Genomic DNA, 72,089 nt, shown 5'->3' on the forward strand with positions numbered 1-72,089 from the left:
AAAAGAGAAATCCTGGGGCCAAGTTTCAGGCAGAACTTTAGCCCCAGACGGCGGTAGTTCTCCTGTCCCTGCAGGCCCTCCAGGAAATACATGACGGGCACAGGCCCTTGGAGGGGAGCTTATCCCTTCCTACTAGGTGGAGTTTCCCTCCCACCCCAGGCTTGAGTTCTCCCCTCCCTACTCAGAACCTCCTCGTTACCACTATTTATAACAAGGCTTCCCAAACCAGGCTTCTCTTTACAGTTGTCATAAAAATTTGAGCAGCTTTTAAAAGTATAGACTCAGTCACTCCTCAGATGCAAATCAGAATATCTCAGGGTGGGATCTAGGAATCTGTATTTGTAACAGACTGGCTTCCCCAAGGCACATCAGTTGGGAACCACTGGTCTCAACCATCACTTTGGCACAGAGTCCCTCTCACTCTGTAGGACTGCTGTCTTATTTATGCATCCCATCTTGAAGGGAAGGACCATGTGTCACTTGGATTTGTTCCTCCACTTCCTACCACCAGATCCACATTGCAGCAGCTGACAATGGGTGAAGCATGAGCAGCGCCTGGAGTCCCTCTAGCTGCTCTACTTCTCCCGAGATTTTCAGTTGCAAAAGTCTCTTCTTTGCTATCACTGGTTCTCAAACTTCCCAATGAATCACTCACCTGGAGGGCTTGTTAAAACAGATTGATGGGCCCCACCCTTAGAGTTTCTGACTTAGTAGGTCTGCAGAGGGGTCTAAGAATTTGCATTTCTAACAAATTCCCCAGACTGCATTTTGAGGAATACTGCACTAGACTCTTGCTTTCCTTCTTTCTTGTCGTGGGTATACATGCTTCTAATCTACACTTCCCTTTCGTACATATTAACTCCAGTATATCCCATAGTGTCTCTCTGCTTATAGGCCTCTCCTCTTATAACTACATTATTTCTATGAGATTCAGGTATACGATGGGCTTCTATCTCAAACCTCCCCACAATCCCTGGTTCTGTGGCCCAGGGGTTCACCCTTACAAGGTGTTCTGCACTTAGAAGGCATTCTTGCTGAAGAAATTCAGAAAAGGGAAGTACAATTATAGGCCGGAGCAATTGGGAAAGCTTCAAAAAAAAGGGGTCAGATTTCAGTTCATCCTCAAAGGGAGAGGAAAGAGCATTTATGACAGGGAACCATATCGCCAGTGACCCCTGAAAACAGGAGCGTATATTGGAATGACACTGAGGGAACAGACTCACCCTGGAACACACCTCTCTTCCATGAGGTGGTATATGTCTTGGGAAGGCGTCCTGTCTGTTTCCACATCTATTACAACTTACCAACCGCACTGGAGGCAAAGTGACGTTGATTTTGTTGTTTCAGGTTATTAGCTGTTCAGGAGCCCCAGGGGCAGCAGTGCTGCGTGGGCATCACCGTCAAGAGAATGGGCATGTTTGCTCCTAAGGCCCAGGATAGTTCATTCCACTTCTTCTTTCTGTGGAAAAAGCCCCCCACCCTTAGGGGTGTGGCAAGAGCTGACCTGAGGAAGAAGCTTTGCTCAATAGGAAATGAGCTATGATTGTGAAATGAGGAAGCCCTGCTAAGGTTCAGCTTGATGGTTTTGAATTACAAAAAGAAAAGAATGAGTGAAAAGGGAACATACTAGTGGACAATTGGAAAAACCCCAAATATCCATCAATAAGACATGGGTTAAGTGAATCGTGCTGTGGGCATATTGGGAAGCCCATAGGAACAAAGAGGTAGACCAGGGACCTGGAAATACCTCCTAGCTGCACTGTTGAGAGAAACCAGTTGCCAAAAAACAAGTAAATTATATTCCCATGATTTTTAAAAAATCAGTTAAAAACTCTTGCAGGATCATCACAAGTTAACTTAAATCATGGCCTGTGGAGAGGGGAGTGAAGTTTAAGTGAGAGGGGAGGAACTTAAGTGAGATTTTTTTAGGTTTTAAAAATAAATTTCTAAATGGTTTGAATTTTTACATGTAATTTTTTATTTTTATTTTTTGGCCACGCCACCCATAGGATCTTAGTTCCCCGACCCGGGCCCTGGGCAGTGAAAGCGCCAAGTCCCAACCCCTGGACCACTAGGGAACTCTCGTGTTCTACATGTTTTAGACCTATTATTAACTTATTTAATCCACCCAATAAGCCTATTTTATAGATAAGGAAACTGAGGCACAGAGCAGTTAAATAGTCCACCCAAGGACATGCAGGTAATACCTGGGAGAGCCAGGATTTGAACTGAAGTCACCTGGCTCCAGAATTTGTGCACTAAACCACCTCACTATTATGTCTCTCAGTGGACCATGTTGGGCCATTGGATGTTAACCATAAAAGTAATACAATCCCAGTTAAAAAACAAACCATATGTATAGAAAAAAATGGAATTCAGGTCTCTAAAGCTATCCTTCTAAAACACTGATCCAAATATTCACTGTGAATTCCAGCTCCGATGGGATAATTCAAGTGATTTCAGAGCTCAAGGAAAGCCTCGCTTCTCTCCCCTACTCCAAACTGTTGGTTAACATTTCTTAAACAAGGATTAAATGTTTTTACTACCCTATTTGGTTTAACATGCAAATATCTCTGGGCGAGGTCTAACTATCTTGGATTTAATTGTCCAAATCTCTGATTTAATACTATTAAGGTGTAAATAGCAACTATACACAAAGATTACGTTGTGATAGGGAAAGGGAAAAAACAGGCAGGAAGGAGACAGCTTGAGAGCACCACAGAGTTCTTATGTGGAAGGCTGGAGGAGGCAGGTTATCATAAACTAGCTATTGATGACACTGCTTTACATGATACAAGCCTTACCTTTTATAAGCACTTGCCCATGTATTTTACACATTCAATCCTTCCTAGGGCTAGGGAAGATAGATGTACCCATTTTACAGAAAAGGAAATCAAGTCTTCGGGACATTGTGGCTTGGTTAATTACCAAGTTGGAGCTGGAACCCAAAACTCATAATTCTCCATTCAGGACTCTTGAATCACACCTAAATACCTCAGCTACATCACTACCTTGCTCAGGGATAGGCTGGAGCCAGCAGATGAAAGTGAAAAATTGTAGCAGACAAAAGATCCACGTGTTAAGGGTAGCAATGGGGTCCTGGCCAAGACCCACTGAAGGATGTCCAGGTGGGAAGACAGACCAGGAGCCCTGGTCAACTAAGAAGCAACATGAGGGTGCCAGATCACAAGGTGGGAGAAAGGCCTGGGGACTGGCACCACGTCAGCTGTGGAGCAGGGCAAGAGTTGACTTCGGCATCCATCTGCCAGGACTTTGCTCCCACTCCATCCCCATTTCTAGATCTTCCTCCAACTCCTTTCACTTCTTCCTGTTGCTTCCCTCTCCCACTCCAACTCCAAACTCATATTTGACAGTATTGAAAAATGGGGAAATGCATGATATTTTTAAGAAAGAAAATTGTTCTATCGATGGAGTTGGATTAGTATTCCTATTCATTTGGGTTCCAATTACAAGTCCTACTAATTATTTGAGCTTCTTTCCATTTTATCAGCTAATTAGGATGGGTGAAACTCTATAAATCAGTTGCTTCACTTCTTAATTAAATCCAATTAATCTATTTACTGCTGCATTCAATCTTGAATTCTTTTCATATTCTCTCTACCTACTAGTACTACAAGTTTTAATGTTTAAATGATCTCCAGCAGGATTTTGTGTAACTCCCACAGCTTTGACTCTGTGGTCACAACTCCTAAAAAGGCCATTCTAAGGACATAAAGACATGGATATGCTCCCTAAATCCTTGTGATCTGGAGGAGAAGGAAAAATACAAATGAAAAGAAATATACTACAATTCCTCCAGGGTAATTGGATGACTCCTGAAACTTCCTGCAGTGTGTGTACTACTGATGGTAGGAGGAGGGGAAAGGCACTGAGAAGGTAAGAAAATTAGCAATTAAAAAGCTATTGTGCATTACAAGGAAGGCATCTCATGATTTTTGTTTTACAGTTTCCACCTTTAATTTTTGCCCTTACTACGGCCCACAGAGTTCTAAAAATCGCCACCAGGGAGCAGGAGTGTGCCAATGTCAGGCGTTTGAAACGGCTGGGTTTGGGTTTCCTTGCAGAGAATTTCCCTAGGAAGGAATTACTGTTCCTACTACACAGGTTAAGGAGCTAAGGGAGAGAGAAGTAAAAAGTAGGCAACTCAGCATCATGTGCGTGGCAGAGGTAGGATTTGAACACTGGTTTTGGTAATCCATCCAGCTTTTTTTTTTTTTAAATAAAATTTATTTATTTATTTTTGGCTGCGTTGGGTCTTCGTTGCTGCGCGCAGGCTTTCTCTAGTTGCGGCGAGCGGGGGCTACTCTTTGTTGTGGTGTGCGGGCTTCTCATTGCAGTGGCTTCTCTTGTTGCGGAGCACGGGCTCTAGGCATGCAGGCTTCAGTAGTTCTGGCACTCGGGCTCAGTAGTTGTGGCTCACGGGCTCTAGAGCGCAGGCTCAGTAGTTGTGGGTGCACAGGCTTAGCTGCTCTGTGGCGTGTGGGATCTTCCCGGACCAGGGCTCGAATCTCTGTCCCCTGCATTGGCAGGCGGATTCCTAACCGCTGTGCTACCAGGGAAGCCCCCAGCAGGCTCTTTTAGTGCTCACCTGAGTTTGTGGCTTTGATTTCCACATTGTTTTTCCAAAGGTTTACAACCCCCTTTTATTAAAGGCAATAAATTAAGAAAAACTTAAACAATGTTACTGTAACTGCTTCTTTTTTCCTATTTTCTCTCACTTATTCCTAATTTTTGTCATTCACAATTCTTCTTTCATCCCTGGACCTAATGTCAAAGAGAGAGCCTCGTTCCCTTCCACCAACCTTGACTTTTATGTCCCTCAGTTAAGAAAACAGTTCTGTGACAGCTTCTGTTCTGTTGTCTATAATTTACTTTGACGGCTTCAGCAGAACCACAGCGATATAAACATGTGTGAAGTACACTGGATTTACAAGCCTGAGACAGCCAGATGTCCTAAGCAGGAGTGTTTTCTCCAGAGGTGGTGAGCAAAGCTTGTCATGAAATACCTCCCACATTCCTGGTCCAGTTCACACCAGAGGCTTTGTTAACTAGCAAAATGGATGTTAGACATGTTTCCCTTGGTGACATTAGTAGTGACCCAAGAGGTGTGGATTCCCTGGAAATATTGAAGAGCACCCCTGCCATTGCATGGTCAGAGTCACAAGCTGGTGGCCCAAACCCTGTAGAACGGTGTTCTGGGCTTGTCTCCTAAATGGGCCTGTAATCCAGCCACTGACTCAGAAGAGTCTTGGCCCTTTGAGTTTAACAAGATGGCAGTTGAATCCTCACAGGAGACTCATGTTTTATTTGTTTCAAGTGAGATGGAGTTCTTAAAACAACACCCACCTGGGGCTTCATCAAGTCCACAGAACAAGTTTTAAGACGGGTTTCTAAGCCTGCCTGATAATAACCATTATGTGTGTGTGGCCAAATTTGGGCTGAGACTTGCTTTCATTGTAGCGGCAACACTGTGGGTTGGGAGACCTATGGACCTCATGTGTTATCTACTAGATAGACCCTCATAATTATAAACAGCCCAGTTGCCTTGGGTTGGTTCACTATGTTTTGCTTACACCTTGCTTTGGAGAAAATCCCCTCAGGAAATATATCTGCATCTCTTTCCTTCTTGCATGAGGGAAAAGTACAGGGAGGAAGGATTGTCACCTACGTCCCTTCTCCACACATTCACCACTCACTGGAGGAAATAGCTTTCCTTCCTTTCTGTTATTCAGAGGCCTGTTTCCCACAGCTCCATTTTTTTTTTTTTAAACTTTCTCACAGGCAACAGCATGTGTGTTAATAAGCCCCTCGGCAAGTTTTCCTAAGCAGGGTTGTAACACTGGCAATTCACTTTTTGAAAAAACGTTTATCTCAAATGTTTAAAGCAACAATCTCTATTGAAATACAAGATAATATTGAAAAGAAAATAAATGTATTTAATCATTATGGGGTGGCTATTTTTACACTTTTTTTTCTTGGTAAGGAGATGTCTGTGGATTCTAACGGAGTCCTGAAGAGTCAACTCAGGAATTACGACACTGCCCCCTCAACATCTGTCTCCAAATTCACTTCTTTGCTCCAGACTTTCATTATCTATTGTCTACACTGTTATTATTGTCTAGATTGGTTACTATTTTTGTTCCATTGTTCTTTTATTTTATAGAAGTGTAGCAAAGTGCATCAATTTAAAATGTACAGTTCAATGAATATTTACATATGTATACATCTCTGGTGCCCCAGAAGGCTCCCTATGCCCCTTCCTTGTCAATACCCAGCCCCCCAAAGGTTACAACTACTCTGACTTCTATTGATACTACCATAGAGTGTTTCCATCTTATCTCGAACATAATTGAGTGAAAGAGTATGTACTCTTTGGCATCCAGCTTCTTTGCTCGACACAGGGCAGTGAGATTAATCCACTGTGGCATGTAACAGTAATTCACTCTTTTATATTGCTGTGTGGTATTCCATTATATGAATATATCACAATTTGGTTATCCATCCCTCTGAAGTTGTTGCTAGTGTTTGGCTATTATGAATAAAACTGCTAGAAATGTTCTTGCACTTGTCTTTTGGTGGACTCATTTTCCTTGGAGGTATACTATGAATGGGATTGCTTGGTTGTAGGATAGGCATGCAATTAGCTTTAGCACACACTATCCTACAATTTCCCAAAGCTGCATAAATATACATTCCCACCAGCAATGGAGAGAGTTCAATTGTTCCATATATTCATCAATGACTGTTGTCAGTCTTTTAAATTTGAACCACTGTAGTGAATGGGTATTAGTAAATGATTGCAGATTTAACTGCATTTTGCTTATTTGAACATCTTTTTATGTGCTTATTTGTCCATTTGGATAACCTCTTTTGTGGAATCTTGCTTGTGTCTTTTGCCCATTTAAAAAAAATTAGGTTGTCTTTTTCTTACATATTTTTAGAAATTCTTTATATATTCTTATAATGGGGCTTTTGTTGACTATACACATTGTGAAAATCTTCTCCAGTACAAGGCTTGGTTTTCATTCTCAATAACATCTTTGATAAGCACTCTTAATTTTAATCAATTTGAAGCATCATTTTTTTCTTTTGTGTATTGCTTTGTGTGTCCTGCCTAAAAAATTCTTGCTTACTCCAAAGTCATGAAGATATGCTCTTATTTTCTTACATAAATTCTATCGTTTCAGTTCTAATGCTCAGGTCTATAATCCATTTCAAATGAAATGTTGCTTATGGTGTCAAATAGAGGATCAAGGTTCTCCTTTTTCTTTTTCTGTAAGAATATCCAGTTGCCGTAGTCCCATTTGTTGACAAGACCATCCTTTCCCCATTGAATTTCAGTGGTGACTTTGTTGTATATCAAGTGACTCTATATGTGTTGAGTTTATTTCTTAACTTTCTATTCTCTTCTGTGAATGTATTTCTTTGTCTTTATCCCCATACAATGCTGTCTTGTTAATTGTAGCTTTATATTAAGTCTTGAAATCTGGTAGTGTAACTCCAACTTTGATCTTCTTGAATACACCTTGACTCTTCTAGGTCCTTTGCAGTTCCATATACATTTTAGAATCTTCCCATCAATTTCTACAAAAAAATCTTCCTGGGATTTTGATTGGGATTGAACTGAATCTATAGATCAATTTAGTGAGATTTGACTTCTTAGTAATATGAGCCTTCTAATCCATGAACATTGTATATTTTTCCATTGATACATTTTCTTTAATTTCTCTTAATATTTTGTAGTTTTCAGTGTAGGGCTTTTGCGTATCTTTCAGTATATTTATTCCTAAATATCTAGTGTTTTTAAGTTATTATAAATTATATTTTTAAGATTTTCATTTTCTAATTGATCATAAAACATGATCAGTTGTTTTTTGTATATTGATTTTCTATCCAATAACCTTACTTAATTCATTCTTGAATTCTAATCATATATTTGCAGATTCTTTCAGATTTTCTCTATATATTATCTTGTCATCGGCAAATAATGCCATTTTTATTTATGATTTTTATGCCTTTTTCCCTTTGCTTTATAGTAATTGCTAGAGCCTCTGGTACAATATTGAATTCTGGTGGTAACAGAACCACCAATCAGTCATGTTTCTGATGTTAGGGGGAAGTGCTCAGTATTTAAGCATTAAGTGTGATGATACCTATAGGCTTTTTGGAGATAGATACCATTTATTAGATTAATAAGGGTTTCTCTCAATTATTGGTTTGCTTAGTGTTTTATCGTTAGCTGTTTATAATTTTGTCAAATGCTTTTTCTACATACTGAGGTGATTCTCCTTTAATCTTTTTTTTGGGGGGGAGGGGAGGCCATGCCATGTAGCATGTGGGATCTTAGTTCTCAGACCAGGGATCAAATCTGTGCCCCCTGCATTAGAAGCTTGGAGTCTTAACCACTGGAACTCCAGGGAAGTCCCTCCTTTAATCTTTAATGCAAAATGTATACTGATTGATTTTAAAATGTTATACTATTCTTGCATTACTGAAACAAATCTGGCATTACCGATCAAGATGTGATATACTTTTTGGATATTGCTGGATTTGGTTTGCTAATATTTTGGTTAGGATATTTATATTTAGGTTCATAAAAGATATTGTCTAATAATTTTCTTTTTTGTAATGTAATTTTTCTTTTGTGACATCAGGATTATCTTAGCATTGTAAAACAGGTTGAAAGTATTCCCTTTTCCCCAACTCTTTGAAAGTATTTGAACAATATTGATATTGTTTCTTTCTTAAACATTTTGAGTAACTCACTGGGGAAGCCATCTGGACATGAAATTTTCTTTGTGAGAAGTTTTTATTTTTTAATTTAATTAATTAATTTTTAATAAATTTATTTATTTATTTTTGGCTGCGTTGGGTGTTCGTTGCTGCACACTGGCTTTCCCTAGTCGCGGTGAGCGGGGGCTACTCTTCATTGCTGTGCGGGGCTTCTCACTGCAGTGGCTTCTCTTGTTGCAGAGCACAGGCTCTAGAGCGCAGGCTCAGTAGTTGTGGCGCAGGGGCTTTGTTGCTCCGTGGCATGTGGGATCTTCTCAGACCAGGGCTCAAACCCATGTGCCCTGCATTGGCAGGTGGATTCTTAACCACTACACCACCAGGGAAGTCCCTGTGATAAGTTTTTAATTACAGATTCAATTTATAGAACTATTCAGATTTTTTCTTTCTTCTTATATCAGTTTTACCTGTATTTTTCAAGGAATTTGCTAATTTCATCTAAATTGTTCGATTTATTGCACAAAGATAGTTATACCATCTTATTATCTTTTTAATGTTGTAGCGTCTGCAGCAATATTCTTATTTTCATTCCTGATATTGATAATTTGTGTTTTTTCCTCTTTATCAGTCTTGCTAGGAATTTTTTAAAATAAACTTTTTACTTTGGAATAATGTTAGATTTACAGAAAAGTTACAATAATAGTACAGAAAGCGCCCATACCCCTCTCACCCAATTTGTTTCCCCTTGTCAAAACTACGAAACCAACATTGGTATGTTACTACTAGCCAAACTCCAGATTCATATTTTACTAGATTTTTTTTCATTAATTTATGACCTTTGTTCCAGTATCTGTCCTAGGTTACTACATTGTGTTTAGTTATTAGTTTCTTAGTCTTTCCTTGTTTTTCATGACCTTCACCGTTTTGAGGAGTACTGGTCAAGTATTTTGTAGAAAGTTCCTCAAATTGGGTTTGTCTTACGTTTTTCTTATGATTAGACTGAGATTATGGGTTTGTGGAAAGAATTCCATGAGGCGATGTACCTATCTCATCACATCATATCAGGGGTGCATAATAGCCACATGACATCCCTGGTGATGTCAACTTTGATTGCCTGGTTAAAGTAATATCTGCCAAGTCTCTCCACTGTAAAGCTGCTATTTTCCCCTCTTCACACTCTATCCCTTGGAAGCCAGTCACTAAGTCCAGCCCACACCCAAAAGCAAGGGGGATGGGAGGAGCCTAAGCTTCACCTCCTAGAGTGAGGAGCGTCTACATGCATTATTTGGACCATTGTGTTGACACAGGAACAGAAACTGCTCTCTCAGAAGCACATTAAATTAAGAAAATTGAAAACACAGAAAAGAGCTTCTATTACACATGTGCCACACCCTTTTGGTAAGTGCCCAAATATAGCAAGGAGTACCTCAGGCCTATTTTTTTTTTTTTTTTGCGGTACGCGGGCCTCTCACTGTTGTGGCCTCTCCCGTTGCGGAGCAACAGGCTCCGGACATGCAGGCTCAGCGGCCATGGGTCACGGGCGCAGCCACTCCGCGGCATGTGGGATCTTCCCGGCCCAGGGTACGACGAACCCGTGTCCCCTGCATCGGCAGGCGGACTCTCAACCACTGCACCACCAGGGAAGGGAAACCCCTTGAGGCCTATTTTAATTAGAGTGGTTCAGTACTCAGCTCTCAAGTATACTGAGGAGAGTCAGGAACAGTGGAGGGTCTGGGAAATGGAAGTGAAGAAAAGTAACTACAAGTGAAACCAATGAGAAGAAAAATAGCTTTATCTGTATTTCCAGGGCTAAGTAGTGCTTGGCACATGGCAGGGGCTCAAAAAATATTTGCTGGATGAATGAATGTCTTAGGGTTGTGTGCCTGTTCCCTCATTATAGAATACTGGAGGGCATGGGGGGGAAAAGTAAGGTATTTCTGTGCATTTGGGCTTGAAATAAACCCCAAGCAAATGAATGAATATTCTTAAAAGTTAACAAACCTGAAAGGTCTGCAATGTTGAAATCACAAGGAAGACACTGAGCTGTAATTCCGCGATTAGGATGTCAGATTTGAGGATGTAGGGGTAGGATGATGAAGATGGGGTTTTTTTAAGCTCCAGTTGACTGATACCAAGAAACCCGTGGGCAGTTCACCAGCAGAGCACCCCTTGTCATGCTCAGTAACTTCTAACCTTCCTCTTGCCCTGTCCTCCTCAGTTACTGTCAGTTGGTTTGTGGCAGAGGGGAATTCCAGCCCATTTTAGGGGCACTAAGCGGGAGGTTCCTGCCCTCTATCCCTTAGATGCATCCTGGAACCCTGATGAGAAGGGTAGATCTGAAACACACCAGTCTCAGAGGGATACTGGATCAAGAATGGATATATGTTGGCTAAGACCTTTGCAGACAACAAAAAAAGATCCGTGTATGTGTTCTCACAAATCTGGAAGCTCACAGTTATACACAATAAGATAAAAGGGGGTAACAGAGGGTAAGGCTGTTCCATCATCATCTTTTGCCGTCAGCAAACCAGGCACCTCCGGATTGCGCTGTTTCTTAACGAGGCTGACCGCTCATTCTTCAGAATTTTATTTTCAATTAATATTTTATTTATAAATATTTATAATACTTGCCTACTTCACACAGAGAGATGAACAGAAAGCTCCTGAGAATCATGGAACGTTAGATTTGTAAGTCACTGAAGAAATGATCTAGTTCGGCCTCCTTATTTTGTAAGTGGGGAAGGTGAAGTCCAGGAGGAAAACGCGTGCCTTAAGGGTCACGTCGAGTTAGAAGTCAAGTATAAGCTCACAGTTTAAGGCTCTTTGTTACTCCAGTGCTGCTCTTCTACCTTGGGTAACCTCAGAGTAGATTCTATACCCAGACCTAAGACTGTCCTACCTTCCTACCTAACAGAGTAGTTGGTTGGTATTTCTGTGCATTTGGGCTTGAAATAAACCCCAAGCAAATGAATGTTCTTAAAAGTTAACAAACCTGAAAGGTCTGCAGTGTTGAAATCACAAGGAAGACACTGAGGAATCACAAGGAAGACACAAGGAAGACATCAAATAGTTGGTTAAAAAAATTTATCTATGTAGACAAGAGCAGCTTGGAATTGGGAAAATGCAGATGTCCCATGAAAGATAGAAACTGTTAGCCATTGAGAACTCAAAGGAGGAGGGCCATTCAACTAGCAACCCTCCCTCATTTGATACAAGCCTCCAAAGGAAGCTCTACTCAGTTATCACAAAGGAGGTGCTGAGCACTGTCATCCAGCACCAGAAATTAAGGAGAATCTAGAATGTAATATTGAAACCCAGTAATATGAGAACCTAGTAGTTTCGGCTAGCAACTCAAACTTAAATTGTCCTCTGAAAATGAACAAACCTCACGGACATGAAAGTTCAGGTACCAGCTAAGTCTTAACAAACAAGCCATGCACCATCTTGGTTACCATGCAACAGGATCACAACTCCCTAAATGATTCAGTGATTAGAACTATGAACAAAATACAAAAGTAAACAGTTCAACATTTTGCAACGGCACAGAGATTTACATTCATGAGGCAAAGAAATCAACATTGGAAAGCTAAGCCCCCCAAAAGAAGTAAAATTTGGTCATGAACTCACAAAAATACATTCAAGAAAACACCTGAAAATGAGAGAAAAGGGGAAGGGGGATGAGTGGGTGCCAACTGGGGAGAAAAAGATGAAATAAATCAGGAAGGGAAAAGATGATAAATTCAGTGATGACCCAACTAGAATACAATGCCAGCCACCAGAGGCTGAGCTTCTCACATAATTAAAGAAGTATCAGCAATATTCTTCCTTTGAAGCCTGAGAAACAAATTGTACCTGTTTACAAGATCTTAAATGCCAAAAGGGGGAGAGTACTCAAGTTAACAGCTATCAAAAAGAAAAAACAAAATCCAGTTGTTAAAAGATTTCACCAATGGTCTGAATAAACTAAAAAAGTACAAGGAAAGATGTTCTGCCTCCTGCAGGAAGTGGGAGAGTTAAAACACCAAGAGAAAACTCAGTAGTCGTAGAAACCCTCCCCACCTCGAAAACCTCAGTAAAATTACCTGCAGCCAAAAGTAAATAAAGCACATTTTAAAAATATTTTGGGGCTTCCTTGGTGGCGCAGTGGTTAAGAATCCGCTGCCAATTCAGGGGACACGGGTTGGAGCCCTGGTCTGGGAAGATCCCTCATGCCGCGGAGCAACTAAGCCCGTGCGCCACAACTACTGAGCCTGTGCCCTAGAGCCCGCAAGCCACAACTACTGAGCCCATGTGCCGCAACTACTGAAGCCCATGCGCCTAGAGCCCATGCTCCGCAACAAGAGAAGCCACCGCAATGAGAAACCCGTGCACCGCAACAAAGAGTAGCCCCCACTCGCCACAACTAGAGAAAGCCCACGCGCAGCAACGAAGACCCAACGCAGCCAAAAATAAAATAAATTTTAAAAAAATTTGTACTTTCATTCTCTTCAAAACATAGGACCATATTTCAGGGACTGACTTCATAAGTACCAATTTCTTGTTTGTAAACACATTCTTTATGCCAACAGTTCTTTCACCTGGAAATGCAACTGTTTTTACAAATTCAAATATTTTATTCTTCCTCCTTTTAATCTTTTTTTTCTGTAATTAATTTGCCCTATTGAAAATATTTCCACTGAACTATTTCATACTTTTGTACATTTTGAATTTTTACTGTTGTACTAAGCTTTTTTAATTCCTTTAATATTTATGAAATTGTGATATCTCATCCTTTTTCCATTTTTGGACCCTCTTTTTTTTCATGTGTAATTTCTTCATTCATTTATCCCCATACACATGCCAAATGGTATTAAAGTTCACGTGAAACTGGAACTTAGATAAAGACCTATGTCTCTTTGTCTTATCTTCGGCGATTCGTTTCTCTAGATCCATTGAACGGATCCATTCTCTAGATCCTTTAAATAGATTGATTTTCAAAACTACAATGAGGTATCATCTCACACCAGTCAGAATGGCCACCATCAAAAAGTCTACAAATAATAAATGCTGGAGAGGGTGTGGACAAAATGGAACCCTCCTGCACTGTAGGTGGGAATGTAAATTGGTACAGCCAGTAGGGAGAACAGTACGGAGGTTCCTTAAAAAACTGAAAATAGAGCTATCATACGATCCAGCAATCCCAATACTGGGCATATGTCCAGAGAAAACATAATTCAAAAAGATACATGCACCCCAATATTCATTGCAGCACTATTTACAATAGCCAGGTCATGGAAGCAACCTAAATGTCCATCAACAGATGAATGGATAAAGAAGATGTGGTACATATATACAATGAAATATCACTCAGACGTAAAAAAGAATGAAATAATGAGATCTGCAGCAACATGCCTGGATTTAGAGATTATCATATTCAGTGAAGTAAGTCAGACAGAGAAAGACAAATATCATAGGATATCACTTATACGTGGAATCTAAAAAAATGATACAAATGAACTTATTTACAAAACAGAAACAGACTCACAGACTTAGAAAACAAACTTATGGTTACCAAAGGAGAAAAGTTGCAGGGGAGGGATAAATTAGAAGGTTGGGATTAACATATGCACACTACCATATATAAAATAGATAATCAGCAAGGACCTACTGTATAGCACAGGGAGCTCTACTCAGTATTCTGTAATAACCTGTATGGAAAAAGAACCTGAAAAAGAATAGATATATGTATATGTATAACTGAATCACTTTGCTGTACACCTGAAACTAACACAACATTGTAAATCAACTATACTCCAATATAAAATAAAATTTTTTAAAAATAAAGAGATTGATTTTGCTCAGCAATTTGTCGTGCCTCACTGTATTTTCATTTTCACCCAATCCACATGATATTAAATCTCTTTTCATCGTGATCATTTAAACTATCAATTCCCAGGTTATATTTGTTCCGTTTTCCCATTCATAATGTATTTATTTATTTATCGTATTTATTCGGATGAAACATAGGATATCACTTATACGTGGAATCTAAAAAAATGATACAAATGAACTTATTTACAAAACAGAAACAGACTCACAGACTTAGAAAACAAACTTATGGTTACCAAAGGAGAAAAGTTGCAGGGGAGGGATAAATTAGAAGGTTGGGATTAACATATGCACACTACCATATATAAAATAGATAATCAGCAAGGACCTACTGTATAGCACAGGGAGCTCTACTCAGTATTCTGTAATAACCTGTATGGAAAAAGAACCTGAAAAAGAATAGATATATGTATATGTATAACTGAATCACTTTGCTGTACACCTGAAACTAACACAACATTGTAAATCAACTATACTCCAATATAAAATAAAATTTTTTAAAAATAAAGAGATTGATTTTGCTCAGCAATTTGTCGTGCCTCACTGTATTTTCATTTTCACCCAATCCACATGATATTAAATCTCTTTTCATCGTGATCATTTAAACTATCAATTCCCAGGTTATATTTGTTCCGTTTTCCCATTCATAATGTATTTATTTATTTATCGTATTTATTCGGATGAATGCTTCAGTAAACTTTGTAGCCATTTTTGCAATTAATGACAGTTTTTATTTCAAAACTGAAAAAAGAAAAAAAAGCTTAATTCAATCTATGTCACAATGCTCCCCACTCCCCAGCAGATCCAGCTGACGGAGCCGAGCCGAGCACCTCCTTCTGCAAACCTACTGCACTGTAGGTTGGTACTTAACACATGCGTAAGGTCTTTTCTCTGGGATATGATACATATTGCAGAATATCTGATAGTCTTCCATAAATATTGGTCCAGAAGATAATTTAAATACTGTTGGAACTTCTGGTAAAGAAGAGTGAAGTAACAAAACATCACCTTTAGAAACACAGCTGGATGTAACAAAAAAAAGAACTGAGGGTGATGCTAGTAACAAAGATGTCTGCGCCTCTTTCCCTTTGTCTCCACCTACCAGGCAGTCCTTTAGGAAAACTGTAGGAAATGGAGTTGGGGATGCAAAACTCACGTTTCTTTCAAGGGGAAAGCATAGCATGTTTGAAAATTTAGAAAACTGGAGGGAGTTTCCCTTTCTAATCGACTGTTACGATCAAAGTGGAATTTTTGTTGTTGTTATCTCTCTTTCAAAGGAAGGATGTACTGTGATGTGAAACACAGGCAACAGAGGAAGATAATATTGTTAAAGAAATCTAGTTCAAGAGAGTCAGGGATGGCTTGAAAAGTTTAAGAGAAATTTCTTGCAGATTCTCAGAATCTTAGGAGAGGTGACAGATTGCAGCTTGACCACAGTCTTTCCCACAGATCTCCAAAAAATGTTATCTATGAGGAGGGTGTGGGGAAGGTACACGGCCAAACCAAATTTCAAAGGGGATAAAATTGGCCTTTTGAAGAATAGAAGAAAAAAATTGGCCACTGAAAAGCAAGGCGAGGGCAGGCTATTTTATTAAGTGGTAAGTTATGTGGTGATATAAATAAGTATTTATATTGATTATGGTGCTATAAATAGGTAAATATGTAAATATGTGGCAACCTGTTGGCACCGCCTGTGTGCTTCACCCCAGGGGCCAGGATGTTATTTCAGCTAAATCTCATCAAGCATCTCATAGATAGCTAAGAGCGCATAGCAGCAAAGTAAAACAGAATCTGATATTTAAATGATTCTTTCTAACACTGCAAAACTTTGGGGTAGAGCCCCACAAATAGAAGAATTTTAAGGGCGTTAAGCAGGGGATAAGTGTATTTCTTTGGCAGTATCCCTCTATATGTATTAGCTTATCCTTCCTTTTAAGGTCTCCAACCTTATCTATTCTGTTGTTGCTCAAAAATGTCCTTTCTCTGGAGATATATTATTTTCTGGATCCTGACTGATTTGAGAAGCAGCTGAGGATGTGCCCTTGCTGCAACATCTCAAGGAAAAGGTGAGCTGGGTTCCCTCGTGGAGGCTGGCGTCCCTGACCTACCCAGAGGAGCTTCCCACTCCCCCCTGCCCTTTTCCCTTTTTTCTTTATTTCTAACTTGCATTTTGCAGCACTGGTAAGACAACAGGAAGCCCTGGGCTTCCTCTCCAGGGCATTCAACTGAAGGGATGTACTCACCACATTGGTAACAGTAGCCGGAAAAGAAAGAAAACACACCCACCCTCCAGAAGGCATGACCCTCCCCCTCACTCTCCGTGCCCTCCCCGTGTGGCCCCCCTTCTCCTCGGAGCCTCACAGGCTCTATCAGGGTTGCACTATGGAGGCCACTCCAGTGTTCAAGCCAATTTTATCCGCATTAAAATTTGGATTGGCCCTGTACCTTCCCCATGCCCACCTCTCTGACAACGTTTTTTGGAGCTCTGTGGGAAAGATTGTTGTCAAACTGCGTTCTGCTAATGCCACTTCTCCAAAGATTTTGAGACTTTGAAACTTCTTCTCTCAGTTTCAGGAACACGTGTGATACGGTTGTCTAAAGTTATTAAGCATGAATCATTGTGACACGGACTCCACTGGTATCAGTATTGCTACGCATGTTCTTAAATGAAGAATGGTTTGTTGGGTTGCCCTTTATAAGCCAAACACCCTTGAAATCAGCAGGGGAGGGGCAGATTATTTGTTACAGACTCAGTGTGTCCAGTGATAAGAGTTAAATATAACCGAAGTTTGGAATCTAGTTTCCATATTTTTCATATGAAGGGTTCTGGAGGTGGGGCGAGCACAAGACTGAGTGCCTGAGGAATGACCACAGGACCAAGAACAGCCAAAATGCTGCCGAGAATGGTCATTGCACTGGCATGACCATGGGACAAATTAAAACGAGAGCCGTGGCTAGACTGTGTGTGAAAGACGCAAGCAGCTCTTGGGAGCAGTCACTGAAGACAGTTTTTAAGGAGCACTGAGAAGTGTAATTTGAGAGAGACTCCATCTGGAATGTCGAGGCCCGTGCATTGCAGCCTTTCCTGGGGCTTAGCTGGCCCGGGTCTACTACTCCTGGTAACTAATGCTAAGACCAAGAACTGCCTGAGCTCTCAGATGTCCTAGACTGAATGGGTCAGTGTCTTAAGAACTCCTAAGTCTCTGAGGGAGTACCATGTCCACTGATGTTTCACCTAATCTTTCTTCCCAGAGAAAATGCATCTATAAAAGTTGGGTTCTGCATTTGAAAAACTTGGTTATCCCAGAAATGCTCTCCTCCCTGGGCAAGATAGTTTCCTGGTCAATCCCTTCCCCTACAATGAACCTTTAAAATCATGGTGAAAACTAGAGTCCTTTTGCCTCAGCCTTTTGTCTTGATGGTTGAGTGGGAAGATGCTGCATGACTGACTGAAGGAGGAAGGAACTGAGTGAGATTCCTCTGTTGTAAATTACCTGCAAGCTCTCACCAAACCCTGCTGCTGCCTTCAGAACAGCCTCAGAAGGATGGGTGACCTTCAGCTACTCTGGACTTCCTCACCTCTGCACCATATGAACCTTTGCACTTTTGCCATTTTACCAGCAAATGTGTGCTATTCAGTAACAACTAGCTGCTTACAGATTGCTCTAGATTGACAGTTTGTTAGACTTGATAGAGATGATCAAGTTGTTGAAGCTGCTTTCTCTTCTTCAGCCTAATACTAAATGTCTTTATCACAGTTCTCTGTGACCGTGGGAAAATCTGAACTGCTCTCAGCCTAGGGTTTTCCCAATTTAAGTGAAATATTCCACATAAAGCACTTAGCACAAAATAAAGGCTTGGTAATTGTTGATGAGGATGGAGTAGAAGACGCTGGTTAGTGGGGAGCATTTTTCTTTTTTTTTTTTTAATGTCTGAAACATTTATATTAACATATTTCCATACAAATAACCCAAAGAAAGTTTAGTATTAGTTGGTTTTGGGTTTGTTTGTTTGTTTTTTTATACTGCAGGTCATTAGTCATCAACCTTATACACACCAGTGTATACATGTCAATCCCAATCTCCCAATTCATCACACCACCACCACCACCCGCCACTGCGGTTTTGCCCCCTTGGTGTCCATATGTTTGTTCTCTACATCTGTGTCTCAAATTCTGCTCTGCAAACCAGTTTCACCTGCACCATTTTTCTAGGTTCCACATACATGCGTTAATATATATTTGTTTTTCTCTTTCTGACTTACTTCACTCTGTATGACAGTCTCTAGATCCATCCACGCCTCAACAAATGACCCAATTTCGTTCCTTTTTATGGCTGAGTAATATTCCATTGTATATATGTGCCACATCTTCTTAATTAACATATTTCCATACAAATAACCCAAAGAAAGTTTAGTATTAGTTGGTTTTGGGTTTGTTTGTTTGTTTTTTTATACTGCAGGTCATTAGTCATCAACCTTATACACACCAGTGTATACATGTCAATCCCAATCTCCCAATTCATCACACCACCACCACCACCCGCCACTGCGGTTTTGCCCCCTTGGTGTCCATATGTTTGTTCTCTACATCTGTGTCTCAAATTCTGCTCTGCAAACCAGTTTCACCTGCACCATTTTTCTAGGTTCCACATACATGCGTTAATATATATTTGTTTTTCTCTTTCTGACTTACTTCACTCTGTATGACAGTCTCTAGATCCATCCACATAAAGCACTTAGCACAAAATAAAGGCTTGGTAATTGTTGATGAGGATGGAGTAGAAGACGCTGGTTAGTGGGGAGCATTTTTCTTTTTTTTTTTTTAATGTCTGAAACATTTATATTAACATATTTCCATACAAATAACCCAAAGAAAGTTTAGTATTAGTTGGTTTTGGGTTTGTTTGTTTGTTTTTTTATACTGCAGGTCATTAGTCATCAACCTTATACACACCAGTGTATACATGTCAATCCCAATCTCCCAATTCATCACACCACCACCACCACCCGCCACTGCGGTTTTGCCCCCTTGGTGTCCATATGTTTGTTCTCTACATCTGTGTCTCAAATTCTGCTCTGCAAACCAGTTTCACCTGCACCATTTTTCTAGGTTCCACATACATGCGTTAATATATATTTGTTTTTCTCTTTCTGACTTACTTCACTCTGTATGACAGTCTCTAGATCCATCCACGCCTCAACAAATGACCCAATTTCGTTCCTTTTTATGGCTGAGTAATATTCCATTGTATATATGTGCCACATCTTCTTTATCCATTCGTCTGTTGATGGGCATTTAGGTTGCTTCCATGACCTGGCTATTGTAAATAGTGCTGCAATGAACATTGGGGTGCATGTGTCTTTTTGAATTATGGTTTTCTCTGGGTATATGCCCAGTAGTGGGATTGCTGGATCATATGGTAATTCTATTTTTAGTTTTTTAAGGAACCTCCATACTGTTCTCCATAGTGGCTGTATCAATTTACATTCCCACCAATCTTTTTCTTTTCTTTATAACACTTTTTCTCTACCTGTTGTGTTTCCTTTGGTCCCATGCCATCGCAACCACAACATTATTTTAGAGACGGTCCAAGGCTGGAATCTCCTCCCTCTCCAATTTGGGTTACATTTAAATATACTACTTGTAATATGATGAGGTGCCCATCCATAGGAATCAGAGGGACAACCATCTCTGGGCGATTTGCCTTTATACCTCCAGTTGCATTCGTAGCTGTCTGTGGCACCCGGATACAAGTACCAGCATTTCTCTGGCTCAGTATTACTGAATAAACAACCAACTCACCCAGGGCCCCAGAAGGAACCAGATAGGTGAATGTAAGAATTGCATTTAAACAAGGATAACTCTAGGAGGATTTATAAAGGGACTGTTTACAAAGGGGTGGGCAGAGAAAGGCAAACCACAAGGGATAATGCAATCACACAGGGCTGGTGATGCCAGAGTTGTTCCCTGTCCCTAGGCCCAGAAAGAAAGAACCCGTGAAGTAAGTGGGAATTCCTAGAAGCCCAAGGCAGAGGTGTGTGTGGAAAGGGCCACCTTGAGAGGCATGTGAGCTTTGGTTGTGAGTGCAGCTGGTTTGAGACAAATCCAGATGGAGGGGTCAGGTGAATGAAGACTCTGACCTCACTTTCTTCCTTCTCTCCAATCTACCAAGGCTCCTTCTCAGCTAAATACAATAGGAAGCCAGAGGGAGCCCACTGAGGTCAGCCTCCTGGAGCAGGATAGAGAAGGGTAGAGAATGGATCTAGAGAAGCAAATGGAAGAAATCTGGCACATCACATAGATAAAAGTGGGCCATGCATGGACCAGCAGTGCCCAAAGACGACCAGTGATATGAACCAAGGATTATAGTTGATCCAATTTCTTGCAACTAGGGTCCTTGAAAAAATCAGTGGACCCCTAATAACTTATTTTGGGCTTCTAGAAAAGCCTTAAGATTTTGTTTTGTGATGGGATTTTCAAAATCGACACTATTGTTACTTATGCTAACAGTCCAAACTCTGACATTATTTATCTTTGATTCTGAATATTCTCCTGTCTGAATACTCTGGCTTGTGGCATCCGGGGGTGGCCCCCACTTCCCACCCACTGAGGAAGAATCGCTTGGTGCTCCATCTGGCTGTATGGGAGAACTTAGGCAGACACCATGCTGGTCTCCCCAGGGAACTCTGGGGACAGGCTCTGTGGGTCCTCCCCCTCTGGCACCCGCAGAGTGGACATCAGAGTGTACTCTTCTCCTGCAGGTGGAGGTAGAGGTGGGAAAAGCAGAACAAAGGTACAGAATTTGCTGGAGAAACCACAGCTCAGCACTGGAGGCAGAAATCCTCCTGCTCTTACCTTTCTTCTTACTACACGGAAATAAACTTGGAAAACAGCCTTTGGACCCTAGTGATGAACTAGCAGACTAAGAAAAGCTTACAGCCTTCTGAAGTTCCTGCCACAGGCAGGGGTAGGGTTCTGTCCTAACGTCTTCTCAGTTTGCTCCATCCTGCAAGGCTGTCGCCTGAAAACAGGTACAATGGGTGGCGAGCTACATGGTATGACTGGAAGGGCTTCAAAAGGCCTGCCTGACCCCAAACTATCTCCCTTGCTGGCCTGAGGATCTGTCTGAAGTTTTCATCACTTGAGTCACTTTTTTATGCAAAGAATCTGCTTCAAGAAGTCCTCTGCTAAAATGTACACGCTACTTAAAAGGGTGTGGTGCACATTTGTCTTTCTCTTTTGTCTTCTCAACATCTAACTTCCCTTCCTGTTTTGAGAACTTCACCCCTTATGAGTATTTATAGGAAGCAGAGCCCATTTTCTATTGCCAGGGCAGGGGCACAGGAGCTGAGGTCAACAAGCCGGGTCCATTTGCTCCAGACTGTGCATGTGGAGCTGATGACACAGGAGAGCAGAATCTGGGAGAGCACTTACTCGGCAGTGGGTGACAGCAGTGGCGGTAAGCCTTGTGCCAGGGGCCCTGTCCCAAGCTGTCAGTGGCAGCAGTGCAGACCGTGGTGTCCAGCAGTAGGGAGAGGCTGCAGTCCTGTTCCCACAATTATTGTTTTTGGTGTGGTTTGGGCTGAGGTCCCCACTGCTGTGTAGCATCTCCTGTTCCTGCCCATTTTTAAAGTCTTTTCCTCCGCCTTCCCAGAGAGTCTAGAGCTTCCCAGTATCCTTTTACTAAATCCCCATGCTGCTTAAATCACACAGAGTCATCCTTAGTTGCAAGAAGCTAAGAACACTGGCTGACACAGGGGGTGAAACATTAACTCAAGAGAAGCTTTCCATGTACCAGCCACAGATAGATTCATTTGTCTAATCAGCTAATTGTCACCTTGGGAAACAGCAGGACCCCGGGAAAGAGTTTTTGTTGATGGCGGAGGAGAGTCTGTTCTTACGGGCATTAGCTGATGGGCTTGCCCAGAAGGACACTGGGCAGACGCTTCGAGGGACAGATATCCAAGGGACTAGGCTGGGGCAGTGCAAAATGGAGAGAGATACGATGACAGAAAAGATGATGCCACAATAAGAGCAATAGCTAACACGGGCTGACATTAATGCTATTGACTGTGGAAGCTGGCTGAAGGGGCCTTGTTTACACTTGTAGAGCATTCCAGGGAAGTTACTGCTTTGCCAAAGTGAGACCACTGATTTTATCACTTTGGTTTGCCTAAACGTTTCTGTTGACACTTAGCCTTCAGGGTAACAGTAATCAGCCTGTGGGATTTCTATCCCCTCCCCATCCCCACACCACCCCTGCATTAGGCCCTTTATGATTTAGTAAGCAGGGATAAAAAGGCAAGGACAGAGTAAATTCTCAACTACCAAAAGGGCTGTGTCTTTATGATCTTTTCCCCAGAGAGGAGCACAGAAATCGTTCACTGAGGGGAGGGAAGGAGAAAGGAAACTAGGAATGTAGTGAGTACAGATACTGAACATCTGCTAAGAAGTTGTTTGTGGGTTTTGTGGACAGTAGGGGCAGTTCACAAGTTAGTAGAATTCTCTCCTTTCTGCAGTCCTCTTTACTTTCCCTTAGAACAAGGACTGTGCCCAGCGTTCAGGGACTGCCTGAATAAACTCAGGGCCCTCAGTTATTGTTCTCTTAACTTTTCCACGGAAGGGTCAGATTTGCCTGCTGGAGTCTCCAGGCGGGGACCAGGGCCCCCAGAGAGGATTCTGCCGCAGGCCCACTCTGGCCGCAGCGGTGATGCAAGCCAAGGCAGGAGGCGAGAGGTCCCATCTCAGACTACCCAGCTTGGCTCTGAAAGACTTGTCCTTGGGGAACCCTCAGAACACTGACTCTCGCCATCCATAGGATGTGCTCTTGGAGTGGTTTTTGCCGTAGGGTAGCACTGAACGATTTCCCTTTCTCACCTGTTCCATGGATGTCACCAAGGGAAGGGCACAAAAATAATCTAAGTGAAACTACCAAAAAGAAAAAAGTAAGGAAAGAAAAAAACACAAGCTGCGTTTGATTTAAAAAATATTTATAAGAAACATTTTTTATTTTCATAGAATGTCACTTAATAAATATTTTACCAGGATGATTGAGGATGCATCACAATGATAGGGAAGAACTTGGGACAACTAAGGGATGGAAACATTTTAAACTTTAATTTAAACCTCAGTTCTTCAGACTTGTCCTCTGCACCAGATCTTGAAACCCGGCAGAGAAAGTGTCCTTACGTGTACAGACCAAGTTTCTAACGTTGGCGCGTAGCCAGGTCAGTATATGGAGGACCAGTGGCAGCGGTTCTTGATTACCTGAAGCAGAGGCTTCCTGAAAGTGAGGAAGATGACAGTGCAGGCCACCAGCAGGGTGAGGCAGCTGGGAAGAATGAGCACGAGGTACAGCAGGCCCATGTCTACCCGCTCCCACTTACAGACCTGAGGAACGCCTCCGGGCAGCTCCGTCAGGCGAATGATCCTGGAGGAGAGGTTGCAAGTGACCATGGCCAAGTCGGCGACAGTGTGCAGGCGCTGCAGGGCCCCCCAGTCCTCCACCCCACAGCAGTCATACGGATTCTGACTGAGGTAGATGGTCCGCAGACTTCCCATGAGCTGCTCAGACACAGCCCTCTGAGGAAGGGCCGTGAGCAAGTTTCTGCGGAGATCCAGGGTCTGCAGGGCCAGGCTGCCCCTGAACCTTGGGAAACTGGTCAAGGCATTTCCCGACAGATCCAAGTCCCTCAGATTCCCAAACGCAGAGAAGTCCAACTCCTTGAAGCCGGAACTGAGGCCCACGTTCCTGAGAGACAGGACCTGTAACGTGGGGGCAATGTCCCAGAGAGGGGCGATGCTCCCATTCAGAAGCCCCCAGTTACCAGACAGGTCTAAGTGGGTGAGGGCCATGCCCTGGAACGAGCAGTCTTGTAGTGCCCCCAGCCCACAGCCCTCCAGAGACAGGCTCCTCAAAGAGGCCACATTTCTGAAATCCACACAGCCGGGGGTGCCCCCGGGGTCTAAGTCCCCCGGCCGGGGACAAAGTGAGATCTGATTGTGGCTCATGTCGATTGTAGCGAGGTTACTGGCATCAGCAAAAAGGCCAGTGGGGACACCCAGGAGCTGGTTGGAGCTCAGGTTGAAGGACCGGAGGCTCCTCAGGCAGCCAGGGAGCCCCGGAGCCAAGTGCACCTCCGACAGCTGGTTCTGGCTCAGGTCCAGCTCGGTGAGCGCCCCTGGCGGCTCGTGCTCCCGGATGTGGAGCGTCATCAGGCAATTCTGGTTGAGGTTCAGGTGGGAGAGGGAAGGCATTTTCTTCAGGAAACCGTCCGGCAGATACTGGAACTGGTTCTGGCTCATATCCAGGAAGCGGAGATCAGAGAGGTCACTGGAAGAGAACTCTTCCCAGAGGTTGACGGTGCTGATGTTGGTCACGTTGCCGTCCATGAAGAGGAACTGGGCCACCATCTCCTGCGGCGACGAGGTGTTGTACAGGTCCCTGTAGAAGCCCATGTTGTTGTCCCGCAGCAGGAGGGTGTGCAGCTTGCTGCACTGAGGCAGGAGGGGGAAAAACAGCAGCTGATTGTGAGAGAGGTCCAGCGTCTCTAGCTCAAAGGTGGCCTCTCCCCCCGATGCCAGGAACCACTCCAGGACGTTGTAGCTGACGTTGAGGGACCGCAGCTGGGTGAGGGCGAAGTCCACAATGCAAGGAAGGTTGTTATAGGCCAGGTTGAGGTGTCTCAGCTCAGGCAAGCCGTCGAAAGCACCACCCTCAATCTCAAAGATGTAGTTCCTCTGCAAATCCAGCTCCCTGAGGCGGCCCAGGCCCTCGAAGACAGAGTCATCCAGCCTCATGATGGTGTTCCTGGCCAGGGACACGGACTCCAGTGAAGAGAGGTTCTGTAGCATGAGGGCCGCCATGTCTTCCGTCAGGGAGTTCCCTGACAGGTCCAGCCTGCGCAGACCCCGCAGGCCATGGAGAGCAGCTGCTGTCTCCTTGTAGCTCTCGGAGAGTGAGTTGTCAGGCAGTGCCAGGCTGCACAGGCGAGCCTGCTCCTGGAAGGCGCCACGGCTGATGTGCTCCAGGTGGCAGCTGTGCAGACTGAGGCTCTCCAGGAGAGGGTAACGCTGCAGCGAGTGGTTCCACAGGGTCTTGAGAGGGTTGGCATCCAGGAGGAGTGTCTGGGAGGATGGCGGGAGATTGCTGGGCACTGAAGCAAGGTTCTGCCCTCGACAGTCAGCGACTCCATCCAGCTAGGTCCAAAAACACACGTCAGCAGGGCGGGGGCCTCTGAGGTGAGGGTTTATGTACAGAAACTTAGTTCACTCATCAGACTGTTCACTAAGGCTCCAGGCCTCACTCAACACACACAGCATATTAGAGAAGATCTGAGAACCTGTCCATCGGGTGCTGAGTGCTGACCATTGTATTGCAGTTTGGTGTTAACTACAGAGAGGAACTGAGGATCAGGTCCCTACTTGGGTTTGAATCCCACCTCTGCCATTTATTCCCTATGTGACCTCGAGCAAATAATTTAGTCTAAATCTATTGTTTCCTCAGAAAAATGGAGATAAAGTTAGCACCTACTTCAGACGATTGTAGTGAGATTAGGCAAGAGGCTGCACAGTGCCCGGCACACAGTGGACGCTATTAATGCAAGTGGTCACTATTGCATTGTTATCGCTATGATCATAACACTGTGTGTTTAACAGGGACGCTGCCCAAGAACCAGCAGCACTGTGGCATCTTCATTTTACCTGAAAGAATTTTGCCTGGGAGGCTCCTCTGTGCTCTCGATTGATAAGTATTACAGCTCAAGAGGACGTGAGAGTTCATCACCAGCCTGAATCATACAGAGAAGTAAAGGGGTCTGGAGAGGACAGGTGAAGAGCCAGTGACAGAGCTGGGACCGGAGCCCAGAGCTCTTATTGCCCAATCCAGTGCTTTTCCTGAACGCCATTCTACCGCGACTGTGTGGCGAAGCTGCCAGGACGGATGGGTCTGGTCTCACTGCAGGAATCACACAAGCCTCAGGATACTTTCCTTCAGCCCACTTTCTACAAGATTGGGAAAAGCAATCATCCACAGGGTATCCCTTCGGTGTCCAGGAAAAAAGTTTTAAGTGATGAGATGGAAGAGCAATGGCATTTCTTTCCACAGATTGGTCAGTACAACAAGGTCAGTGATTGCCTAAAATTGTGGGCCCAGTCCCACGAGGCAAGCAGAGTAGTGGAACAGGGGAGAAAACTCCTGAGAGAGAGGAAGAAGCACAGCTTTGGAAAAGATGACACACTCGAGTCTGAATCTTGGCTCTGACACTTATTAGCTTTGGTCTCTGGGCAAGGAATTAACCTCTTGGAACCCCAAGTTCTTTATCTGATTATTAAAATAAAACTTCTCATAATTAAACATTGATACACTATAGAAATAATGAAAATTAAACTATTCAGTAACCTCAGCCTCTCCTTCAAAGAAACGTTGTTAACCTTTTGTTACATCTCCTCTGGACTCTTTTCCAAAGACATTCTCTAACTTACAAAAATTTTTCTTTGCAATATGGGTGGACCTAGAGATTATCATACTAAGTGAAGTAAGCCAGACAGAGAAAGACAAACATCATATGATATCGCTTATATGTGGAATCTTTAAAAAAAAAAAAAAAAGGATACAAATGAATTTATATACAAAACATAAATAGACCCGCAGACATAGAAAACAAACTTATGGTTACCATTAGGGAGAGATAAATCAGCAGTTTGGGATTAACATATACACACTACTGTATATAAAATAGATAACCAACAAGGACCTCCTGTATAGCACAGGGAACTCTACTCAATATTTTGTAATAACCCGTACAGGAAAATAATCTGAAAAAGAATATATATATACACACACACACACACACACACACACACACACACACACACACACACACATATGAATCATTTTGCTGTATACCTGAAACTAACACAACATTGTAAATCAACTATACTTCAATTTTTAAAATAAAATAAAAAACATTTTAAAATGGGACTGTACTCTACAAACCATTCAGTAAGCGACTTCCTCCCCTCCCCCATTAATAATATGTGATAGATATATTGCCTTGGCAATAAAAGTAAATTTGACCACATTCTTTTAGGCAACTGTATATTAGTTCATTGCATGAATAGCACAGTGGCTAAGAGCCAGATCTCTACGATCAGCCCATCTTGATTCTGCTTTTTATCAAATGGGTGAGCTTGGGCTGGTACCTAACCAGTTGGGACCTTCATTACACCACCTGTAAAATGTAAATTATACTTGTAATTTTCCCTTGGGTTTTTTTTTTTTTTTTTTTTAGGATTCAGTGTGATTGTTTATGTAAAGCACTTAACATAGAACCTGTCACATAAATGTTTAATAAATGTTTGCTGGAACAATTATTAGCATGCTCTAATTAGTTAATCTCCTATCGTTGAGCATTTGAGTTATATCTAATTTCCAGATGAATGTTAGAATGAATTTTTCTAGTTCTTTCTACACCTCCCCTCCCCCCCAAAAAAGTCTGGAGTTTTGATTGGGATTGCATTATAATCACAGAGTAATTTGGGGGAGAACTGACATCTTTACAAAATTGAATCTCTCCATACAGAAACAAGATGCATTTCTTTATTTGAGTAAGTGTTGGTCTCCCCCCCGTGGGGACTGAAGAGTGCTGTGGTTAGGGGCTTTCCTCAAGCTGTGAGACCCTGTTTCACCAGAGTTGCTGCAGTTGCTGGGGACATGTCTCTGCAATTCCTGCAGCCCCACTGACGTGTTGCAAAAAGTCCACGTGGCCATCAGAGCCCAAGAAAGCTTACCACATACACTTCGTGATAATGTTGCATGGCTAATGCAAGGAGGGGCTTTGGAGAGTAGCTGGACTTTCAAACTCTCAACCCTCAATTCAAAAGAGCACTGGAAAGCCACTCTTTGATCTCACTGGTAGCCGAGTCCCTACTCCTGCCCACCAGGCTGCAGAGGGTCAGGCAGGGAGTCTAGCCTGAACCCTGCAAGCTGTCAAAGAACTTGCGCTTTATTCCCTCCTCTTCTTATGCCTGGTAACTCCTGAATTAGCTACTGTGAAGTTAATCTTTCATTGTCTCTGTAAGGGAATAATGGACGTCTGTATGGCAGAGACTAACAACAATAATAACAGTAGGGCTTCCCTGGTGGCGCAGTGGCTGAGAGTCCGCCTGCCAATGCAGGGGACACGGGTTCGTGCCCCGGTCCGGGAAGATCCCACATGCCGCCGAGCAGCTGCGCCCGTGAGCCATGGCCGCTGAGCCTGCGCGTCCGGAGCCTGTGCTCCGCAACGGGAGAGGCCACAACAGTGAGAGGCCCGCGTACCGCAAAAAAAAAAAAAAAAAAAAAAAAAAAAAAAAAAAAAAGAATAATAACAGTAGATAAAACACATGGCACTTACTACACACAAGGCACTGTTCTGAGTGCTTTACATACATTAACTCATTTAGTCATCATTGCAGCCCAGTGTTACGGTATTATTGTAGTATGGTATTATTACCTACATATTTTACAGATGAGGAAACTGAAGCACAGATTGGCCCAATGTCACCAGCTAGTAAGTGGTGGGGCTGGGATTTAAACCTGGTCTGGCTCACAATCCCTACCCCCTACCAGAGTCTACTTCAGCACAGTGGTTAGAGGTTACTAAAAGTGGTCAAGAACCACGACCAGCTGGGTTTTTAAGATTCATCGGCTTTAAGAACACATTTTTGAATGTTATTAACCCTGACATCCATTTTGTCTTCCCAGTGCCCAGTATATAACACGGCTCACGGAATATTCATTAAATGTATGTTGCTCAACTTTTAATACCACTAAGTTACAGACAAAGGAGAAAATTTCTAGAGAGTGCTCAGTTATTAGGAGCCAAGTCTGCTTCCACATATAGGCTGAAAGCCCTGGAGAGGGTGAACCGTAAAAGCTCAGGTATCTCTCCCTAGATTGCTGTAAGCCTGAGCGTTGTCAAGGACGTTGCTGTGCAGGGCAGCCTGGGCAGCGTGCTCTTCAGTACAGCTGGTTAAGCATTTGCCATGGACTCACACACAGACTCTGAGTCAGGGCTTCTTCAACTTTAATATTCCCCCCCACCAAGAGATTCTGATACCATTAGTGGAGCTCCATCATCCAGATTCTTAACAAGGTGTTCTTGTTCCAGGTGGCTGACCTTGGCCTGTCTCTGGGATCACCTGTCCTTAGCAGGTATGAGAAAGGTGGGGCAGGGCCTTTCCCAGGCATCATCTTTACCTTTGATTAAAGAGCAGCTTGCACATGGCATCGTGGTAAGTAGGTACAGAGTGATTAAGACTCATTCATTCCCTTCCCTCCTTGACTGACAATCCATCAGCTTTCCAAATGGACCCAACCTCGTCAGGACAGGAGTAACAGACAACTTGGAGTGCCCAGGAAAACTCACCAACTCACAGCCCCCTTGGGAAGTGGCCATGACATTTCCACTTCGATTCCTCCATTCCACTGTCAAGAAGTGAAAACCCAGGCAGAGCCAGAGGGGCAGTAACTCCATCTCAAGTGCAGCACTGTGGACAGAGGGCAAGAAAGAAGCGGGTAAGAGAAGGATATCCCAGAGGGATGCTATGCGCTCCCAGGAGAAAGAGCCAGTTCTCAGTATGTCCGCTGTTGGAGGCCCACGGCTACAGGGAGGTGGAAACCCACAGATTATTCAAATACCTCAACTTAGCCAACACATTTAACCTCTCACTCAACTGTCAACAAGAACTCATTTTCATTTTGCTTCTACCATTTGATGGGCAGGTGGCTGAACCTGAAACTCCCAAGAGTCCAGCAACAGAAGAAAGAAGCAAATCATTTGAGGAACTGGGTCTCAGGTCACCTAGAGTTTGCCATGTTTCATAGTTCTCTTGAAATGTTCCTCTCAAAGCTCAAATCTGCCATGCATCACCTGAGCTCAATAAATATCTGCTGAATGAATGAATAGTGAACTGGGATTGAAACACTAATTGTAGCCTCTGGTCTCATAGAGTTACTAATTGCTGTGTCAACATGAGGCTTTTAGAAAAGAGTAGACCTCACTGATTAACTCATTTGAATAGAGACCTTTGAAAAAATGATTTTGATATTTTGCCTGCATGAGGGAAAATGCTGAGGGAAAAATGAAAAAGCAATCTTCAGATATAATAAGGGTTATGGATGAAGTGTGGTTACCGGCTCTCTTACCTGGCCGCTGAGCACACAACTGGAGTCATGAGAAGGCATAAAATTATACATAGACCAATAGAATTTTAGAACTAAGAGAAACCATAATGGAAATGTAATATACCCTCCACTGCCACATTTTTACAGGGCCAAAGATAAAAAGGCCATAGGTAGTAAGGGCTTATTCAAGATTCCAGATCAACTTAGTGGCAGGGCTGGAAGTAGCCCCCAGAACCCCCACCCCCAAGCTCTAGGATGAGTAGCCAGGGTAATTTCTCTCCCAGTAGGCACTGTTGAATTGACTACCCTCTTGTTGGGAGAGTTTATAGCCCAGTGGCATCCCCTCCTAGCTCTGCATTCCTCAGAATCAGAGGCAAGAGCCTGGTCCCAGCATTTTGCCTGCCCTGTCCTCTCCTTGACATCCCCCCAGGAAGGACCACAGGAAGGACCACCGGGTCTGCCCTTGAATTGTCTCCTGGGCCAGCAGTTCCAGTGCTGACATGGACTCCTCACCTATTCCATGGGACCCACAGACATTTCTGCCTGACACATCTAGCCATCTTGGGCCCCTTCCTCTTTCCCTTTCTTTGAATAAGTTTACACATCTCTAAGGCTAATTTTAACTTTCTGGTCAGATTTGAATACTCACCAGTGAAAGACTAACAGAAAATCTAAGTGAATCCAGGTAAGTCAGCTTTAACTTTCACTTCAGGTCAGGCCAGCTTTCCTTACCACAGAGGGAACCTCCAATTCAGAATTCAGCCATATTTGCCAGACACTGGGAGTCCCCTTCCCAGGCTCTCCTTCTACTTCTGCACCTGTGCAGGAATTATTACCTCATGGCACGTACAGGGCACAGATGGCAAAAACAGGGCCATATGGGCTCCTGTCCTCAGTGAACTCCCAATACACACACACACACACACACAAACACACACACACACACACACACACACACACGGTAGGATCACTGCCCACCTTGAGATAAGGTTGCCAGACTTAGCAAATTACAAGATGCTGTTGGAATGCCAGATAAACAAAAAACAACTTCTTAGTGTAAATATGTCCCATGCAATATTTGGGACATACTTATACTAAAAAAAATTCATTATTTGTCCAACATTCAAATTTCACTGGGTTTGAATTGAGGAGAGACAGAAAGATGGGAACCATGGACTTACTCCCTTTGTCCTTCATCTCCTCTGTCAGGCTTGGGATGGTACATGCTGCTGTGACACTGAGCCTTTTAGAACAGTCAACCCTGTATATTGATACTGAGTTTAGATGTGTTCAGGTCTAGAGTGCAGACTGGAATGCTCGATGGGTCTGGTGTCCGTTATGCCCAGAGTGTAATTTTAATTTCTGGGTCAACAAGAAAAGTTTTGCAAATTTAAAGCATATTTTCTCCTTTCTCCTAAACTCAGTCAAACAGCCCAGAAAAACTCTTGCTGTGCCCTCTGGGCACTCCATCTCTCATGAGACAGCCTGAGAAAATTATGGGATTTGGAACCAGACAGACCAGGATTTGAATTCTGGCTCCAGTATTTGTTATTTGTCCTTGAGCAAGTCACATAAATTCTCCGAGACTCAGATAATCCTGTTATAAAACAGAGATAATAATAACTACTCAGAATTTTTATGAGAATCAAATAGTATATACATAAGTGCTTCAACTATGAAGGTACTTAATAACAATTATTATTTATGAGTTCTTAACACCAGTGAGCTGGATGAGTGATTGTTACTCCTATGTGTAATCTCCAAGGTAATTGAACAGCCACAGAAAAAAGGGAAAAGAATGAATAATTTGGTGGAAGAATGAGTAAATCATTCTACCAACTAAATGTGTGAAAGTTACGTGGGAAGGTTGGACTACAAATTCTGCATTAATAAATTCCAGAAAAAAACTTATTTGAATAGAAAAAAAAGAAAAGGCTAATCCCAGTAACAGATGACTGTGCTGGCTGAGAGCAGTTTGTCCTCAGAGCCATAGTTTACCCTGCCCCACCCAGCTCTGGTTTGCAGGGACTGATTTCTGAAGGCTCTGGGTGTCAGCTGGCCTCCGGCTGGTTTGGTCAATGGGGAGCACTACTGGGAGGTTAGAGAAGTCCTTGAGTTTCTTCTGGTGACTCCCAGGTTCTGGTAGTCCTCCCAGTATCCTCCCCCTACCTAGGGGAGGTGGCAGCTTCCCAAAGTTGCTAATCTCTGGATTAACTGTCTGTACTCCGGTTGGCTTTTCAGCCTCTTTCATCACGTGTAGCCAATTTCCTGCATTAAATTTCCTCTGTTTTAAATAATCTGTGTGTTCCTGTTTCCTGGTTGGAGCCTGATGGATACAATGATGTAAGTGAGAATGGGCTTGGAACAATACAAAACAAAAAGGTATGTAATGACTCTGAAAAGCAATAAGAGACTTTCAAAATAATAACCGTTTAGGTTGAGAAACACTCTTCCTGGGGTGTGTGGCTGCAGAAGCCTTCCTCAGAGCCACGGCATGGTGAAGAGTACAAGATAAACAGTTGGGATGCCAAGTCTCATTGGAAAATCCCATGAGCTCCCTCCTGTGTGCACAGGACTGCTTCCCTCCACCCACACTTACCCTCAGCTGGGTGAGGACCACTCAACAGTGTCTCCAGATGTATGAGAGCGTCTACGCTTGAGTGTGCTTTTTAAAAAGTAACCATCCCACTTTACTCCTATCTGTCTGATATCTTCTGAAAAATACATCCATTTTTTAAACCAAATGTTTCTCATCTTAGATACATTTTTGGCGGAGAAAGGGAAGTGAATGAAGAACAATTATGATGGAGAGCACACATGACAGTATGACATTAACAATTTAAATGGGGTCACCTGGAACCTCCCCTTGTTATAATTAGAAGGGCTTGGACCAAGGGTGCCTATTTCATGGGCTGTGAACCACTGTGGGAGCCACAGAGTAATACAAAAGAACTGCAAATCAACCCATTTTCCAAGTAGGGTCTGAAAAAGTACCATGTTTCCTCCTGGTCTAGGTGACCACTGGGAAAATAACCCATAGAAGACCTGAGATCCTGACATGAGAAGCAGATGGCATTAACAGAATCTGCTTGTATCTGTTCTTCTTAAACCAGATAAAGAGGTTGAAGAGTTCTTTCCAAGTGTGGAAGCAGAAAATAGTAAGTCCCATTCTTTTTTTTTGCAGTACGCGGGCCTCTCACTGTTGTGGCCTCTCCCGTTGCGGAGCACAGGCTCCGGATGCGCAGGCTCAGCGGCCATGGCTCACGGGCCCAGCTGCTCGGCGGCATGTGGGATCTTCCCAGGCCAGGGCACAAACCCGTGTCCCCTGCATCGGTAGGCAGACTCTCAACCACTGCGCCACCAGGGAAGCCCTGACAAACACACATGTACACTATTTTTTTTCACATGGATGTAGGTTTTCCTGTATTAATATTCCTTATTAATATTTTTTAAAAATATTAATATTCCTTATTCTTTTAAGGGTTATTAATTCCAAATAGCTTTCTGTTGTCATGGAATGTCTTTATCAGCGGATAGTAAAACACAACCATCAAGGAAGGGCTGATCTACAGGTATTTTTGTCCATAAAAAGGTATCCTCACACTCAAAGTTTGGGAATACTAAGGAGTAACTCTGACCTGAGTTTTGGTTTTGCTTTGTTGGTATTTTCTGATTCGTTTTCAGGAAAGGATGCTGGATTTCTAGTATTTGGGGGCACCCTGAACATCATCTCCTCACTCCCTCTCACCTCCCCACCTTCTCCAGCTGCTGCTACTACTACAGCAGCTGCCTCCAGAGCTGGGACTGCAACCTCTTTGCTAATGCCACTATTAGCAAGTGCTAAGAGTGTTATCCATACATTAGCATGTAACTGAGAATTTTCTCTGCAAAATAATCAGATAAGCTTAAAAAGCTTTAAAGAAATAGGTCTTGTAGGTGAAAGTGGGGAACTCTCAGTGTTAGAAACAAATATTTATAGACTGGTTGTGGGTGGGGCAGGGGGGAGGGGATGAGGGGCAGAATCTCTAGAAGCAGAGTTTGCACAAGTATGGAGTGTAAACGTGTGATGGTGACATCACTGAACACAAAAGGCACGGGTGCTAGGTAGAGGACTCCACAGAAAGGGAGTCCGCCTTTGTTTAAAAATAAAAGAGCAGATCCCACTTGGGACCCTGGGAGAAAGGGAAGGGCAGCTGGTCACAGACCACAGAAAACAGATAATAAAGAACAGAAACCCCAGTCTATGACCACTTCAAATAATTCCTGCTACCAAGAGGTATCTGAATGCCTCAGGCAAGCAGCCCTGGTCTCTGATTCTTAGCAAAAAAAAAAAAAAAAAGAGTGATCTCAACTGTCACCAAATGGTTATACTTAGCATCTCCCATGATGAGACCACCCGCATCCTGAGTCTCCAGGTGTGGTGCCTTGGGAAACACAAAGTCCCATATTGGTAGTACCCTTGCCAAAAATTGTTTGCCCTGAACCAGTCATAATGAAAGATTCAGACTGTAAGATGTCCTACAAGACAACTGGCTTGGACTCTTCAAAATAAAGTCAGTCTTGAAAAACAAAGAAAGGCAGGGGAAGGGAGAGGTCTGATTACAAGTGACTAAGAAACATAATAACCGAATCCCATGCATGTACCTTGAGTTGATTTTGGATTTTAAAAAATCTCTAAAAGAAAAACTTGAGACAATTGGGGAAATTTACATGTGTACTAGGTGATGTCTTTTTAGGTGATATTATGTACAAATGATATTACCAGATTATTGCTAATTTTCTTAGGTATGATAATGATGTTGTGGTTATGCAGATAAATGCCTTATTGTTAGGAAATGCAGGCTGAAGTATTTAGGGGTGAAATTTCATGATGTCTACAATTTATGTAACCTTCTTTCAAATGGCTCAACAAAGATAGAGAGAGTGAGAAGGACAGAGAGAGGGAGAGAGAGAGAGAGAGAGCATTAAAGCTAATTATTACCAACTGAAAAATTTAGCACTGTACTTTCTTTTAACTTTCCCGTAAATTTGAAAATTTTCAAAATTAAAAAATAATGGGAAAAATAAAATAAATGTTGGAGTTCCTAAAGGGAGAGGGATTATGGTAATCTTTTATCCCCAAATGTCCAGGAATATACATTTTTCAAACTTTCTTCTCAGAAAGGTACTCAGGAAACAGTTGTTAAATTTAAAATGCATTACACATAAACCTTTAAAATATCCTGAAAATTCTAACATTTTGACATTCAAACTAGAGCTTCCAGACAGCATCTCTCACACCTGAAAGGGGCACAGAAGTGTTAGATCACGTGGCCTGACTGTGGTTCAGGAAACACTGTTGATGTACTACGGTAATTTCCACTGTCCAGGTCAATTGCTCTGTCCACCAGACCCACAGTCCCTCTGGAGGGGCAGCCCTCAGGAGAAGCTTATGACCTCACCACTACCTGGACCTCCACCAAGCTGACAGAACCTTCAGGAAGCACCTGACCGGGGGAGGTCACTCCTTACTTGTGGCCATTACCCTATGAGTGATCTCAGCGCAGAGAGACAAGGGAGAGAATTAGGGAATTAGCAGTGGAAATTGGAGCCAAGAGGCACAGAGAGAGGAGGTAGAGTTGAATTTTTGAGGGATTTGCCACGAGGAAGCAAAAGCAGAAGCTAGACGACAAGGCATATGGAAAGAAAAGAATGAGATAGTCAACAGAGGGCAAAGATCAGAGAAGATGGACTAGGAAGAATGACGAGAGGGTGGACTGCAAAGGCTGGGAGAGAGGGTGGGGAGATGGGCTCAAGGCTGCCTCTCTGGTTCCTGGTGGTTCTTGGAAAATGGCTGGGCTCATTTCCAAGCTCCATGGTTTTTCATGATAGCACCTCACCACCATCACCACCCCCATAGGCTGGCCCAAAAGTTGCATCTTAGCAACAAAAAGAACCTAACTAAAACAGGACGTGCGCTCTTTGATAAGCTTGAACACAAAGACAAAACAGAACGTAATATTTCAAAGGAGCACATTCAAGCATTATGATGCTACCTGAAAATTAGAAAGTAGCTGAAATCTGAATGCAAGAATGTATTTTTCAAAGTGCACCCTACAGGCAAGAATCACAAGGGATGGTAAAACTATAGAGTGAAAATTTGTTGGGAAACAAGATATTAATATAGTCTTAAAGTATCTTATTAATATAAGTTACTTGTTAATTTTTTTTTTTTTTTTTGCGGTATGCAGGCCTCTCACTGTTGTGGCCTCTCCCGTTGCGGAGCACAGGCTCCGGACGCGCAGGCTCAGTGGCCATGGCTCACGGGCCCAGCCGCCCCTCGGCGTGTGGGATCTTCCCGGACCGGGGCACAAACCCGTGTCCCCTGCATCGGCAGGTGGACTCTCAACCACTGCGCCACCAGGGAAGCCCTATCCTTGTTCTTATAAAATACACACTGAATTATTTAGAGGTAAAGGGGTGATGTCTGCAACATTACTAAAGTTCCAATTTCTCCTCATCCTCACCAACACTTGTCATTTTCTGTCGTTTTTATTATAGCCATCCTAGCAGGTGTGAAGTGCTATCTCTTTGTTGCTTTGATTTGCATTTCCCTGATGACTAGTAATGTTGCACATTTTTCATGTGTTTATTGGCCATTTCTATATCTTCTTTGGAGAAATGTACAAAATGTGTACTTTCGCATCCAAAGATTTTTAAATTTTGATTTTGGAATTACATGTAAAAGAAAATGCAGAATAGTTATAAAAGTAAAGAACCAGTTGTATTCCTATATTTTGCAAAGAATATTGACTCATTAAAAAAGAACTTGCAGGGCTTCCCTGGTGGCGCAGTGGTTGGGAGTCTGCCTGCCGTTGCAGGACACACGGGTTCATGCCCCGGTCTGGGAGGATCCCGCATGCCGCGGAGCGGCTGGGCCTGTGAGCCATGGCCACTGGGCCTGCACGTCCGGAGCCTGTGCTCCGCAACGGGAGAGGCCACAGCAGTGAGAGGCCCGCGTACCGGAAAAAAAAAAAAAGAACTTGCAAATTGAGGATTGGAACAAGAGAGCATTTAGAACTGAGATGTGTGAATTCAGACCTCGTAATTTGCTTCTCTGGTTTCCTCTCTTAATAATGAATTTGTTAACAGAAATAGACTAACATAGAAAATAAATGTATGGTTACCATAAGAGGAAAAGGGTGGGGGAGGGATACATTAGGAGTTTAGGATTAACAAACACACACTACTATATATAAAATAGATAGCCAACAAGGACCTACTATGTAGCACAGGGAACTGTATTCAGTATCTTGTAATAACCTATAATGGAAAAGAACATGAAAAAGAATAGATAGATAGGTATGTGTATAATTGAACCACTTTGCTGTACACCTGAAACTAACACAACAGAGTTAATCAACTATACTTCAAGTTTTAAAAAATAATGAATTTGTTAAAATATAGGCAATACAATGGCTTTTGAGTGCCCCCCGAAATTGTCTCATATCCTGCAGATAGGAGAGAGCAAATTGGCACACTTTTTCTGAAGGACAATTTAACACGATTTATCAAAGACCTTGAAAACATTATTTTATACAATAATTCCACTTCTAGGGATTTATACTTAGGAATTACAGTGTAGGTAAAAATATTTTTACAGAAATATTCATTGCTGTATTCAGTGATAATACTGCAAATATTCAGTGATAAAAATAAAAAGGTGGAAATCATCTAAAAGTCCAACAATGAAAGGATTGGCTAAATACATTATGATACAGCTATACAATAGGTATAATGTGTGGCAATTAAAAATGCTTCAGTAGCAATATATTCAACACAGAAAGATGTCAGGAAGCTGCTCACTAAACAGGCAGCTGCCACCCCAGGTGTGTTAAAGCACAGGCAGGTGGACAGCTTCCCAGGGATGAGGATACTATAATGATGACAAAAACTATTTTTTGAACTTTGTTGTAAAAGTTGTCTTAATACAGTAATAACCTTGCAACACAGGCATTATGATTCCCATTTTACTGGGGAGGATATTGAGGCCAAGAAGTTGGTGATGTACTCAAGATAAGAGCCAGGCTTTGAACCTGTTCCATGTGTCCCCCTTACCCTGGGCTCTTCCTTTACCTTTGCAGCCACCTTTCCAGGGGCTGGGCTAAGAATATGCAACCCCAGATCTAAAACCCCTGGACTCTGAAAAGTAAAAGTAGTGTGTATAATAAAACTTATTTTAGTTATTAGTCAGTGATATTTTTTCTTCCACTGACTCCAAACATAATCCTTTTAAGCATACTCACAACTCAATTCTAAGTAATTATGAGAAATTCTCCATTTCAGTGATATTTATTAGGCTCTGATTATGATGTATATTTTAATTTTTAACTAATAATAGAATAGATTGTTTCTATTCTTTAAAAGCTTATCTTAATATAGTAATTGAAGTTGATGGCTGGCAAATTAGAAAATACAAAGAAGCAAAGATACAGATGTGGACAAAGTAAATATCAGGTGCAATTCTCCCCACTGTTGAGATGCTGACACGTATGTACCCTTTCAAGTATTTTCTACACACACGCAGATGCATGCATATTTTTTTAACAAATATACTACACATTCTGTTTTGTATTTTCCCTATTGTACTATTGGGGCCCCTTTGCATTTGCTTCCAGGACTTGGATCCCCCTTTAAACCTGGACAAAGAAATGAGGAGTTGCATCATTTGAATTTGTTGGAATGCTCCTTGAATATGTGGTCCTAAGAATTTATGTGAGGAAGGACAGTTCTGTGGCACGTGACTCTTAGCAACTGCACTTTCATTCAAATTTTGTAACTGACCACCCTTTTGAGAAGAACTGCAGCATTCTGAAGGGACTATCCACCAGTATTTCAGAGGTGAGAACACTCAGGCCAGAGAAATGAAGTGACACGGACAAGGTGCCACAGAGAATGCAATGCCATGGTTTCCAAGCACCAGTTTAAAATCCAGATCTCTTTTTCCTACTCGGAGCCTAGCACACCTGGTCAGCCAGGCTCCACAAAGGCTCTTGTGAGAAAAGTCTTCATCTGGGAAAGGTTGAGGCTCTGCCTCCACCTGGAGGGAGGCTGGAGGCCACAGCAGCTCTTCTTCCTTTGGGCTCTTCCTATAGCAAAGCCAGGCAGCCAGGGTGTGGAGCGCTGCCTGAGGGCTACCCTGCTGACTTTGTCTCCTCGGGGCTACAAATGAGTCAACCAGCTTCCCCTGTGTGGTCAAGGTCAGCCCTTTAGAACCAACAGAAGTCAAGTCACTCTGTCCCGTTCCATAGACACAGGCTGCATCTGGCCACAGGTCTTAAAAGATGCAAATCTGCTCCCACGGGGGTGATAACACCTTGTTCTTACACGGCTGGTGGTGTCTCCTTTGTATAGAGAGACATACATACTCTCTGTGGATAGGCACCCAACCAATAACGCATTCGTTTCAAACTTGTTGTTTCTGTTCAGTATATAGGTTTGTTCTCTCTGATCATTTCACTCCTGTGGTGGCTCTGGTTGACAATAACAGCTGCCTTGCTGACCTCACAGTGTTGTGTCAAGACTGAATTAGAGGGCTTCCCTGGTGGCGCTGTGGTTAAGAACCCGCCTGCCAATGCAGGGGACACGGGCTCGAGCCCTGGTCCGGGAAGATCCCACATGCCGCGGAGCAACTAAGCCCGCGTGCCACAACTTCGAGCTTGCGCTCTAGAGCCCGCGAGCCACAACTACTGAGCCCGTGTGCCTAGAGCCCCTGCTCTGCAACAAGAGAAGCCACCGCAATGAGAAGCCCACGCACTGCAATGAGGAGTAACCCTCACTCGCCACAACTACAAAAAGCCCACGCACAGCAACAAAGACCCAATTCAGCCAAAAATAAAATAAATAAGAAATTGAATTAAAAAAAAAAAGAATGAGAGAATGGGTGTGAAAAGGCTTTGTCAATAAGGAAATGTTGTGGATTACACTAGTAAGATAAGGTAGTGTCAGGCTAAAGGGAAGACAGAGTTCCTCTGTGCAAACAGGGAGCTGGTGTTAACTAAGACAGAGGAACTGCAGTACCTTCTCCCTTCCATGTGTGAGCCTTGGGATATTCAGAGGAGACAACACCCAGAGTCTGTGGGAGATTATGGATGGAAGGAGTTATAGGTGATAACCGAGATTTATTGCCCAGAGTGGACATGTATCACTCCCACCCAACCAGCCGACCCTGGTTCCCTTGAGAAAGAGGGCAACTGAGGAATGAAATGATATAGATTCCTGATAACTGATCAGCTCAACTGGGATAGTACTCAAGCTCCCAGATTGTCTTCTAGGCTCTTAACTGTAGTATCTAATGTTTATTGAGTGCTCACCTTGGGATAAGTGCTAGGCCAGGTGCTCTACATATAATAATCCTCACAAAATCCTAGCAAGTAAATGTTATCATCCTCATCTTACACTTGGTAAATTGAGGCTCACAAAGGTTTGGGCCACATAGCTAGAGATGTTAGAGCTGCAATTCAAACTTAGTCTGTGAAGCCAGCAAAACTCAGTGTCAATTCCACAAGCCCCAGCCATCCTGGGATACTGGCTATCCCTGACTAAATCACACATGTTTCCTCTGTGGGAAAGGTCCTTTTTCTGGTATTCTCCAACTGCTGAACTCTTATTCATCCTTCAAGGCCCAGGACATGTGTCACCTCCTCATCATATCCTCATAGTTCAGATGCGCAATAATTCAATAATCCAAATAACATGCTACTATAGTATAGTTATAATGCCTATGGAAGTCTTACATTTAAAAAAATATTTTATTTTTATGTTTATGAAAAGAATGTGAGTGGTAATTGGGTATTAATAGTAATTTGACTTTTCCCCCAATTTTTATTATGAAAATTTTTAACATACAGAAAAGTTGAAAAAATTTAACAGTGATCACTGGTATACCCACTACCTAGATTCTACTATTAATAGTTTACTATATTTGTTTTTAATCTCATATCTATCCATCTACCTATCCTTCTATCCATCCTTCAAGCCATCTTATTTTTTGATGCATTTCAAAACAGATTAGAGTCATACGTACACCTCCCCCTAAATACTTCAGAATGCATATCAAGTGATTTTTAAAAATCAATTAATTAATTTATTTATTTTTGGCTGCTTTGGGTCTTCGTTGCTGTGTGTTCTTTCTCTAGTTGTGGTGACTGGGGGCGACTCTTTGTTGCAGTGCACGGGCTTCTCATTGCAGTGGCTTCTCTTGTTGCAGGGCATGGGCTCTAGGCACGCGGGCTACCATAGTTGTGACACACGGGCTCAGTAGTTGTGGCGCACGGGCTTAGCTGCTCCGCAGCATGTAGGATCTTCCCGGACCAGGGCTCAAACCCATGTCCCCTGCACTGGCAGGTGGATTCTTAACCACTGTGCCACGAGGGAAGCCCTTCTCTAACACTTATTTGAGTTCACAGAGGAATGGGAGTAATGTGATATTTTTAACGCCCTCCCCCAAATAATGATTTTTAGGGAGTTGTTGGATAAAGCCAAAACAACTGGATTATAATTTAGTGCTACTGGTTAATAATAATAATAATAGCACTTGAGGTTGCAAAGGCTTCTTATAGATATTTGATCTCATGTAATACTTGCAACAGTTCTACATAGTAGGAATTATTACCTCCATTTATTATTGTGGTAAAATAGACATATAATTTACCATTTTAACCCTTTTTGAGAGCACAATTCAGCAGAATTAAATACACTCACACTGTTTTGCAATCTCACCATTATCCTTCTCTAGAAGTTTTCCATTATCCCAAACTGAAATTCTTTCCCATCAAACAATAACTCCCCATTCTTCTCTCCCCTCAGCCCCTGGTAACCACTATTCCCTTTCTATACATTTGCCTATTCTAGGTACCACATATAAGTGGAATCATATACTATCTGTCCTTTCCTGCCTGGATTATTTCATTTAGGATAATGGTTTCAAGGTCCCTCTCTGTTATAGCATGCATTCGAAATTCATTCCTTTTTATGACTGAATAATATAGAGACCACATTTTGTTTCTCCATTCATCCATCAATGGACATTTGGGTTGTTTCTACCTTTTGGTCACTGTGAATAATACTGTTACGAACATTGGTGTACAAATATCTATGTTAGAGTCCTTGCTGACTGTCCCCATTTTACAGATAAGAAATCCAAAATTCAAAAAGGCCAAAATGAATATCTTAAGTCTCATGGCTTATAGAAAGTGAAGCCAAAACCAGAGCTGAGTTCTGGCCTAGGTAGGAGGTGCTGGATGGGCACCTGTATGGGAGGAATATATGTTGGATGAATGTTCAGCTGGGTTGCACAGGTAAGTAGTTGTTGGTAAACAGGTATCCCATGAGCCCCACCCCAGCTGCCTGGCCCCTCTCTTGTAACTCCCAGTTCCCTCTCCCCCATGATCCAGCAACCAAGGAGGTAACACCTGACCCAGCAGGGGCCCCCAGGACCCTGCTTCTAAGGACAATGTCCATTCTGTTTGGTCAGTGCCCGTTCCATGTGGTGTTTGATATCCTGAATAGCACCCCTGAGTGTTCGGAGGGCTATGGTCTTCTCTGGGGATGAGGTACCCTGTCAATGCCATGGGGTGTACCTATGACAGAGATGAGGGCCTTTGGAGGTTCTGTAAAAAGAGCTAGAAAGCCTAGAAAAAACTGGGGATTTAGAAGGAAATAAGAAGACAGTAACATTAGTGAAAATGGAAACTTCAGTTTAGGGACCCAAGGAAGGGTACAAGAACCTAGAAAAAGAAAAAGGCCATCAGGAGAGTCCCACGAGGAAGTCTCAGGGTGTCAGGCTGGGCAGCGATAGGGAGACCATTAACATGTCTGAGGGTGAAGGAGGTGGCCCAGGGCCAGGCATGGAAAGACCCACTTGCCACGGACCCTACAGGCTGAGGAAAAGAGCTCAGCCTTTCCCTTTGGTGGGACCACTGAGGGGAGACACTGGAAAGGCAGGAGAGACCTGAGGGATCATGGCTGGGCCTAATAAGGAGCAAAAATAGAGATGATCAGGAGGGGCCAGTGTCCAGCCTGACATCTAAAACAGAATGATATGAAGTTATTGGGGAGTATGATGTGCACCCCAAGATGAGCCCCTGAGCAGCATTGTGGGTGCTGGGTTGCCTCAGACACTTAGGTCCTGCTTAAGAGAGCCAGGGTGGAAAGACAGAGAGCCCCAAGTGCTACCTTGTGAAGAAAAATCCCCTCCCAATTCTTTTCTTTCTCGGAGGGGCCAACAGAAAGTTTCTTGGGGCACACAGCACAGCACTTGAGCAAGGTGACCTTGTGGGCTGAGGTTGGAGGTGGGGAGTCCCTGTGTCCTCACAGCGTTTTGTGGCCACGTTTAGCACCAGCCCTGCTCATCATGCCCACCTCGCTAGTGAGAACCACTACAGGGTTCTACTTCTTCTTTTATGCCCTTTCTTCAGCCTGAAATCACTCACGCATCAAAATGAGAAGACACGTGTGGTTTGGTCTCAGCCGCTGACTCCACGCACTCTGGAAATCAGTTGGTTTTGCCTACCCACGTTCATTTCTCCTTCTGGTAACAGCTCCTCAATTCCCCTTTGAGGAGACCACCACTTCCTTTCTTTTCTCTCTTCCTTTTATTTTAAAAAATGTTTTACTTGTGGTAAAATACACTAACATAAAATTTACCACCTTAACCATTTTTAAGTGTAGAAATCATTAGTGTTAAGTATATTTACACTGCTGTGCGACCAACCCCCTTCCATTCTTCAAAAGTCTGTGTTCTTTCGGGTCTAGCCTCAACTCATGCTCCAAGATGAGCCCTATGATCAAGGCTGGGCCCATCAGAGCCTCCTAATTCCTTAACCACAGTGATTGGTTTATAACAGGTACAGCACAGATGCCAAGCCCATGAGAATCAACCTAAACACTTTTGCTAGGACTATTAGAAAAGAGGCTTTCTTCTCCCTGCTTCAGATGCCAAACTGGTGGGAATTAAGCTGAGAGCTGCAGGCAGCCATCTTTGTCAACAGCTTTAGGATCTGCCTGATAATGAAGCCTACACGAAGGAAAGCAAAGGTGAGGAATGGAGATAGATGGATGCCTGGCAATGTTTGAGCACCCAGATCCAGCCATGCCTGAAGCTATTCCCCATAGACTTTTTGGTCATTTGAAACAATAAATCCTCTTTTTTTTCCCCCCTGAAACCAAGCTCAGTTAGGTTTTTGTCATGTGAAACTAAACGACCCCTAAACTCAAGTTGACAGTTGCTTGTGACGCTTGATAAGATCAGTAGCCTTTTTCCCTCTCCTCACCTCTCTGAGCTTTCAGAGACCAGCATCTAACGTAGCCCAGAACCCCCCACATATTGAACACATAACATTCGTTTGATGATGAGGTTGAGAAGAATAATTTGGGGGGAAATGAGAATAATAGAGAAAAATATTTCTCACTAATGTGCAGGTACATCAGTGAGCATCCCTGACCATACATGCATGTCCTAGAAAGATAATGTTTTTCAGTCATGGGTGAAAGCCCACCCTCCCCTAATGTATGTGGTTACAGTGTGGATCGGAGCATGATGTGAGGTACACCTAGTGTTCCATCCAAGAATCTAGCTCACACTTTGTGATGTGGATGTACGCTACAGCCAGAACACAAATTACAATCAGTACTAGCAACACTCTTTCGAAAGAATCAAAAGGACTAGAGACAGACAGGTCAATGTATCCCTAACACAGGCCCCGGGACAATTACCAGGAGCCTGCTCTCTGTTTGGGACCCTCCTGTTCTTGGATGATGGGTTTAAGGACTCTATGGGATCAGGTTCACATGGGTTTTCATGAAGTTCCCATGAGGGCACCCATTAGATGAGATCACCCTCTTTGTGAAAGAGGTTTTGATTTTTGTTGAACCTAAAGACGGGAGTTGAGGTTACCCCCCACCCCCCGGGGCCCATGATTCTATAATCCCCTCTAGGAACTCTCAAACATACATGTACAAACCTATGTGGTATGTGAGGAAAATAAACAAGTCTCAGGGCTATAAAACCCAGTAAACCATCAACCTCCACAGAAAGAGTCTGTGCAGCACAGCCAGTAGGTGATGGGGACACAGGAGACCTCAGAAGGCCAACTCTACAAACTCTGAATGATTCTGCTGTCCAGACTCCTAATAGGCTGTTCCCGTCATGGAAGAAACCTCCCGTGGAGTCCCTTCACTCCCACCTGGAAGTGCGCCACCCTGGACCAGCCCTATCCAGGGGCTCCATTCCTAGGACCTTGCCTCAGCCTCCTGGGGTCCCAGCCACCGTTGGACACGTGGTCACCTCCCCTCAGGGATGTGGTGAGCTGGCAGCCCATTCTGTGGGCGGCACACAGTCCCCTCGGTGGCTCCTTCTGTCAGCTCCTGCGGGCAGGGGGATATATGCTGAATCCTCCAGAATCTAGCCCACATGGAGAAGCTGCGTGGGCTACAGAAGAACACTGTACAAGGGGATCAGAGGCCTGGACTCTAGTCAGGCTTGTGGGTTCAAGTAACAGAACCTGGGGAATCTCCCAAGGACACACACTCTGTGGGGAAGGGGCTTTGTCTTCTTCACAGCTCTAGCCCCACCCAACACCTTGAACTCCAACTCGCCTGCACATGGAAGATATCCATAAATACGTTGTTGTTAGTGCGTTGCAGGGTCTTCATCTATGAAATCGTGGTTCTCAGTCCACGTTGTTGGGCAGGAAAGGCAGGCTGAGTGTTCACAGAGCAGTCTCACTACATCCAGTCATCCAGCCCAGGGAGGGAGCATTACTGTTCCCGTTTCGCAGACAAAGAAACCGAGGCTCAGGAATTCCCCCCACAGAGTCAGGAATCAAACCTAGGTCTGACTCTGAAGCCCTCACTGTTTCCACTACACCACGCCACCTCTAAGTCTCCCAGAGGGAGGTATTTCCACCTCCACCCAGAGCTGTAGTCCCCAAACAGAACTGGTGGAGCTTGGATGCAGCAAGCCACAACTTCCCCGTCAGCCCCGAGCTGTGGGCCACGGACGCTGACCTCCTGCCTTCCCACTCTTCCGAGCCGCCCGCCTCTGGAGGGACCGCGGCTGCCCCTCAGGAAATACTCACGGCTCCCGCAGGCCCAGGCGGCTCCGCGGGGCGCATCCTCTCCCGGGGCTCTGGCCTCCTCCTCGACAGCAGCCGAACGCGGGGTTGAACTGCCTGCTCTCTCTGGGGCATCAGATTATTTTAGCACTTGCGGAAGGAACTGACGGAAACTGAAGTCACATGGCGAACGAGCAGCTCAGCAACTCAGCACTCACAGAGAGCAGGCATCTTAGAGGGAACTGCCGCCGCGGGTGGGTGGCAGGGGGGATGGGAGAGGGCGGAATGGTCTCCCAGCAGTGCTAACCAAGGCTCCCCAGGGCTTCTGGCCTTCGAGATTTTGAGGGGGTAGGGAACTGGGGGCCCTGCCTACGAGTTCTGCTGACCCAGAAACTCTTCTTCAAGGTTATGTCCAAGGGTCAAGCTAGGGCAAACTTTGAGAATGGGTAGGATACACGTTTCCCAATTGGGAGAGAGTCATCCGCTCAGCTAGTCTTTACTTGACTCCAGCAAATCAAAACAAGAAAAAGAAATGGAAATTGCTTTGTGGTGCCATGAACTGCTTGATCGTAGGCAGCATGGATGAATTTTTTTGTACCCGATGTGTACAAAATTCCCTGCTAGCTCTTGCCAAGAATGCAAAAGGATAATTGAATTCATAGTAGGCACCATCAAAGAGGTGTGCCAGGCACTACACTAAGCGCTTTCTATGCATTATCTCATAGCTCCTCTTCTCCAAAAACTTACCATCTTGGACTTCCCTGGTGGCGCAGTGGTTAAGAGTCAGCCTGCCAATGCAGGGGACACGGGTTCAAGCCCTGGTCGGGGAAGATCCTACATGCCTAGGAGCAACGAAGCTCAAGGGCCACAACCGCTGAGCCTGCGTGCCACAACTACTGAAGCCCACATGCCTAGAGCCCGTGCTCCGCAACAAGAGAAGCCACCGCAATGAGAAGCCTGCACACGGCAACAAAGGGTAGATCCTGCTTGCTACAATGAGAAAACCTGGGCGCAGCAACGACAACTCAACGCAGCCAAAAATAAATAAATAAATTTAATTAAAAAAATAAAAACAAACAAACAAAAAACCCAAAAGCTTACCATCTAGTGGAGAAGGCAAAATATTTACAGTGTCTGCTGCATTCGGAAAGAGTAATACAAACAAGCATACTCCGTGAGTCAGAGCTGGGATCTCCAGTTCTGCTCTTTCCCATCAGATCTGGAGGGTTGAAGCATCCTTGAGGGCTCGCTCGCATCTCTTGTAGCCTGTAGATTTGTGCTTCTGTATTGCATTATTATCATTAGCGTGTTCATCCTAAGAGAACAGGAGCAAGTCCTTCCTGCCCCAGACATCCAGTTAATTGTCTCTGCTCCCTAAAATATTCGTTCGTAACGGTAATAATGATAACACCAATGGAAAAAAACTAAACAAAAGTCAAATTGTCACAAACCAAGGTTATCTTTTAGGCCTTTTCTTCTCATGGTATACACATTTTCTACTCTCATGTCTTTTGTGTCTACTAATTTGTTGATTATTCCCAAACTGTACTTTCTAGCTCCAACATTCTCTCCCAAGAGAGAAGATCCAAACATATTTTTAACTGTCCACTGGTCAATGACAGAGCGGCCAGAACACAATGTGTCCTAAACTGAACTCATCCTTGGGCCTAGCTGGTCTCTCTCCCCGTATTTGGCTGTCACTATTTTTGGCATGCCTCCAGCCCTCCCAGACTCCACCTCTCATATTCCCTGCTGATTCTAACTCAGAAACGTTTCTTGAATCCGAACCTACTGTTAATCCCTGATGCCACTGCCCTGGATCTAGACCTCATCAACTCATGTCTGGATCATTTCAGTAGCCTCCTTAAACCGGGCTCCCTGCCTCCAAAGATTCCACCCAGCAGCCATGGGCAGCCTTCTAAAATATATATTGAGTCATCTCACTCCCTGCTATAGCCCTTTCATGGCTTGCCACTGCATCTTACATGGATCAGCAGTTTAAAACCAGGTTCAGCAGGTTCAGGGTTTCTAAGGACTGTCTGGTGGGACTCCGGGCATTACATCCCCTCCTTATCCCAAGCAATTCCACTTGTAAATGTTTTATTTTATTATTATTATTATTTTAACATTTGTTTATTTATTTGGATGTGTCAGGTCTTAGTTGGGGCTCGCGAACTCTTAGTTGTGGCATGCATGTGGGACCCAGTTCCTGGACCGGGATCAAACCCAGACCCCCTGCATTGGGAGCAGGAGTCTTAGCCACTGCACCACCAGGGAAGTCCCCACTTTTAAATGTCTTATACATTAAGGTTCTCCTACAGAATTTTTTTTAACATCTTTATTGGAGTATAATTGCTTTACAATGGTGTGTTAGTTTCTGCTGTATAACAAAGTGAGTCAGCTATACGTATACATATAACTCTATATCTCCCCTCTCTCGCATCTCCCTCCCACCCTCCCTATCCCACTCCTCTAGGTGGACACAAAACATCAAGCTGATTTCCCTGTGCTATATGGCTGCTTCCTACTAGCTATCGATTTTACATGTGGTAGTGTACATATGTCCATACCACTGTCTCACTTTGTCACAGCTTACCATTCCCCCTCCCCATATCCTCAAGTCCATTCTGTAGTAGGTCTGTGTCTTTATTCCTGTCTTACCCCTAGGTTCTTCATGACATTTTTTTTCTTAAATTCCATATATATGTGTTAGCATACGGTATTTGTCTTTCTCTTTCTGACTTACTTCACAACGTATGACAGACTCTAGGTCTATCCACCTCATTACAAATAGCTCAATTTCATTTCTTTTTATGGCTGAGTAATATTCCATTGTATATATGTGCCACATCTTCTTTATCCATTCATCCGATGATGGACACTTAGGCTGTTTCCATCTCCGGGCTATTGTAAATAGAGCTGCAATGAACATTTTGGTACATGACTCTTTTTGAATTATGGTTTTCTCAGGGTATATGCCCAGTAGTGGGATTGCTGGGTCAGATGGTAGTTCTATTTGTAGTTATTTAAGGAACCTCCATACTGTTCTCCATAGTGGCTGAATCAATTTACATTCCCACCAACAGTGCAAGAGGGTTCCCTTTCCTCCACACCCTCTCCAGCATTTATTGTTTCTAGATGTTTTGATGATGGCCATCCTGACCGGTGTGAGGTGATACCTCATTGTAGTTTTGATTTGCATCTCTCTAATGATTAGTGATGTTGAGCATCCTTTCATGTGTTTGTTGGCAATCTGTATATCACTTTTACAGATTTTGTCCTGTAATTGATATCTAGTCTCATACCTTTGTGGTTGGAAAAGATACTTGATGCAATTTCAGTTTTCCTAAATTTACCGAGGCTTGAATTGTGACCCAAGATATGATCTATCCTTAGAATTTCTTTTGAGAGAAGCAACTGCTACCTCTCAAAAGAACTTAGAAAACCAATGATCCTGATGGTGTTAAAGACAAGCCAGTTTGTTCAGATAACACCACTGCTCTCCCTCTAGTTCAGCAGCAATCTGGCTCAGCAGGGAGGACGTGTAAGACTTCCAGGTGAAACCAATGCTGATTTGCAGCTGGAAACAGAACGATTTACATGCCAGCAAGGCTGTAACCCTGACTGCACAGATCAGGATTCTCCAACGTGGATGGGTGCTCTGGGCCACCTCCCAACCATGCTGTTTCCTCCAGAACACAGCCCATCGTGCACCCAGCCCTGCCCTGGCCAAGCACATACCTCCATGGGATGGTGAAAGTCTCGGGGACCATGTACCTTTTTCTTTGAGCCTGCTCCACTTGCTGTGAGTTTGTACCCATTCCCTGCTCAACCACAACAAAGACAAGTTCAGTGTCTAGCAGCACACAGGTTCTCGAGGAGATCTGAGGTGAAAGCAAGGAGCTAGGCATTTCCCAGCTGGAAGAGAAAGTCCAGATGCCTCATTCAGCCCAATCTTGTCTCCAGCTTCTCTTCACTGTTACCTCCCATACTTCAACACATGTTCCACAGTGGGTTTCAACCCTAAACATAGAGCAAATGCTCCCCACTCTGTGCTCCCTCCATCAGAGGGTTCTCTTGCTTGGAACGACCTCCCAGACGCCCCCCCAACCCTCCCCACCTCAAAGGCACAGTTTGAGCTCCCCTCCTCTGTGAAGCCTCCATCTCTTCCTCTGAACACACAATTCCAAGTGTCTACAGTATCCACTGGCCTCATGATATCTCTTGTATTGTGGTCTAACTTAGGATTTCTGTCTTGTTTCCTGAACTACACTATAAGCTTCTTGAGAGAAGGGGTCATGGTTATTCCAAAAAGTATACTGCCCAAAGCACGGAAAGGGGTTCAGTAAATATTTGCTTAAAGAAGGAAAAAGGGGGGCTTCCCTGGTGGCGCAGTGGTTGAGAGTCCGCCTGCCGATGCAGGGGACATGGGTTCGTGCCCCAGTCCGGGAAGATCCCGCATGCCGCGGAGCGGCTGGGCCCGTGAGCCATGGCTGCTGAGCCTGAGCGTCCGGAGCCTGTGCTCCGCAACGGGAGAGGCCACAACAGTGAGAGGCCCGTTTACCGCAAAAAAAAAAAAAAAAAAAAAGAAGGAAAAAGGGAAGAGAAGGAAAGAAGAAAGGAAGGCAATACACCTACCTTGTCGATGATTCTCTAGGCACTGCCTTCTGATGGTTTTTTTCCCCCTTTCTTTCTTAAACTAAGCTTTATAATAGTTTGTCACTGGTAGAAATTCTCAGTCTCCCAAAGAGATCAAAGGAACTCTGGCTTCTTCTCTTCCCTCCCACTGGTTTTTCAGATGATAACCAGATACTATTCAAGACTTGGGGGTGGAGAGACCTACAGCAGAGACTGGGAAGAGAGACACATCCGAGTTGGGGCAAAGTGTGCAAAGGACTCAGTGGGAGAAATGGGGACCAGCTTCCTTCCTGCAGATGGGTCTGCGGGAGAAGAGTACAATCCATTGTACCCAGCAATGGAGTTGCAGGGTCTACCTCTGAAACTGGCAGCTCACCCAGGCCCAAGATTTTGGTCACCTCACTCTCACACGTGGTGTTTCCCACTCTGCCTTGGGTTCTCCACTCCTGGCCACAGACAGCGCAGCCCCTCCATCCTGGCCCTTCACCTTGGGGGCTGGGCCTGGCCAAGCAGTGAACTAGTGCCTCCCTCACTTCTCCTGGCCTCGGCACATGACAAGGAGGGGATTTCCTTTGGGGCCTTAACTGGAGATTATTCTCTTGCCCCATGTCAGCTGGCTGCTGGGGGAGAGTCTTCAGTAGTTTCATTTCCCTCATTTGGAATGTAGTTTTTAAGAACCAAAAACCAAAACCGGAAAGAGGAGAGGGCACCACCCACACTGGTACCACTCAAACCCTCATGACGCCAGTCCTGGAAAAGCTTAGGGGTCAATGCAAAGACTGAGGGCAAGTGAGGCTGGCTTGGCTGAAGGTCCTTCCTGGCATGTTTACTCCTCTTCTCTAACTATCTGAGTGAGGGGGCGGATCTCCAATCCTGAGGTCACTTCCTCTTGCTCCTTGTTGCCCAAGCAGGTGGGGACTTAAGCAGTTCACAAAGCTCTCCCAGGATAATGAGTCCATGACCTCCCTCAGCCACTAATTCCAGTGACTGATGTCTGGGGGACACTTCCTCTTCCTTTTCTGGAAACACTGACCATATCAACATTTGATAAAGATTTCACGTTGTACAAAGATAACAAAATGCTTACGGAAGTATAATGTCAGTGTCAGGGCAGAGGCGGCAGTAGGACATCAAGGGAGAGGGGCACCCACAACTAACCATGGTTCCGTTCAGGGCAGAATGGAAGGAAATCATGGAAAAACAGGAATGAGGTGCTGGGAGAATCATGGGAGGAAGAGAGCTCAACTGGTGGAGACTTCCAGGAAAGCTTTCGGGAAGAGGTGGCCTCTGAACTGGATCCTTGTGCGAGGGGACTGGGCATGAAGTCAGACTGAAGAAGAGATAAAGATGATGATGATTTAGAGGATGAGATAAAGCCAGGTCAAGGAGGAGACACTGTAGGAGTGATGATGGTATCTCTTTGCATCTTGCACCTTGTTCATGGTTCTGTCCAGTGCTGCCCAAGGGGCTTCATCATTTACAAGTCACAGTTCTGCCCTTCCCCTGGGGCAGTGAGTCCTGGCTGGCTGGGACTATAGTTTATTCATATTTGTATGTATCCCCAGCAATACCTAATCTAGCATCTAGTATGTGCTCAGTGAAGGTTTCTTAAATGAATGAAGGTTAGAGCAGTCGGAGAGGTGGAGGCCTTGCGAAAAGTCACTTGCTGGTCATCGAGAAATCATTTTTCATGATTGACAAATCTAAATCCCATTCCTTACCATGGGCTCATGGTCTGCATGATCTGGTCTCCTCTCTGCTCTCTTGGATTTCATACCCTACCACTTTCCTCATCACTTACTCCACTCAAAGCATGAAGTCATCTTTGCAGCCCATTTAAACCAAGCAGGCTTCTGTCTCAGGGCTGTTGCCATTTTCTCTTTCCTAGGTCCAGAATGCTCTCCTCCTCACCCAGATATCTACACAATTCACTCCCTAACTTCCCTGAGGCCTCTGCTCAAATGTCACCTCCTCCAAGAGGCTTTCCCTGATCACACCATCTAAAGTGGCACACACACACACCTGTCACTTTTCCTTTACTTTACATTTTCTTCACAACATTTTTTTATTCATGTCACTGCCTGATATCTATTATATATTTACTTGCTAATTGTCTGCCACCCCAACTAGACTGTGTGCTCCTAAGGAAAAGAAATTTGTTTATTAGCTGTTGTATCCCAGTGGCTGTAACTGACACATACAGGGGCTTATAAATTTATGTGGACTACATGAATGAGTGAATGAATGATTTTTTTTTAAAAAAACAGCTGCAGCAGAGTCATGGGGTCAGGAGCCAGGTTGCCACGTGTTGGTTAGTTAGTGACTGGGGGTATGAAAATAAACCCAGGGAGGGACAAATGCTCTTTCAAGAATTAACGTCATGATAGATAGCTAGTGGGAAGTAGCCGCATAGCGCAGGGAGATCAGCTCAGTGCTTTGTGACCACCTAGAGGGGTGGGATAGGGAGGGTGGGAGGGAGACACAAGAGGGGAGGGGATATGGGGATATATGTATATGTATAGCTGATTCACTTTGTTATACAGCAGAAACTAACACACCATTGTAAAGCAATTACACTCTAATAAAGATGTTAAAAAAAAAAAAGAAAAAGAATTAACATCACGCGTAGAAAATAAACTTGTTACCAAAGGGGAAAGGATGCAGGAGGGATAAATTAGGAGTTTGGGATCAACATATATGCACTGCTACATATAAAGTAGATAAACCACAAGAGCACAGGTAACTATATTCAATATCTTGTAATAATCTATAATGGAAAAGAATCGAAAAAGAATAGGTAGATATAATGTGGCAATTAAAAAATGATATAAATGAACTTACTTACAAAACAGAAACAGACTCACAGACATAGAAAACAAACTTATAGTTACCAAAGGGGATCCAGGGGTTGGGGGCAGGTGTGGAGAGAGATAAATTAGGAGTCTGAGATTCACATATACAAACTACTATATATAAAATAGGTGAACAACAAGGACCTAATGTATAGCACAGGGAACTATACTCGATATCTTGTAATAACCTATAATGGAAAAGAATCTGGAAAAGAAGATATATATAAAACTGAATCACTGTGCTGTACATCTGAGAATACCATGACATTGTAAATCAACTATATTTCAATAAAAATAAATTAAATTTAACTTAAAAAGAATTAAGGTCATGAAGGGAAGGATCAGTATGTGAACACCTTTTGTAAAATGAGATGTGCCATATAAATATATCTCTTTCCTTGGCAGAACAGGCCAGGGGGAGATGAGTGAAGATGGGATCAAGTCTCTAAGTGGGGGTTAGCCTTGGCAAAGTGGCAAGCCCTCTGCACGTGGCAGATATCAAGGCAATGTGACAGGGAGAAGGAAAGAATGACCCGAAAGGACTGTTGATCTTTTTTTTTTTTTTTTTAGCTTTTCAATGAAAAGTTTATTAGAAGGGCACTTACAGGGGAGAGAGGAGAGAGAGGACACAGTTCTTTAACAATACGGGTACATAAAATGTTCATTGCAGCTCTATTTACAATAACCAGGACATGGAAGCAACCTAAGTAACCATCAACAGATGAATGGATAAAGAAGATGTGGCACATACATACAATGGAATATTACTCAGCCATAAAAAGGGACGAAACTGAGTTATTTGTAGTGAGGTGGATGGACCTAGAACGATAGGGGTACAATGCTTATTAAACAGGCGCTCTGCCCTTAGGATAAAAGTTAGAAAAATCTAAAACACTATAAATACGTACATGCTTTCTACAAAGGTATTAAAAGGTCAGGCTGGCTGAGAAGGGAAGGGAATCAACATCCTCCGCGTTCTTTTTCCCCACCCAAACAGAAGTCCTGCCCAGAACAGCCTAGTTGCAACAGCAGCACTGAGGGTGAATGAAGGCTTCCTGGAGGAAGATGACTCCATCCCTCTGTACAGTTCTCACCCCTAGGAAGGGAGAGAGGCTTGGTTCAGAGGCCCCCGCGTAAGGGCCTGTATTCGACTCCAAGCTGCCTGTGATCACATGCTGCCACGTGGGGAGCCAGCCTGGGTCGGTGGTTCCAGGTGCTGAGCCCAAAAGCCACTGCACCCTCTACCAGTATTCGAAACTGGCTGTGCCCCATCTCCTCCCAGCCACTGTCCTTGGGAAGAGAGCCTTTTCCAACTTTCCTCAAAAAATTAAATAGTTATCTGTCTTGAATGGTTTTAAGAAATTATTACACAAATATAAAAACACCAGAATGCTCGAGCATACATTACTTTGGCATAAAAAAAAAATTACAGGATCACCTGAGAGAATTTCTCAATCCAGTTTACACAACAGGCGAGTTTTTCCATGTGATAGCTGTGCTTCTGAAAGGCTGCCTGTTGATCATCGTTAGCTGTTGATCATCCTCATTTGTAAGGACCCACTTGTAAAACAGCAGGCAATGTGTGAGGGACCTGGTCTGCACAATTGCATAACAGCAGTGGGCAGTCCAGGCCTGGTGCAGGAGAGAGGTATCTTGACACAAGACCTACAGTCATAGCTACCTTCCACCCAGGCACGTACATTGTCCCTCAACAACTCCATTTAAGTAGGTACTAATGGCCTCAACTTACAGAAGAGAAAATTGGGCTCAGATTGATCACGTACTGTGGGCCTTTTGCCCAAGGCCACATAGTGGAAGCTTGTTTTTAGTAACAGTTACTGGTTTTGTTTTTAAACGTTTCTGGGGCTTCCCTGGTGGCGCAGTTGTTGAGAGTCCGCCTGCCGATGCAGGGGACATGGGTTCGTGCCCTGGTCCGGGAAGATCCCACATGCCGCGGAGCGGCTGGGCCCGTGAGCCATGGCCGCTGAGACTGCGCGTCCAGAGCCTGCGCTCCATAACGGGAGAGGCCACAACAGTAAGAGACCCGCGTACCGCAAAAATAAATAAATAAATAAATAAAATAAAACGTTTCTGATTATAAAAGTACTACCTAGATGCTGGAAGCCTAAAAAGAAGAAAATCCACCACAGAGACAACTCACTGTTAACATTATGGTGTATTGCAGGCCCAGCTTTTTTTTATGCACGTGCTATATGCTTTTTATAAAAACAATGTTGAGATCAGATTCCACGTGCTCTTTGGTAAGTTTACATACATAATCTGTAACATTGGAATCCTACGTCCCTAAATGTCCATGGATGTGATTTTGATTCGTTCTATGCTATTTTGCCACTTAGATGTGAATAGTTAATTATCCAGGTCTTTTTTTTTTTTTTTTTTTTTTTTTTATCTTCCCGGACCCGGGGCACGAACCCGTGTCCCCTGCATCAGCAGGCGGACTCTCAACCACTGTGCCACCAGGGAAGCCCCAATCCAGGTCGATTTTGTGTGGCATTACAGTACAGGTCCAAAATTCCTTATCATAAAATGTTGGGACCAGAAGTGTTTCAAAAATCACAATTTTTCATGGTTACATGGTACATATACCATATATTACATAATTCCTCCAACAGGATCTAGAACTATACCCTAAGTCAACACATTAATATTTTGGCAACCAACATAAATATTCACATTAAATGGGGAAAAGATAAAGTGAACAAAATAGGCTTTTGTCAGTTCACAGGTTTTGCAACCAAATGAGTTTGTGTCAAACTCACCAAAAAAGCCTTTAGTTTTCAGAGTTTTTTGGGGTTCAGAATTGTGGACTTCAAATCAGGATTTGAAGCTGGCTGGTCCCACATCCTGGCCATGCTTCCCAACAGCTGTGGCATGCTAGAGTGGCAGCAGAATGAAAAGCATAACCACAAGGCAAGGTTCTGGCTGCTCAGGAGGCAAAAGAAGCCAACAGGTGGCGGTGAGATTCCTGGAACAGAGAGGGGCTGCAGGCCTGGAGGTCAGCTGTAGAAGCAGGGTCCTCAGGAGTGAGGGAGTGCCTGGGGGAGGAGGAGGTGTCAGTGACTGAGACCGGAGAGGCCTTGGCAGTAGGGCAAGTTGCAAACTGCCACAAAGCAGAGGTCAAAAGCCCCTCAATTCATTCCGCATCACCTACCCCCAGAAGTTCTACACATCCAGGATAAGACCTCCAAAGTGTCCTCCTGGGCCTCCTGAGACCCTGGGAGGGAGGAAAAAAGGGTGGAAGGCGCGGAAGCGGCAGCTGTGGGAGAAGGAGCACAACCTTGTTGATTTCATAGAGGCCGAGGGCAGTGGGCCCGTTTCTCTTTCCTGTTCCCTGTCAAGTGTGGTTTGCTGTCAGGTGGTAGCAGACTCAGCCACAGTCAAGGGAGGGAGGGGGGAGAGGCCCCTGGAGAGCGAGAGGCCCTGAATCTGGACGGTTATTTGCTCAAGCTGCTTTCAGCGGACGAGCAGAATGAATGGTGGGGACTGGGGTTCTGGGTGGTGCAAGGCACTCTGGGAAGTGTGGGTTTTAATTGGCAGTTGGGTAATTTAGCCACAAGCTGGGGGCAGGGCGGGGTCGACAGGGTCAGGGGAGGCTGATAAGATGGAAACAGGGAGGAGTGATCTTTTTTTTTCTCACACCATCAGACCAGAGGAAGATTGACCTATCAGACCAATTATTATCAGCCTGGCAATGAGATCAAGTCTGAACTTAGACCCTTCACCACTCTGAAGGAGACTCTTCCTATTTATTGCTTCCTGTCTTAACTATCAACATTGGTCACATCAATGATGCAATTCCCATAGACGTCTGGCAAATGCCCTAGAACAGGAGTCTATTCTCTGCCAGGTTATCATCACCACCTTATCAGGGATTTCACTAAAGACTCACCTCCTCAAAACCTGCCCCAATTAATCCTCCCCTATTAATGTACTACCTCTACTTAGGTAAAGTGCCACTAATTCTCCCAGAAATCAGATTCCTGATAACTAAATTACCCAAAACACAGCAGAAAGCTGTCTCAAAACCCAGGCACCTCATCCATGGGATAAGCTGATATTATCATAAATCATAAATATTTAGAACCATGAGAACAACGGGTGATAGTAGAGAGAGTAGGAAAAAAAAGATGCACATAGGGCTTCCCTGGTGGCGCAGTGGTTGAGAGTCAGCCTGCTGATGCAGGGGACGCGGGTTCGTGCCCCGGTCCGGGAGGATCCCACATGCCGCAGAGTGGCTGGGTCCGTGAGCCATGGCCACTGAGCCTGTGCATCCGGAGCCTGTGCTCCGCAATGGGAGAGGCCACAACAGTGAGAGGCCCGCGTACCGCAAAAAAAAAAAAGATGCACACAAGGATATGCTCTTATAACTGCTTTTTAGTGCTCTCTGATAGCATCACCTTGCCTTTTAATATAGAGCAGACAGCCCTGCATGGGTCTATAACCCATGAGAGCTCCTCTGTATCACAGTGAACCCCAGCCATTGATGCCCATAAGAAGGCTCTAAGTCATCAAGAACAGACTTATATAAAGAATTCTTACAGCTCAATAATAAAAAGCCAATAATCCAATTAAAAAATACGCAAAGGATATGAACATACATTTCTCCAGAAGATAAACAAATGCCCAATAAGCAAATGAGAAGATGCTCAACAGCTTTTGTCATCAGGGAAGTGTAGCTCATAACCACAGTCAGATACCACTTCACACCCACAAAGATGGCGAAAATAAAAAAGACAGGTGACAAGTACTGGGGAAGTTGGAGAGAAATTGGCACCCTCACACACCACTGATAGGAATGTAAACTGGTGCAGAAACTTTGGAAAACAGCTTGGCAGTTCTTCATGGCGTTTCCATACAAACCAGCTATTTCATTCCTAGGTACCCAACACCCCACCCCGCAAATGCAAACATATGTCCACAAAAAAACCTCTAAACAAATGTTCATAGCAGCGGTATTCATGATAGCCAATAAGTGGGAATAACCAAATATCCATTGAGGGAATAAATGAGTAAGCAAAATGCGGTATATCCATAGGATGGAATGCTACTCAGCCATAAAAAAGGATGAAGTACCAATTCATGCTACAACATGAATGAACCTTGAAAACATTATACTAAGTGAAAGAAGCCAATCACAAAACACCACATAATAGAACCAATTATATGGTTCTATTTATACGAAATGACCAGAATAGGCAAATCTGTAGAAATAGAAAGATAAGTGGTTACCTAGGTCTGGGGATTTGGGGAAAGTTGGAGAGAGAATGCTAGTGGGTATGGAGTTTCCTTTTGAAGTGATGATAATGTCCTAAAATTGATTGTGGTGATGGTTGCACAACTCTGTTAATATGCTTTTTAAAAGACATTGAATCATACACTTAATATGTGTTTAGTATAGTTGTATCTCAACAAAGCTTTTATATAAAAAATAAAACTAGAAAAAAAAACCAGAATCTGTAGACTTAGGTTCTTTTATAAGAATCTTGTATGATTTAAGAATTTTTTTTAGAGAATTCCCTGGCAGTACCGTGGTTAGCCTTGGCGCTTTCGTTGCCGTGGCCCAGATTCAGTCTCTGATTGGGGAACTGAGATCCCGCAAGCTGTGCAGTGTGGCCAAAAAATTAAAAATTAAAAAAATCAGAATTTAAAAAATTAATGCTTACATTGATACTGTCCAGTTATCTGGAAAATACATTTATGTAAAACATCTTGTTTCCTAACCACTGCACTCTAAAGCAGATGGGATATAGGAGCAACTATCAACATCTTAATGCTTGAAAAGATTATACTAAGTGACAGAGGGACATAAAAATTTGACCATACTCTCTTGAATTTGTGCAGAGTTTCTCTTTGTAGTTGTTGAATGTTTCACATCTATATTTAGCTTTTCAAAGTAAAAAGATTTCAATGTTATTGAACTCTCCCTTTAACACCTGTTTAAATGTTTTTAAATGTTTTGAAGATTTTGAAGTTGTAGATTTTTTTTTTTTTTTTTTTTTGGAACGAACCCGCATCCCCCGATTCTCCTGGACCGGGGCACGAACCCGCGTCCCCCGCATCGGCAAGCAGACCCTCAACCACTGTGCCACCAGGGAAGCCCTAGATTTCTTATCTAAAATACAATCATCTAGGAATTCCCTGGTTGTCCAGTGGTTAGGACTCTGCGCTTCCACTGCCAGGGTCCAGGTTTAATCCCTGGTTGGGGAACTAAGATCCCACAAGCCACATTGCCAAAAAAAAAGATCATGAATATATATTAATTATATTACTGTTTTATGTTAAACAGTTATTATATTGTAAGTATAATATAAAGATAAATATAAGTATATAAATACTAATACATTTATATAATTTAAATATACAAATTAATTGTATAATATTATATTTCAGAAAACTCTGGGCAGCTGGTATTCCTTGTTAAAGAGAAAGGGGTCCTCATCCTTTTGAGAGCAGAAATGGCTCCCTTCTTCTGTTTGGGGAAAAGAGGATTACGTACCTAGGACTTGGTTCTGTAATAGTCAATATTTGCTGGGCTGTTATTGAGGGGTGCTTAGTATCCAAACCCCTTTCCTGTTAGGCGAGCCTTTTCTTGCATGGTCTTGGTAGAAAACAGAGCCCTTTCCCTAGGAAATTAGAATACGATTGCACAATCCAGGCTCCACCATCTGAATCTGTGCCAAGAACCATGGGTCTGGAGCAAGTGATGCAAAGAAGCTGACTGCTCCAGAGGTGGCGGCAGCAGCTCCTGATGTCTGGAGCAGTAGTGGCAACAGTGCCAGGGACAGGGTTTTGCAGCCACAGTGATGCAGCCTTCCAACCAGGCTGTCCCCATGGCATGACCATGGCAGTGGTTACAGCTGCCCACCTCCCCCTGGTGCTGCCCACTTGCTCATCTGGATCTCCAGCCACATTCACATCCACCTACAATCATTCCAAGAGCTCCTTTCCTGCTCAAGTGAGCCAGAATCAGCTTCTGTTGCTTGCAGTCAAGAACCCCGACTCATTCTCCAAATGGGAAAAAGAAAATACAAAAAAACTCTTGAAGTTGAAAAAGGTGATGGGCAAAGGAGGAGAAGCAGGGGGATAAAGGAGGTATTGGGATTTGGAAAGGTAAATAAGCTTTTTCCCGGAATTAGCATAAAGCAGTGACAGCAACAAGCCTTATTAGAGTAAGACAGTACCTGCAACTGTGAGCAAAGCTGCTGGACTCCCAGGAAACCAGAATTGCAATTCAGTTGGCACAAGTCAGAAATTATAGTCCACTACCCTAGGAGGATTTCACTCAAGTGATAGAGTGACAGAATTATTTTCAGAGACAGTAGTTCTGATATTCTGAGATGATGTTTTTGGTTGGTGTACTTTAGTATAAGTTAGACCCGGAAACACGTAAAAGAACAGGAGTTAAATGTTAGCCCAAAACTTGATAATAATATAGGAAGAACTAAAATATTTGAAGTAAGTCAAAATTATTAGTGAAAAAATTAATAAGCAGTAAATTTTTATAGGTGAAATAATGTCAGACCAAACATAAAAATAAGAATTGAGAGAATTGGTTTATGATTATGTGTGATAGAAATTCTTATAGTTTGGGTTATAATTACTACTTAAGCTAACCTGAAATTACAATTCTATATAACTTTAATAACAAATATTATAATTGGCATTATTAATAAGAAAGTAATACTTTCTAAGTACATAGTAGTTTATAGATTAAATTTAGTAACACTGAATTTAAGGTCATTTCAATGAAATGATACTTTTTCCATCTTAGGATACCTTCAATCATACGGATTGGCTGAATATAATCAATAGAAAGTTTGTAAAATAAACAGATTCGTAAAGGCTTTGTTCCATGCTAGGCACAAACTGGATGATCATCAACAGAAATGAGCTGCTCAGTAGTTGTGTGCTCTCTGCGCCTCAGTTTCCTCATTCTATGAAGTAGCTACTTCGTAGAATTGTTCTGAAAGGACTAAATAAGTTAATACCGTAAGCTCTTAGAACAGGGTCTGAGTATATTAAGAACTCAGTAAGCGTTAGTTGTTTTTATCGTGATTATTGGTTTTTTTATTACTTGGGGTAAAGTCAGATGTATTCTCAATGGCTGTGGAAAGGAAAGCAGGCTTGGGCAGCAATTTAGTTGAAACAAGATGACTTAAAAAACCCAAAAGGCAAGGCATTCCCACAACTGACCTAAATTTAGAAAAAACAAAAATAAAGAGCAGAACTGTTTAAAGGAAGATCCACAGGAAATAACCTTTCTGCTCAGAAACCCATCACCAACCTCAAGTGGCCCCCAGAGGTGTGCCACCCTTATCCTTCTGCCAGCCAAGTCTGTAATGAGTGCAAAGTGGTCCACAGGCGGCGGGAAACAAAGGTGTTTAAGAAAAGCCTCTCTGTGTGACTTGTGAGGGGAGAGGATGAAGACATCCTGGGAGGTAACCAAGGAACCCTGTTAGGTAACCCGAGGAAGGGCTTTAGTAAGGAAAACTCCACAACCAAGAGGGTGTTGCGTGGTAGGTCACAAGGATTGAAAGATGAGGGTGGAAGAAGAGGAGAGATGCAGGAAGCCTGCTGCGGTGGGAATTATCACAGCTCCTACAACCAGATGCAGGAAGTGGTGCACAGCCTCTCCACATCACAAAAGCGGCATGGAGATGGGAAGACGCTGGTAGGAAGAGCGCTTCCTCAGGCCGGCGGGAAGTCTACACAGCTCAAACCAGCCCGGGTGATAAGCTCTTTTAAACCCGACACAGAATGTGGCCTCTGGAGTCTGACTCTGGCACCGGTGTCCATGCTCTACCACTTGCCAGGTGGGTGAACTTGAACAAGATATTAGCTTCCCTGGGCCTCAGCTTCCTCATAGGAAAGATGCCTTTCACACAGCAAGAGCTCAATAGACTTTAGCTAGTATTATTGCTTGCTGACAATTTCATCTTCCAAAGAGTAGAGGAAGTAATAAGGGGAACTGCCACTCTAAACCTAAATTTGGCCAAAAGGAGGAATTGGTTGGCAGAGTGGAAGTGACAGGAACCTTGGGAGAGAGCAACTGTGTCTTCTTGAAGTTTGTGATAATGAGAGAAATGGTAGGACAGAAATGGTTAGATGTGTTCCCCAGATTTTAACAATTAGAAGAAGATACCACGTCTTGAAACTTTAGAAAGATGCTCAGGAATTTGGTACCTTAAGAACATCTTCCTTACCTGTGAAATTTCAAGTCAGTGAAAAAAGGGGAAGGGACTTAAAGAAATCATACAGTTACATATATATTTGTTTATTTGATTGTAAGAGAAAGTAAGCCTAAGATGGACATGGTGGAGCAGAGCCACTGATGAGCCCAAGAAGGTGGAACAAATGCCTAACGTGCTTTTGAGAAGGTGAAAGCCTCACATGCATTGAGACCTGTAAAGGGCTTTATAAGTTATATTCAAAGCAAAAAAGGGATACACTATTTGTGGTCAATGTCATGCTGATGGGTGACAAAGAGAAAGCAGAACTCAATTTGTATTTTGCTTCTGTTTTCTCTGTCACAGGGAATGTTCTTAGAACAGAAAAGCCCAGAGGAAAGTTAACCCGAGGTGGGAGGGAAAATTGCAAAAGACAACCCCAGTGTTTCTATATGAATTCCAAGAATCTGACAAGAGAAATTATTTTCCAGGGCTTCCCTGGTGGCGCAGTGGTTGAGAGTCCGCCTGCCGATGCAGGGGACACGGGTTCGTGCCCCGGTCCGGGAAGATCCCACATGCCGCGGAGCGGCTGGCCCCGTGAGCCATGGCCGCTGAGCCTGCGCGTCCGGAGCCTGTGCTCCGCAACGGGAGAGGCCACAACAGTGAGAGGCCCGTGTACCGCAAAAAAAAAAAAAAAAAAGAGAGAAAAATTATTTTCCAGACTGCGGGGAGACTTGCAGGTGAATTATCCTTGAGGCATTGTCTAAATGACAGACCTCTGGAGACAGACACATTACAATTTTCAAAACAGTGAGAAAATTCACTTCTACACATCACAAGCCATTGTATTTATTGCCAGTCCCAGAATCAAAATGGATTATTAATGAGATGGCTTACGGGCACCTCAAAGAGGCAGTCGTCACTAGGGGGCCAGAGAATATTTCCATCCCTGCCATTTTGTCCCCAAGGAGGTTTTCAATGCCAACATTTCAAATGAATGATACTAACATTGATGAATTTTCATCAGGAATGTGTTTTCTGGAACAAACACCATGAAATCAATTTAATTCCTTGATCATCTTTCTATGACACTTATTTGAAACATTTCCATTTTTCTTTTTATTCAACTGAAATGTTTTTCACTAGGATCAATTCTTTTTCATTTAAATCTTTAAATTTAGTTTTGTCTCATTTCTTGGTTTCTTTATCTGTATCAGATCTGTATCAGATTTTACTAAAGTTTCTGCCATGTTCAGTGACATTGTGATTGTCCCATCATCCCCCATCCATTTCCTTATTCCTGGTGAGTACCCCAACTTTGGTCTGGTAACCGTATATCCACTAGGCAATCCAGGGGATTTGAGGAAAGCTAACCACCCCCAGCTTAAAAAGGACCATGGCTCAAGCCAGGGCTCATCAGCAAAATCCCAACTCCAGTGAACTGTTATTATTGCAGGGGTAGGATGTGACCTAATTCAGGCTAGTGAGGTTGGAAAATAACTTTTGGTGGGGTGTTCTGGGAAGGCAGTTCTCTTCTCTTCCATTGACTAGTGTGATATGAAGCTGTGAAGCTGGGAAGCACTGCAGCCATTTCATTGCCATGAGGGAAGCCTGGCTGAGGGCTAAGCCACCACATAGAGGAGGACAGGACCTATAGGTCTCCATGGAAACTGAACTGAAGCCCTGATCAAACTACATCTGAAACAGCTATTTATGGACTTCACAGTTATACAAGCCATTAAATCTCCCCCCACTCCCCCTTTTTAGCCAATTTAGTTGAACTTTCTGTTCCTTGCAACTGAAAATGCCTTAGCTGATACACCCACTGTGGATTTTCTTTATGGCTCTTGTTTCTATCAAGTCCAGATTTTCTGACTCAAATTTTACAGGCCTTAATTTTGTCTAGAAGATTTTTAATTTTTAGCTAAAACACATTTTTAAATGTTTCGGTATAAGCGGTGTTTTTGGTTTTATTTTCTGTTGATTGTGTCTACCAGTGATATGCATTATGAATTAGATAAAAGATTAAAGATAGTTTATATTTATTTCTTGACTAATCCATGAGGATACTGCAAACAATGAGTTAGTACAAAGGAGAGAGAGAGAGATTGCTGCAGGCATAATGTAAGAACCTAAATGTATGCTTTATTCAAAGGGGATTTGGATATGGTATTTGGGGTTGGGGTTAGAAGACTAAGTAGCTATTCAGAACTTCAGCACCCCCTAAGCCTGAGACCATGATTTTATGAAGGTTAAACTACACAGTGAAACATCTGGGGAAGGATTTGTTACTAGGTGGGCAGTACCACTGGTAGTTCTGGTTCAGGACTTCTGCTGGACAATGTCTTTGTGTGATTAGAAGAGATACACAGCCCACATGTAAAACAGAGGCGAGATTTCTGCCTCCACTCCTCCCCTCTGCTCAGTGTTCTTTTGCAGGGATCCAGCACAACTATATGGTGTGGTCCTCAGCTTGTCAGAGGCTTTGGTCCCTGGGCCACATGATTAGAAGCACCAGCTGAGGGATCCAAAGTCTCAGAGTCATCAGTCTGCTCCTCAAAGGGTTATACACTGAGGACAAAGCAATGACTGGCTGAGTAAGCTGGCTCAGGACTGTGTAGCCTCTAAAGAGCTGGGCAAAGATGAAGAGACCTAAGCATTGGTCTGACAGTCCTAAAAGTGAGTCCAGAGCTGCAGGATGAGATCAGCCAAGGAGAGAGTCTATGTTAGCAGCAACCAAGGAAGGCATGTGTCCACTGCTGCTCTGCCTGGAAGATGACTCCTATCATCCCAGGCCCCTTATCTGCATGTTTCTTATCAGTCTCTGCCCCAACTCAGTCCTCTGTGCCCTCTGCATCTAGATCAAAATGAGAACATTCCCTGCCTCTACAAGAGCTGGGAAGTGCCCTGGTAACCAGGATCCTTGCAAGAGTTGTGAAGCAAGGCAATGTCATTCTCTATAACACCATGGGAACCCCAGATGGCTGGTGGGTCCACAAGGGAATCTTAATCTTCTTCATGCTACACACCCCTCTCATTGTCTGGGAAAGCCTGTGGACTCCTCAGAATCACGTATGTCTGTGTGTCTGTGTGTTTAACATTTTTAAAAATTGAGGTATAGTTGACTTACAATGTTGTGTTAGTTTCTGGAATACAGCAAAGTGATTCAGTTTTATATATATATATATATATATATATGTATACGTATATATACATACATTCTTTTTTATATTCTTTTCCATTATGGTTTATCACAGGATGCTGAATATAGTTCCCTGTGCTATACAGTAGGACCTTGTTGATGATCCATTCTATGTATAATAGTTTGCATCTGCCAACCCCAAACTCCCAATCCATCCCTCTCACCTCCCCTCCCCCTTGGCAATCACAGGTCTGTTCTCTACGTCTGTGAGTCTATCTCTGTTTCACAGGTAGGTCATTTGTGTAATATTTTAGCTCAGAATCATGTTTTTAAATGTAGGAAATAAAATAAATAGTGTTATAAAGGAAATAAATATATCGAAATAGAATCCTATTTACAGACCACTTGGGTCCATGGACCCTAGTTTGGAATCCAAAAAAAAAAAGAGGTAAAAAGAGGTAATAACACTATTGAAGGTATTTGTTTTCAGAAGGGTTAACTGAAGTGGAAAATGGAAAGCTAATTGAAGTTTTATTTATGTTCAAATTTTATTTTATTGTTAAACATTAAGAATTTCCTGGTCAGCTCTGTTTCAGCCAGCCCATTTCCATCTCTCATATGCCAATATTAACCTCAAAATTTAAGTTTCCCTTAGTGACTTAAAATTCCTTAATTTCTGTATTTAAGTCATTTTTGGAATTGATCTTTACTTTCAAATCATACCACCTCTTAGGGTAATGAACTTCACAAGTGTACAATCCTCTCCATGAAGTAATACTTCATTTTATTTATTTAATATATCTGCAGGTCAGGATGTGCTCCCAGTACTAATATCCTGTGCTGTAATCTAATGTAAAAGTTATTCATTTAAGGATTTTATGCCCAAGCATCAGGTTGTGATTTGTCCCCACGTGACTCTTCTAACTCTCACTCCTAGCCCCTTGATCACATTGGTTCCACTCCTTTAGACTTTTCCTACTTTGCTTGTATTTCTCGAGGCGTAGCAATCACAAACAAATGTAATTTTCCAAGTGTGAACATATTATGAGTATCAGACAGGATCCCAGAAGCGAAGACTTGGCACATGCAAATCAGGCAATTCGAGGAGGGTTTAATAGAAGGACTAGTAAAAAGATGTGGTAGTACAGGAACCCAGGACTTGCCACAAAGGGCTGTTAACATCCCTAGGACTGAGGGGAGGCCACAATGATCAGAATCCAGAAGGCGAGAAGGTCCAAAAGTGACATGGAGAGGACATTTGACCTAGGGAAGCAGCCACCCTGAAGAAACCCTGATAGGAGGGAACCAGGGAAATAAATACCCCAACTGCTCTCTCCTCTCTGCCTCTAATCTCTTGTCAGGGCTCCCAGTTAAGGATCCCACCTAGAAGACAAAGGACACAGAAACGGTTGATGTAGTCAATACAGGTCCACTGCCCTGAGCATAGAGCAGGATAGATAAAGTGTGGAGAGTGGATCCAGAAAGTCAAACGGAATGAATCCGGCACACTGTAGTTCTACACAAGGGTGGAATGAATCATTTTAACTGTTTTTTTTTTTCCTTTTATACTTTTCCAATATGTTGGGGCAACAGTAGCATCTCCGCACAATACGTTCTTAAAGAGCCTTTAATGCCTCTCATTCTTTGTCTTGCAACTTGTCATACTATACACAGAATTTACGTTATTGTTTCCTAAATATGTTACCAGCCACTTGCTTACACTGAAACCTAAACCTAACAGTCAATTTTCTTATCGATAACGTGGTTTCACACAATTTCCCTACAGAATTATTCCCATCAATTTGACTTTTTATTCTAAAAAAATTAATATCAGTCTCACTCTTTGTCCACTATTTTTATACCCTCCTCCAGATAATTTACACAAGCATTTTAAAGTACAATCTGGAATAATTGGGATTCTTTTAATTATTAATGATAAAAACCTAACTCAAACTGGCTTAAGCAAAAAGGGGAATTTATTGATTCATATACTCAAAAAGTCTGATTTAAGGCAAACCTGAATCCAAGTGCTCAAATAATGCTTTCAAAAATCTGTCTCTCCAGGTCTCACCCCCATCTTCCTCCATGTGGCCACCCCATCAGGCAGAATCTTCCCAGGTGGCATCTAGAATGGCTACTGGCGGTTCCAGGCCAACATCCTACTAGTTTAGCGATCCCAGCAGAAAGAGGGCCTCTTTCAAAATAGCCCAGCAAAAGTCCCAGGACTGAGTCTCCTTGGTATGACCTGGGGTCAAGTGCTTCTCCCCTCACCATTCACTGTGGCTGGGTGACAGAACGTACTGATGTTTGTGGACTGGGTCATATGCTTACTCTTGAAGTTCCATCCAAACTATATGAATTAGATGTGGAGAAGGAGTGGCATCCTAAAGAAAATCAGTGCTTTTATCAGAAGAAGAGGGATGGAGCCTGGGCAGATAAGAAATAATGACCATCCTCTTTACAAGTTTAATGTTGATTCCTTGGAAATACTGCAAGTTACACTTCACCCAGAGAAGCCCACTGATCTCCACCCCTTATTCCTGGTCCCTAAGCCAGCTTCCAACCTACCAGAAAACAGCACTCACATGATCCCAGGTATGTGTAATTGCTTTTAGAATGTAAAAAGGGTTTTGAATATGTAAATAGGTTACATATAACAAACACATGCATATTTCCCCATGGCAGAGCTTTGGTAGAATAAAATTCCCTCTTAACAGCCTGGTTGTCTTTTCCTGTAGTTGATTATGTTTCTTGAGTTTACTAAAATAACCAGTAGACTTGTGGAGTTGAATCACAGTGTTGGTGAAATAGAAAGAGCCCCGGATAGAGAGGGATAAGACCAGATCCAGCTCTGTTGCTAACAATGGGCCCCAGTCTGTTCATTAGTGAAATGAGGTTGGGCGAGACCTCTAAGGTCTACTCCAGTCATTAAGAACTTAGAATTCTATTCTGAGAACTGAATCATCAGAGAAGCAGTGAGATAGGAATGCCACTTATTTAGGGAAGAGAAGTTAAGGTCCTCAGGCTGCAGCTATGGGCCAAAGATGAGAGGACGAGTTGTGGTTCAAGTTTTATAGATTTAAGTTTATGTGCATGAAAAGACACAGTCAACAGTACAAAAAGGAAAACCATTGAATGGTAGAACATATTTGCAAATCATGTATCTGATAAGGATACTATCCAAAATACACAAAGAACTCCTACAACTGTACAACAAAAAACCAAATAGCCCGACTTAAAAGTGGGCAAAGGGGCTTCCCTGGTGGCGCAGTGGTTGAGAGTCCGCCTGCCGATGCAGGGGACATGGGTTCGTGCCCCGGTCCGGGAAGATAGACTTGAATAGACATTCCTCCAAAGGAGACATACAAATGACCAAGAAGAATATGAAAAATGTGCTCTACATCACTAATCATCAGGGAAATGCAAATCAAAACCATGTAACATCTCTCATCCATTAAGATGGTTTTATCAAAAAATAAACAGAAAACAAGTGTTGGCAAGGGTATGAAGATACTGAAACCCTTGTACTCTGTAGGTGGGAATGTAAAATGGTACAGTCATTATGGAAAACAGGCAGCTTGTCAAAAAATTAAAAATAGAATTACCATATGATCCAGCAATACCACTCTGGATATACAGGAAAAATAATTGAAAGCACGGTCTCTAAGAGATATCTGTACACCTTTGTTCTTAACAGCATTATTCACAATAGCCAAAAGTGGTAGCATCCCAAGTGTCCATGGGGACAGCTGAATGGATAAGCAAAATGTGGTATAGACATACAATGGAATATTATTCAACCTTAAAAAGGAAGGAAATTCTGACACATGCTACAATATAGATGAACCCAGAAGACATTATGCTAAGTGAGATAAGCCAGCCACAGAAAGACAAATACTATACGATTTCACTTATATGAGGTATTTAAAGTAGTCAAACTCATAGAAACAGAAAGTAGAATGGTGGTTACCAGGGACTGAAGGGAGGAGAAAAAGTGGAGTTGTTTACCGGGTACTAAGTTTCATATTTGCATGATGAAAAAGTTCTGGTAATGGATGGTGGTGATGGCTGCATAAAAATGTGAATATACATAACTACTGAACTGTACACTTTAAAATGGTTAAGATGGTAAATTTTATGTTATGTGTATTTTACTACAATTGAACCTTTTTTAAAAAGAAGTTTGAAGCTAGAAGGAACCTTAGAGATCTTCTAGTTCAAACCCTTTATTTTACAGATAGGAAAACTGAGGCGCCTTGAGTGTTAAATGATTTATATAAGAACAGAACACAGTAATAGAGATGGAACCTCCATCCATCCCGGCCCTGCCTTTTCTTTTTCTGATCAATTGTGACTTTAAAATACACATCATTTGACATTTGTATAGTGCTATAATACAGCAACCACACAGATTTCTTTCTGGTTACAAAATGGAAAAAACACAATGAAGGGGTCAACACCTAATCCATGGGGTAATCTTAGCATCACCAATAGTAGGACAACCAGACATGTCTCCCAATGTAAGGCAACGTGAAGTCCCAACATCATCGAGGGTATATCCTTGCTAAAAATGTTTAACTTGAATATAATCAAGCCCTAAAATCTAACTTACCATTTATAGGAAATAAAGGGCATAGAAGAACCAGCTAGAAGAACATTACAACAAGGAAGCAGTCGGATAAATCCAGAAGTTGGGATGCTCCCCTCCACTTCTCAGCTTGGATTGAGTATTAGACAATATCAGGAAATTATAATTAATTTTGTTGGGTATTATATTTTGATTTCAGCTCTGCAGGAAAGTATTTTTTGTGGTTTAAAAATTTTTTTAATTTGGGGCTTCCCTGGTGGCACAGTGGCTGAGAGTCCGCCTGCCGATGCAGGGGACACGGGTTCGTGCCCCGGTCCGGGAAGATCCCACATGCCGCGGAGCGGCTGGGCCCGTGAGCCATGGCCGCTGAGCCTGTGCATCCGGAGCCTGTGCTCCGCAACGGGAGAGGCCACAACAGTGAGAGGCCCGCATACCGCCAAAAAAAAAAAGATACAAATGAACTTATATACAAAACAGAAATAAGCCCACATACATAGAAAACAAACTTATGGTTAGCAAAGAGGAAACTGGGGGGAAGGATAAATTAGGCCTTTGGGATTAACATATACACAGTACTATATATAAAATAGATAACCAGCAAGGTCCTACCGTATAGCACAGAGAACTATACTCAATATTTTGTAATAACCAATAAGGGAAGAGAATCTGAAAAAGAATATGCATATGTGAAACTGAATCACTTTGCTGTACATCTAAAACTAACGCAACATTGTAAATCAACTTGACTTCAATCTTGAAAAATTATTTTAAAATAAAATAAAGATATTGTTCCACTGTT

General features: G+C 43.1%; 1 protein-coding gene and 1 long non-coding RNA gene across 3 annotated transcripts in view; both read right to left on the reverse strand.

Moving 5' to 3' along the window:
- Window positions 1–1,618, reverse strand: part of LOC112404290 (uncharacterized) — a 3,263-nt gene extending 1,645 nt beyond the window's left edge. Inside the window, exon 1 of the long non-coding RNA XR_003004064.1 lies at window positions 1,224–1,618. This is a non-coding gene — a long non-coding RNA (uncharacterized LOC112404290). The remainder of the gene's footprint in view (window positions 1–1,223) is intronic.
- A 21,429-nt stretch (window positions 1,619–23,047) lies between these two features.
- On the reverse strand, window positions 23,048–47,067 carry NRROS (negative regulator of reactive oxygen species). 2 transcript variants are annotated; one of them, XM_024752067.1, is made up of 4 exons: window positions 46,907–47,067; window positions 46,425–46,589; window positions 30,031–30,151; window positions 23,048–25,819 (listed from the first exon to the last, which is right to left on the reverse strand). In XM_024752067.1, exons 2-4 carry the CDS (start codon window positions 46,430–46,432, stop codon window positions 23,849–23,851), a joined length of 2,100 nt encoding a protein of 699 aa, XP_024607835.1. In that variant the 5' UTR covers window positions 46,433–46,589; window positions 46,907–47,067; the 3' UTR covers window positions 23,048–23,848. The 2 variants fall into 2 exon arrangements, with proteins under 2 accessions (XP_024607835.1, XP_024607836.1); XM_024752068.1 differs by lacking the exon at window positions 46,425–46,589 and having other exon boundaries at window positions 23,594–25,819; window positions 46,907–47,066.
- Between the last annotated feature and the right edge of the window lie 25,022 nt (window positions 47,068–72,089).

Source organism: Neophocaena asiaeorientalis, unplaced genomic scaffold (genome assembly GCF_003031525.2).
Source record: "Neophocaena asiaeorientalis asiaeorientalis breed wild unplaced genomic scaffold, Neophocaena_asiaeorientalis_V1.1 scaffold293, whole genome shotgun sequence".
Lineage (NCBI taxonomy): Eukaryota > Metazoa > Chordata > Mammalia > Artiodactyla > Phocoenidae > Neophocaena > Neophocaena asiaeorientalis.

What these genes read in the sequence shown, in the direction of transcription:
- NRROS (XM_024752067.1), bottom strand. An exon ending in CCCAAGGGGGCTGTGAGTTG is followed by an intron (nt 25,820 to 30,030) that starts GTGAGTTTTCCT and finishes TTTTGGACCTAG; the next exon opens with CTGGATGGAGTCGCTGACTG.